Raw genomic sequence first — 70,370 nt, forward strand, 5'->3', positions numbered from 1 at the left:
GCACTGAGAAAGCTTCATTCCAGGCTTCATGGGAAAGATTCAGTGTTCTAAATAATATTTTATTGGTGTATTACACCTAAAAAAAGTGTACATAGCTACAACATTTAACACTTCCATAAAGAAAATTAAATAAAATACTAGCTACTAGCATTTACATTCAATGCATGTGTACAGAAACTGAAGTATTATTGTTTAACCTAAGTCTTATGGAGCATATTGAGTCAATGTACACCGTCTGTGCCTCATTCACGCACAAGCCGGGGATCTGTACACAGGAGGTGGCTACACTAAGTATTATTATGTTTGGTAATCTGTGTAAACATCCAGAATATTGACACATCCACACCAGGTGTCGAGAAGAAACAGTTCTCTGTTGGACCAAGACCCAGGCCCGTTTTCATCAGCTCGTGAGGCTTTCGAGCACTTCATCCTTAACCATTTACTTTGCAAGAACCCATTAATATTCAGCACTGTGCTGTTTATATCTTTGATAGGCTATAGAAATAGATGGCATAAATAGCATACAGAGAATATTAACATGCTATATGCAGAAATAAACCAGTAAGGAAAAGGTGCTGGGGAGCATCCTTAACTGATGAGAATATGAACCCAGGCACTGCTCACTACTATACCCAAAGGTGAACAGGAAGTGTTAACCACAAGAATCATTTAACATGTATATAATTGGTTTCCTGATGATTAAATCCATTTCAGAGAGCCTTCTTGTACTGATGGGGTTAATGAAAACTACATCTAACCCTTCCATTTTTAAGTCTCCCTTACATTGAATAAATTCATCTAGAGATAGCCTAGCAAGAAAATAAAAACTACACCCCTGGAGTAAGGAGTTAGTAGTGTGTGCTCATATCAAAATTCAACATCTCTGGCATTTGCCTTGGCAAAGTGTTTGGTGCGACCAACATTATATTCTGTACTGTACTGTACTTTGATATTCAATTCTCTTGGTGGCTAACAGTGAGCCTGTTCACCTTAAAAGCACAGCTGTGAACAGCTTGCCTAAATACAATTTTTGTTTTCAGGTCAAAATTGGTATACTTTGTCACTTTAAGGGCTACAAAATTGGTACAGTAATTCCTTTGGCTTGCTGTGTTTAAAAAAAAAAAAAAAAAAAAAAAAAAAAAAAGTCATTCGTATGGTAGTAAAAATAAATAAATGTCTACTTGAATACAGTATATAACACCTACTGAAAGCATCTTTGTGGAAGGTAACAGAAAGGCATTAAAATATTTCCTCCTATTAAGTTTAAAACAAACCAAAGGCTGCCCCTTTGCAGTTCGCCAAATACTGTACACAAATAATGACTTTGCCATGAGAGTTGTGACACGTGGAATTCCAACGTGGAGAAATTTGAAAAGTGCAGAGAGATGTCCCTCACTTGTTGCAGTATATACGTAGGCACAGAAATACGCCCGAACTAAGACTTCCATGTCCCCTTCCCCCTCCCTTCCAGATGGGTGGGTGGAGGAATGGGGAAGACTATCGTAATTATATATATCACTGTACAAATCTTAATTTAATTCTATGTGGAATCAAAAAATAAAGATGCTTTTGCTTGACCTAAAGTGGCATTGATTATTGGTACATAGTCTACATGTATAAACCAGATGATCTTGGTAAGGCAAAGGTCTCTAGGTCCACGGCACCTCTTCTTTTTGCACTTCTAGGGTTTGCTAGATTATCTCTTGTATTTCACACACTATAGTTTGTCATCAGGTGGCAAGTTGCAGCACACTTCCCAATAATCCTCCCAACAGCTCCCCCCCCCCCCTCCTTCCTCCCCATTTTCTGTTTGAGGCATTATATTTTGTCATTGTGATGGTTGTTCATGGGAGGAGTGATGGTTGAGGGTGGTGGTCATGGTTTGGTTGGCAGTTGACAGTGATAAAAATACTAAACGTGGACTCATTGACAGCTTGTTCTTTGGATGCAAAATAAATTACAGTAATAACCTACTGTACAGACACTTTAACTGCCTTTTGCTGTTGTGTCGTTTGGCCGCAATAAGTTCTGCAACTCATCTAAACAGTTTACCTCTTGACCAGTCAGTTCATGCGTTTAGAGCATTCGTAGAGCCGGCACCAAGAGAAGAGGAAGTGGATTTACATGACTTAGAAAACAAATCTACAGCTCAACAAGGCTCTAGCCACACATTCTACTGGACAAACTCCCGAAGGTTAAAGGTTCTACTGCTAGTGTTGAAACTTTTCATAGAAAAAGTGGATTAACTTATAATTGAGCATTTAAACAGGAGTTGCAAGTTGTGTGTAGAGGTGCACTTGACAAAAAAAAGGTGTCTCACTGCTGCCAGAGGTCTACTGCCAGTAACTTTCAACACAACAAACAGTACTTTAAGTCATACAGTTTCTCCACTGTGTATCTTTCGTGTCACTGCAAGCCAAAATTCCACACTCCCCTTTTCTGTTATCACCCATTATTTTGCTGAAACTCTTTAACTATCCATCCACCCTCCTCTCAAGCATGTTTTGGACACCAGTATGTCTCAACAGTGTGACTATTGCAAGTCAAAAATCAATTTACCCATTACAGGCACTGTCAGCATCCTTCCCCCCATGTTAGTGTTCAATATAGCTACTGATTCGGGTACTGAAAACTCTTGAGGACTTCGAAGTACTATGTATTGACAAATCACATAAAAAACATGACTATATAAATAAAATGTGGTCTAGAAATCTGAAATATGATGGTACGATTGACATGGAAAAGTTTATAATTATATACTGGTATGGATGAAATCAACAGTCTGAAGTAATTACAGTACTCTAGGTTGGATTGTGCAACATAAACAAAACATGTGATAAATAGACTGAATCCTAAACAAACTAGATGTAACTGAAAGTGCTCATAATGATGTGAATTTAGAGAAAGAAAAACTCCTTTACTTCATTAGAACTTACAGCGTCAGCCACACTTTGGTCACACACGAGGTAATGTAACGGCTGAACATCTTCACCTCACTCTCAACTCCTTCGCCTTCTGATGAGAAATGTAACTGAAATGACACTCAGGCAACAAAATAAATGGATGGTTATGATGTAACAAAATAAGTAACTGATGAATGAGAAAAGTTAACATACTGTATTCCCATTTCATTCCAGTGTCATTAAATAAGGACTTCCAATCCTCTTGGGAAACAAAAAGAAAATAACATTGTTGGAAAAAGTTGGTACCCACTGGAACATAAAATTGATGAATGTTCAACAATTAAACAGAATATCACATCTCACAGAAAAATTATATTATTCATGAACCTGAGTGTTTAACAATTCCTATGAGCATATTCTGGTCTTTTGTGGATATATACAAGATCCCTCACAGTCACTTGATCCACCTCACACTCCCACTTCTGAAACTGACTCACCTCCAGCTATATACCACCACCCATACAAGATGTAATCCTTTGACCCACCATGCAAAATGGACATTAATAGATCGTAACCCTTTGATCCACATTGCAAATGAACATTAATCCATCATAATCCTTTGATTTACTTTGCAAGTGGGCATCAATCTGTCATAACCCTTTGATCCACCTTGCAAATGGACATCAATCCATCATAATTCTTTGAACCACCTTGCAAATGGACATCAAGATTTACAGTATAGTGGAACACAAACTCCCACTCCTCTCATACTAACTCTCCTCCAGTGTTCACCTGTCTCACACCCACTCAGGGATCACACCAGCAAGAATAAGTTAATTTTCAGTTGATTTCGTGGGTGTTGCAGGGACTGGAGAAGCAGCAACATACACACCTTCCATTAGTCCACTGGCGGTTCTCAGTTGGTGCACAATAGTCACTCGGGTAAACACTTGATAGTTCTCCATTTAAACAAGTGCGCAATGAAAACAAAACTAGACTTCACTACTATATGTGAGATACGTGGACTTCAGGATCTCTGCTCTGTCCAGAGTTTATACTGTAAGTCTCAGTCAGGTGTTAAGATACATTACAATTCTTCATCTGCCTTGGCGTCTTCTAAATCTGGGTGTAAACTTTCATCTCTACACTCCTGACCCATTACCAGTGCACATGTAAACACTAAGATACAAAAAAGTTTTAAATACAATACAAAGATTTGTAGTGTTCATTGATAAGTAACACTGTAATACACCCCTCACCTTCAGTCACTGCAACATATCTTGTCCTTCTTGCTCAACTGCCACTTATGTTCTGTATTAAAAGTTAAACAAAACTCCACCTCTTTCACTGGTGGGTCATTACTTTTGAGGTACCGTTTCCTAATGTTCCTTTGAAGTGCTCCATGCCACAAAACTACAGACTGAGGGGTTCACTTCATGTCCTTCCTCGAACACTGAAAACAAACATCTTTTGAGCTATAAGCGTCAGTTGTCCTTGCCTGGTGATTTTGAGCCGTACACGCCATGCTCCGTCACTCCCGGATTACTGTTGATCTCGTTTGAGCCGATTAGCACGGAGCTGCGAGTCCCTAGGCTCGGCGACACACAGCCCGCCTGTTTTGGTTTTGCATTGTTGAGCCGCCACTTGGACCCCATACACACACAACACATTAGCTACTCGTTTTGGACTTTTTGGAACTGTTGCCTAGGTTGTCCTTGCTGCTGCGCTTCTTGTCCGACCCGGGACTACTGTTGCTACTAGACTTCTTTGGGGACTCATCTAGGCTGATGACCTCCACACTGCCTCCGCTGCGTCTCGTCGGCCGTGACCCCACTTTTGTGATGGTGATCTCTTTGCTCATGGTTGGCTGGTGGGACAACAAAGACTTAGTGATTCCCTTTCTGGTTGATTGGTGGGAGAACAAAGGCTCAATGACTTACAATCCTTATATTCCATTAATACTGTGGACATTTATATGTCATACTGGGTTCCAGTTTTTGCACTGATCACATATGCAATTAGAAATCCATACACTCAATCCCCTGCTATCGCTCCTAATTGGTCACAGGAAACGCGCGTGATAGCTGAATACGCAATAGCTGAACTGAACAATCAATGGGAAAATTTCTAATTGTTTTTTTGGTGGCCCATTTTTCTAACTTTTAACCACTTTATGCCTACAATTTCCTGCCAATCTTTCCTCTAACATGAAATAAAGCATTATTATATTAATAATAACAGTATAATGAATAAATAAACAACATAAAAGGCCATCAAACTTTTATAAGGATTACGGCTTGGGTGGTTTGATCGGTTCCGAGGCTTGGGAGTGGCTTAGTTGCCGCCAGATCTCTTTGGCTGTCTCCATTTCTTTAGTGTCCACAGCTAAAGGGGGTATCACATGGTACCTTATATCAGGAATGGCTGAGGAACAGTTAAGTGGAACAAAACTTGGACGCTATCACACACGTTCCTCACACTGTCGTCAGAGCCCCGTCTCTCAGTTGTAAACACGTGATTACTTTATCGACAACACAGTTTTTTCGGCACAAGAAATATTAACTCTTTATAAGGGTTTCAAAACGATTGATATTTATTCTAAAATACAATATTAATAAGTATTCAGTGTTAGGCTAAATTTTAATGCTGTAGAACGATATATTCTTTCGAGCCAAATGGGTTTTGGTCACTGTTTTGCCCGTCGTGTCCTCAGCAGGAATCCGTTCAGATGCATTCCAAATGCCCGTGCTATAATTGGGAATTTTACCATGTTACCGTTCCGATTAACCATCGTATCCTATGCAAACCTCGTATGAAGTGCTGTGTGAATAAGTTTCGCTTAGCCTGTCTTCAAACTCGACGCGTGATAGCGGTCTTGGGGTGCGTGATACCATGTATGGTTGTCCATTTGATGTGTGCATGAGAGCAGATAAACGTGATAGCTGAACGCGTGATAGCAGGGGGTTGAGTGTACACACACACTCAACTACACACACAAGCAATCCCTTAACCACACTCACACTTACCCACATCTACACACTGACTTCCCCTACTACCAATCCTATACTCACCGTGCCCTCAGATTTCTTTGAGATGGTCTTCTCTGAGGAGCTGGAGGAGGAGGAAGTAGTGGTGGTCTTGGTTTTACCAACAGCCGGTTGGGGAATGATGGTGATTTCGTCATTGATTTTGAGGGGAGAGTCTGACGAACCTACAAGGGGAAAGATGCTTGTTAAGTCTCTTGATTCTGCATGATTTCATCAGTTGTTACTATTTTTCTACATTCTATCCCCACAGATGGTAAAGAAGAATACTATTAGTGTGTTGCCTTTGTCATCAACCACTTGAACCTGTGACCTTTTTAGTTTATTTTACTGCTACTACTCGATTTCATTCAACCTGGGAAAGGCCACTCACAATGAAGGGGTTTAATTTATTTAAGCTAAATCTAACCCTACCTGTTCAGAAAGTCTATTCAAGCCTATCCTCTTCTTAATAAAACTACCAGGTAAAGGTATGGGTGGGGAGTTGATGCCATGAGGCGCTTAGCCATGATGCTTAACTCCATAATTTAAGCTTGTAATGGGTTATTCACTCACTGTCCTATTAGGTCACTGCAGCATCCAAGTTACTGCAGTTATCTTCCCTCAGTGTGACCCTAGGTACTCTTTTTATCTACCAACCCACAGAGGGAGGATGAACACCAGAGGCAAGTGGCAACAGCTTCCCACACCACGATTTAATCCCCGCCGCTATTGGGCTGGCAGCTTTGTAGCTAATGTTCTCTACTTGGCTACCACATTTAATCCATTTTCAATGGATTAAAGGTGACTGTAAGGAACAGGGATAAAATGTTTGACTTAAAATCATCTTCTTTGTATGGGGATTTGTTATTAGTAACTATAAGGAATGGGGTATGGGTTAAAATGCAAAATAAACAGCTAATAGAAATGTGTTAGGGAGTCTCCTATGCCAATGAGAGTTTGACTCAATGTCTGCCCAACTCACCTCCACTTTTCTTGCCACCCTCGCCCTTGTTCTTGTTGACAACAGAATGGGCGGAGTACACATGGTTCTCAAAAAGACGATACATGTTGAAGGTGGCAGTGCAAACGGTGCACTTGTACGACAGGTGGGCCGGCTTCAGGGTCATCTTATGGTCACGGCTCACGTGATTCAGTAGCTTCCACTGGAACACCTGCAACAATTCAACACACAAAATAGCTTGTGATTCCATCCACTGACCCAACAAGGAGTCTTTTATTATCTCCTTTCCAAAAGCACAAGAGTGTACGGCAATGCTAATCAGTCTCTATACTCAAGGCAAAAATAACCAGTGGCCTGCCTGTGCACAGTACAGTAAAAGTCCTATTATTTGGCAGCTGACTGTTCGGTAGATCCAACATTTCGGCAGTTTTGAGAAATAGTCCCATTTACGAAAATCATTGATTGTTCGGCAGATGTCCGGAATCATCTCGGCAGTCTAGGAAGTGTTATCTGTGGCTTGTAGGCCTAATGTTTCATTACACTTCTGTATGTTCACTAATTTCTATATTTTCATTCAGATTCAGGTATAGTACTGTATTGATTACAATATTGCACAGTATCATACACTACAGTAACCACCCCCACCAAATTAGCGAGGGTTACGTTCCAAGCCCCCACGCTAATTCTTAAAATTCTTTCATTCTTGATGCCTTCCTGAAAATGACACCGGTAATTGAGTAGCCCATGAACCACTGACACTGTAATGCATTACCCATAAATAAATGTTGCTTGTTAAATCAGTTTCCCCGTTGTTTTTAGCTGTACGGCTGTGACAGCTCTAGTATTTTTATTCCTCAGCATAATGGTGGAAGGGACTGTCCTGTTTAACTGAACCTAACCTAACCGAGTTTAACTGTACCTTATAATTTAACCAAACCTAACCTAACCTAAAGTCAGAAAAATACTTAAAAATAAACTGGAGGAATATGAATTGCTAAGGTCTGATGAAAGTTAAACGTACATTTAGTGCTCATTCTTTTGTTTTTGTGCTTAACGTGAAAGAGAGAGCATTGATGCAAACAGTAATATATCCCATTAATCCTTTAATAACCTCCGGCACTGAACAACCTTTTACAGTACCGATGTCAGTGATGTTAAGTTAGTGTGAGCTATAAAGAAAACTGAACAATTATGGGGAGGGAACGAAGGTCAGTGGTATGTTTACATGACTATGCTGTGATTCCAAGCAGTTAGGCGGTCGGTTAATCTCAGATGTTTTCGCCCATTTGGTAAATACACCGTAACTTTATCAATCTTTCTGTGACTCATAGCGAATCATAGCATGGGTTTAAGATGCTAAATAACACATTGCTAGGTGAGCCAGACGATTATCTTCCCATCTTCAAGAAAAATAAATTGATTTCAGAAGAATGGAAGAACTTTACGTACTCAGAAAGGGATTTAATTTCTTCCATTTTCTTATAAGATGTGAAGATAATCGTCTGGCGCACCTAGAAATGTGTTATTTAGCTCCCTAAACCCATGCTATGATTCGCTATGATTGACTGGAGAATTGATAAAGTTACGGTGCATTTACCAAATTGGCGAAAACATCTGAGATTAATTGACCCCCTGACTGCTTGGAATCGTAGCATAGAGTCGTGTAAACATACCAGTGACCTTCGTTCCATTCCCATAATTGTTCACAGTTTTTCCATAGCTCACTAACTCGACATCGGTACTTTAAAGGGTTGTTCAATGTCGGAGGTTATTAAGGGGTTCATGGAATACATTACTGTTTCCATCAGTACTCTCCTTTCACATGTAAAAAAAAAAAAACGAACAAAAGAGTGAGTGCTAAATGTAATTTATGACTTTCATCAGAAAGACCTTACCAGTTCAGACCCCTTTATTTTATGCAATTTTCCGACTATTTTATTTTGTTTGGAAAAAGTACTGTATACAGTACTCACTCCAATCATATTTGTAATAATAAAAGTAGTGATGAGTTCACCAATACAAGTGATGTACTGAGCTGGTAGGTAATATTCCGTATCATTTCGGCCATCCAGGAAGTGTTATCTGACTTGTAGGCCTACTGTGTCATTACCCTTGTATATGTTCACTAATATATATATATATTTCAGATTCAGGTATAGTACTGTATTCATTGCAGTATTGTACAGTATGCAGTACTCTCTCCAAACACAGTTGTAATACCGTACCATAAGTGGTGATAAGTGTTCACCAATATATTTAAGGTACTGAGTGGGTAGGTTTTTGATTATTCGGCAAATCTAATTTCTCGGCATCATTCTGGTCCCATAGATGCCGAATAATGGGACTTGTACTGTAATACTCTCAGACCATGTGGAATACCTGTAACTTTTTAAGCATCTGTTCGTTTCATAATAAAATGATCCTAAAATACTAGATTACCAATCTTGACATATAGTAGTTTAGGCATCAGATGGTATTAAAGCATCACAATCAATATCCAGCAGTCAGTGCTAACACTCACTGCTCACTGTCCAAAATTGTGTCCAACTTTAAGCACCAAAAGATGTCCTTAAAATTTTGACATAAACATTAATGTCTAACCCTATGAACATTACTTCTGGACATGGTAAATTGTTCCTGCACTGTATAATATGAACACTGTAAACTCCTTTAGAGGTGGACAACACTCACCTTGCCACAGATGGGACAACGACCGGCATCTTTGCCCTTGTTAGCCGCCTCCTGCATGGATGAGGTCACCAGACCATGGGTTCCCAGGAGATGTCGTTCTAGACCCTGTTGGAGGTAACGAGACGTCAGAAAACAAAGTCACCATTGACTATATCCTCATCATAACCATAAACCTATTTCCCATATATACATGGGATGAGTATGATTCAGAACTCAGAAAAGCAAAGCACAATAACAGCAGTCAAAGAATGCCCAATGAAATGAGCCACATATAAACTCGACATCATCATCATCACCATCCAATATTTTAGCATTTAAAATTATCAACTCCACTTAGTAGACATACTACAGTGCAATCCCAGTTAACTGAGAAGCTTTGGGAAAACTTTCCAGTTAACGATTTTCCCAGATATCTGACAAATACTCTTATGCATGTGCTATATATATATATAACTGCAATATATACAGTACTAACCACTCATCCTGGGCCACACTAACAGATTCCACTTGAAACATTACTTTTTCTTACACACAGCCCATAGACATAACACGAGATTGCAGTGTCTTGCAGTAGTGCAAAATGTACACGGTAAGTCCATTTTGTTAAATATTATTTGTTATTTTATTCATAAAAACATGGAAAATAAACTAAAGAAATACTCTTATGCAATTATTGGTAAACTGATGATTTGCAAAGAAACGCTGAACAGTAGAATTATTACGACTCGTGCTCACATCGGCTGTGTATATGGCTATGGACCACCCATTTCTTCCTCACCTGACTGCTGTCGCTCCACCCATCACTTGTTACTCAGCTGTTTTGCAGATAAAATATATACGTATGAACTGCAAGCACAGTAATTTTGTCTATAAAACAGACCTTCATTTTTATCAACTAGATTTTATCTTCTCTGCCAGTACAAATCCTCACAGTCATCTTAGAATGCATCTGTACTGGCTGAGAAGATAAAATCTGGTTGATAAAACTGAAGATTTGTTTTGTTTTACAAAATTACTGTGCTTGCAATTCCTACGTAATTACTGTATATTAATATCTGCAAAACAGCTGTGTAGTAAGTGTTGGGTGGAGTGACTGGGGACAGGTGAGTAAAAGACATGGGTGGGCTGTGGCCATAATATACACAGCTGATGTGTGAGCAAGGGAGCTGTGATAATTCTACTGTACAACATTTCTTTCCAAATCATCAGTTCACCAATAAAAGCTCTGGACTTATTTCTTTTGTTTTCATTTTCCATACTCCTATGAATTTAAAAAAAAAAAAAAAATGTTGCCCCAAGAGAAGTGCAGGAGCCCAGGGTTAGGCTAGTTGGTCCTGATATTTAAGATGAGAGTGACCATCCTCACTCATCCCTGAGTGGCATTACATCAGCAATAAACCCCAAACAAGCCTTGGATATAAACCAACACAGGCTCAATCCAATTGGAGTGCCTTAATTACCAAACCACCCGGCACCTTAATTTGGTTATATGGTTACCACCCAGCATAGTAAATGGTTTCCTGGTGTACAGAAAACCATTTGGCTTGTCACTTTGTGAAGTCACCCACAGGGAGAACGAAGATGAAAGAAAGAAAGACAGACAGGGGAGTGTAGTCACTCATTGGCAGAAAGAAGGGGAAAGAATGAAGGAAAGAAAGACAGAAGAGGATGGAAGGAAGAGAGGAAAGGGCAGACAGCTGAGAGCAGCACTACATTGAGTGGACGGTGAGTGCCCCCACCTGCCATCATCATCCAGACCTCCTTTCCCACCCTAGGGCAGGGTGTGGAATAGCAACATCCAGACACCCTAAGCTTGCCCAATCCAGTGGGTCACACTTTCATTCACTTGTCATTCAAGCCCCCAGAATCCTGACTCTTATCTGATATGCCAAAAACATTCACCACATTCTGTAACTTCACATAAATGCATCCGACAGAGTCAATCTTGACGCTGTCATGTTAAAAAAGGGGTGCTAAATCCCTGATCAAGCATTTCTTCTCACAACATTCATCCAGCCAGCTCGATGTCGTCAGTCCCCTAGCCTCACCAACTTCCATACCTCTCTTCCTCACACACTCATCCACCATATCCCTCCACTTTCTCCCTGGCCTACCTCACCGCCTCCCTCCTTCAAATTCGCTCAGATATACCTTTTTCACCACTCTGTTGTTATTCATTCTCTCCACATGACCATACCATCTCAGTACACTCTCTCTAGTTCTGGTGTCCACAGACTTCCTCACTCCACATCTTTCATTAATCATATTTCATGTCTTATTCACTCTGTACTTCACATACATTCCTCAGCAGTCCCATCTCCACTGCTCTCACTCCTGACTTTTCATTTTTGTGCCACACCATAGTCTCACATCCATATGTTAAAGATGGCACTTAACACACCTTCATGTAGGCTTCATGCAGCTGCAACACTCAAGCCTCTGTTTCTTATCAAGGCCTTCATAGCACCAGCTACTTTTCTTTCTTGTGTCACTCTACACTTCATTTGCAACATTTCCTCTCTTTTCTATCACTGTACCCTGGTACTTGAGCTTTCTCACCAATTCCAGTCTCTATCCATTCACTGTAACATCACAGAAGGAGTCACCTTCTCTCTCAACAACCTGCACTTTACTCTTTTCTACATTTTCTCAAGGCACGACACTCACAGACATCAGGAAAACTCTGCACTAGTCCTTGTCCGGTATTTGCAAGTAGTACTACATCATCGGCAAGCAACAAATCTGAGATATACCATCCATCACCATTCACTACCAGCACCATCTCGCTCTCCATTACTCATGTTTTTACTTCTCTCGTCACCCCATCCATATAAATATTGAACAACCATGAGGACATCACACAATCTTGTCGCACACCCACACCAATCATGAACCATTCACTTAGATGCCCATTTACCCTTACACATGCTTCATTACCATCATAAACACTCTTGACGGCAGCTAGCAGCTCACCATGTACACCGCACACGTGCAAAACTTTCCACAATCCTTCTTTGTCTACTTTGTCATATGCTTTTTCCAGATCCATGAATTCCATAAATGCCTTATAGTCCTTCTCACAAGCCTTCTCCACTATCTGTCTTACTGCAAATATTTGATCTACACATCCTCTTCCACTCCTGAAGCCACCCTGTTCATCACTCACTAGGACTTCCAATATCTCTCTTACTTTCTCTAAAATAATTCTTCCTTATACCTTCCCTACCACGCTCAATGAACTTATGCCACGATAATTCTTGCACTCACTTCCCCCACCTTTATTTTTGTACAGGGGTACAATCACAGCCTTTTTCCACTCTGCTGGCACAGATACACTCATCCATGCCTTCTTACACATCAACAAGCACTTCATTCCACTCTCTCCACTACACTTAATCATCTCTGCATACACCTCATCAACCCCAGTGGCTTTCCCAGTTTTCAGCCACTTCACACCAATCTTCACCTGTGCGAGTGTCAGGTTTCCTGGCACTGCATTCCTTCTCTGCACACCCCCAAAACCAATCATGCTTACAGTGGCTCTGCTTTCTCTTTTCCCATTCATCAGGCTTTCAAAATATTCTTTCCATCTGGTCTTTACTTCATCCCCATGGGTTAATAATCTACCACCTAAATCCTTCGCACTTTCACATTTCTTTCCACTGTCATGTCTACATTTCCACACCTCTTTCCAGAATAACTTCCCATTTTCAGAGTAATTTGCATTCATTTTTCTTCCTGTGCTCCCTACGTGTCAGCAAGTGGGTTGGTGGAGGGTTAGTGCCCCTCCCCATAAAACAAATAACTCAAAATCAAATGGCCACCCCTTATAGGATTATGGCATCTGGCAATAGACAGATAGATAGATCATCATTTACCTCCTCCTTTTTCCTTCTTCACTAGTCTCTTTACGTGCTTTTTGCTCTTTCAGTTTTTAATTGAACCCCTGTTCTGTAACCATTGTAGACACTTCTTCCTCTTTTCCTCCACTGCTCTCTTAACTTCGTCATCCCACCTTGCCATACTTTTCTTCCTTGTTGTTACTCTTGCCACACCACACACCGCTTTAGCATTCCTAACGAAGCAATCCTTATTGGCCTATGCAATCCACAGGCTGTCCATATCCACTTCATTCTAATTCACTTATTCTAACTCCTCCCCTACTTTGGTCCTGCATTCATCTGCCATTTCTTTGATCCTCAGCTTCTCAACTTTCAGTTTTTCTCCCTGACTGCTCCTCTCTCTCTTGGTCCACCTCACTCCTCTCAGCTTGATCTTGCATACCACAATCATATGATATGACAGACCTCCACATCGTCCTCTCACAGTCCTCGTATCAGCAACCATTCCCAGCATCGACCTCTCTACAAGCACATAATCAATCAGACTCCTTTCAACACGATCCCCGTTCCCTCTATACCATGTATATTTATGTGCATCTTTGTGTTTGAAATACGAGTTACAAATGCACAACCTCCTTTCCTGACACTTAACCTTCAGCTGTTTCCCATTATCATGTTCTCCTGGTACTCCATTACAACTCATTAAGTCATCTTCAGCGCCAGTGGCTACTCTTCCATTCATATTGCCCATCATGATCACTTTATAGCTCCTGGGCATTTCTCTCATTGTCTTATCAAGCTCATCCCAAAACCTGTCTTTCTCTCTCTCTCACTCCTGTCATCACACAGTGCATACGCTATGATCACAGCCACTTTCACCTTCTTAAACTTGAACTTGACATACATACATCTCGAGCTGACACATTTGTTATCTCTCATCCCATTCTGCCACACCTCATTCATCACCAAAGCAACTCTTTCTTTGCATCTTCCTTGCCCATTCATGCCTGAGTTTACACATTTCACACCCTCCCACTCCACTTCACACCCTTTCATCTTTGTTTCATACAATGCCATCTCGGCATATCTTGCACTCTTGAACACATCACCACTTCCATCCTCTTGCTCTCCTCATTCACACCTCTCACACTCCACATGGCCATGCGAATCTGCCCATTTGGTTGGGGCCCTGGGCAGGTATTAGGCCCTCCGAAACATTTGCTAGGATTAAGTGATTTTTGATAGGGGAATCTGGGGGACACTTTACCCGGCCAAAAACCATGGTTATATGGTTACCACCCAGCATAGTTAATGGTTTCCTGGGTACAGGAAACCATTTACCTACCACCAAATAAAGAAAAAAATAAAAAAGAATAATATTTAACCAAATGGACTTGCCAAGGTACCGTTAGATACCACATGATCATGGGTAGTTAGAGTAGGTCTGGTGGGCAGAAAACCGTACCTGTACCACATTTTCAGCCAATGAAGAATATGCCTTTTTTTTTTTTCACTGGATTTATGTCTTGCATTTCACAAAAATTCCTAGAGCCTGGGTTCCAGAGACTTGATATCATAAATCATGGAATTTCCATAAAATTCTGTCATCAGTGTCTTTGTTCACCTATTTCAAGTCAACTGCAAATGTCCAGTTTCTACTTAAAGGTGGGCACAAAACGCTTAAGATCAGTTTGCACTTAGGGATCACGAAGTGTAGAAATCACCATCTATCATAACACGACAACACAACTGCGAGAGTGCCTGTCTAGTGACTGGCTGGAGGTGGTAAGCAGACTGGTAATGTGTGGAGGTGTGGAGGGTGACCAAACTAGAGGAGGGGAAAGAAGGGGGAGGAGGGCCAAGGAAGGAATAAACTGGGAAACGACCTTGACTGGAAGTGCCTTCACCTCACGCTGGCCAGCCTCACATGACACGTGGCAGGGGCGGGCATTTAGAGTGGCGCACACTGCTATGTTTTAATTACACATTTGCCACTCTATGAATTTCCCTGGTTGTCTGATAATCCCAGTTATCTGGATACTAGTTATCTGGGACTGTACTATATTATGTTTCAATCACAAATGTTGACTCATAACCATCCACACCTAAATCCAAAGTTACTAAATCACAAATGAATGGGTAGGATTCACAGACAAGAAAAGGGAAATCCTGACGTAAAAGCTATCAGAAGTGTTAAGTGAAGTGATTATATACACCATCATTGTTAACTAACTTATAAAAGCCTTAATGAATGCATACTAAAATATTTCAATTACTGACAGTGAAGATATGAGGTGTTAGTCAAAACGGAACCTTTATAAAATCAATAGGTATGAAGCTTTTCCCAAAGAATAAAGAAGCTGTTTTCTGTGGGACTGTACCTGGTCTGTGAAGAAGCGATGTTGACACTTCTGGCAGTTGAGAGGTGGGCGGTTGTAGATCATCTTGGGGTGGATTTTCACCTTGTGAATCAGGTTCATGTGGTTCCGAAGCTGTTCTAGATCCTGCCATGGTGCCGAGAACAGGTTTAATGGACGAAGTCATTGACCAGAACATTCACACAGTTTAGCTCCTTCACTACAATTATATGTATTATATTTTCAACTGCTGCCAATACTATTAAGCTTCAGGAGGAACCCATGGTGAAGGGATTCAAAGAAGCTCCATTAACTCCTGCAGTATGATGATATATTACTACAGTTGGTTGTTTTCACTTGACAATGATCCATAACCCCATTTTACCTTATCAGATAGCCAAGTTTCATCTGACTGATGAATAAATATAATAAGTAACCAAGGTGACTCATTCCTGCCCCATAAGTGATGTTCACTGAATTTCACACAGCCACAACTTAGTATTCAAGATGAATGTATTGACTATACCAGCAAACAATTACTGTATTTTGCTTAGGAAAGACCTTTCTAGTGGAGGGAATGTATAAAAAGACAAGGAAAAGAACTGAGTGTAAGCAAATAAAACTGACAAAGAAAATACCAGTAGGCTGGTTAACACTAAGGTGCAATAATAATTTTTTTTGTCACATCTCACTGTTTTGAGGATGGCATAACTAGTCATCACAATAAAAGCTATAAAAACAGTGAAAAACATGAAATTTCCAATACCATCCCCTACCAAATCTGTCTTAAAGGAACTTAACACCAACTGACCCAAGCACCCATGTCTTGCTTTAAATACAGGAAGGAAGAAAAAAAAGTTTAGCAAAATCTTACATTGTGGGACATGTGAAAACAACTAGGTACATGCAAAGTGTGTTTGTAGTACAACACTAATACACATGACCACAAACCAAGTTATAAGATAAAACATATAATTATATAATCAAACAGGAAAAAAGGCAATTTCTATAAAGTCTGCACTACAAACACCTAGATCATACACTACCATCAGTTACCAGGGAGTTCCCCTCCCCTCATACACACATGCAAACATAGGAGTTCATGGATGTGTGTGTGTGTGTGTGCATGTGACACACACACACACACACACACACAATGAAAAGAGAGAAAATGAACAGTGAGTATTAAAAAAATAAATAAGTAAAATAAATTCAGTAACTGGCTTAACTCACCTTAATATAACCGTCACAGATCTCACAGATGACGAAGGACGGCTTACCCCCCGAGTCCCCCCCTCGCGTCTGTGAGGAGCCCCCCTTTCCACCACCTCCCTGGCTCGACTGCTGGCCTCCCCGCGGCAGGGGCGTGATGGAGATACTCGGCTGTTGCGGAGACTTCGTGTTACCGCCTTTAGTTTGTACACTCTGCGACGGAGATGATGCCAATTAGTAGATACTGACTGGACTGGCTTAGCTTGACTCAAATGAATACTCTTTCTCCAGTAGCATGACTGCAATTTTAATGACCGCATTTGACGTTTAAATCCTAGAATCCTGGTGATATCCTATTTCTTTACTCTTGCTGCTACCAAATATTATTATTCTACTTAAGAAAGGCCTCCTGTACTGAAGAGGTTTACTGAGACTGTCTAACCTCTCTCAGTTCAAAAAGTCTATCATAAGCTGAATAAATATATCTGGACCTGGCAAGACTGAAGTGAAAAAGACATCCCAGACTCAGAGGATGAAATTTACTCAGTTTTTGTACTTTTTTCTTGAGCTTTCCTGCCTTTAACAAGAACCAAATGAGAACCCTGAGAAAATGACTAAAATGAAAATCAGCAGTGGTGGAGAAATTTTTCTTCTCTCTCTCTCTATCCTAATAATTTTGGGGATGATGGATGGTTTGTACATAATCTACTCATTTCCGCACAATTTCCACTGCCATCAAGAGCAATATGACTGAGGCTGCTTGGGGATGGACTGGTGACACACAATCTGTTCTCAGTGAGAAAATATTATGGATAAAATATACTTAAGGCACTAAAATGGAAACCATTCACTAAGATTATCATTTGCATATGGTACTGCTAAAATATGGGTGGCAATGTGGTAGTAATACTGGGATAACATTAGCCTTTACATCAAAAAGGGTAACCGTTGAATGGCTGTTACTATTTATTAGGGTTACTTAGCAAAGCTTGCTTGTTAATGGTTTCCTTGCCTACCATGCGTGCTGAAGGAGTACCTGTATGGTAATCGAGGATGAGGTTCCCAGCCCTGGGATGAGACTGACAGGGTTGGTGGACGATGATGATGAGGTGTTGGAGGACGGAAGGATGCGCGGCACTCTCCCGCCCGACTGTGAAGATATGGAAACACTGCTCACGGAACCAGACCCGCTCGACATAGGGACCAGGTGGCCATTGACTAGCTGGAGTTGGTGGTGGATGTGTGTGGAGGAGTGGTGGGGCAGCCGCAGGGAGACGCACGGGCGGGCGGGCAGCACCACCGGACGAAACAGACAACCGTCAGCCCAGGACCGAGGGTGGGGAGGATGGGGATGTGGGCAGTGGTAAGGAAGGGGGAATTGTAGTGTCAAGGGAGGAGGGAGTTGGCAACGTCATGTTATGGGGGGGGGAATGCAATGCTGAATTAAGAGGGAGGGGATGGGCAATGCAGTTGTTAAGGGAGGGTGAGCACGGTGACAAAGTCAAGACAAAACTAGAGAGGGGATTTAGGAGGGGTCATGAGGGACAGACATCCAAGAAAAGTATTGGGGATGGGGTGGACAGGGAGGGAGCACTGAGGTGGAGGATGGTTGGGGAGGCAACAGGGAGGCCAAGGATGGTAGGGTAGGGAGCAAGGAGGAGGAGGATGGTAGGGTAGTGAGCAGGGAGGTGAAGGAAGGTAGGGATGGGAGTAGAATGGTGGAGAATGGTAGGGGAGGGAGCAGGGAGGTGGAGAAAGGTAGGGATGGGAGCGGGATGGGAGCAGGATGGTGGAGGATGGTAGGGAAAGGAGCAGGGAGGTGGAGGATGGTAGGGAAAGGAGCATGGAGGTGAAGGATGGTAGGGAAGGGAGCATGGAGGTGAAGGATGGTTGGGGTTGGATCAGGGAGGTGGAGGATGGTTGGGGTTGGATCAGGGAGGTGGAGGATGGTTGGGGTTGGATCAGGGAGGTGGAGGATGGTTGGGGTTGGATCAGGGAGGTGGAGGATGGTTGGGGTTGGATCAGGGAGGTGGAGGATGGTTGGGGTTGGATCAGGGAGGTGGAGGATGGTTGGGGTTGGATCAGGGAGGTGGAGGATGGTTGGGGTTGGATCAGGGAGGTGGAGGATGGTTGGGGTTGGATCAGGGAGGTGGAGGATGGTTGGGGTTGGATCAGGGAGGTGGAGGATGGTTGGGGTTGGATCAGGGACGTGGAGGATGGTTGGGGATGGATCAGGGAGGTGGAGGATGGTAGGAGAGGGATTAGGGAGGTGAAGGATAGTTGGGGATGAAGCAGGGTGGAAAATGGCTCAAGAGGGAGAAGGAAAGTGAATGATGATTAGCGATGGAGCAGGGAGGTGGAGGATGGTTGGGGATGGAGCAGGGAGGTGGAGGATGCATTAGGAGGGAGCAGGGAGGTGGAGGATGCATTAGGAGGGAGCAGGGAGGTGGAGGATGCATTAGGAGGGAGCAGGGAGGTGGAGGATGCATTAGGAGGGAGCAGGGAGGTGGAGGATGCATTAGGAGGGAGCAGGGAGGTGTAGGACAGTTGGGAATGGAGCAGGGATGTGGAGGATGGTTGGTGACAGAGCAGGGAGGTGGAGGAAGGTTCAGGAGGGAGCAGAGAGGTGGAGTACAGTTGGGGATGGAGCAAGGAGATGGAGAACAGTTGGGGATGGAGCAGGGAGGTGGAGGATGGTTAGGGACGGAGCAATGCTGGGAGGTAGTATGGCCTTTGCCTGTGGAGGGTGGGGAAGGGGGAAGGTGGCCAACAGGCTGGGGGATGGGGGAGTACTGACAAGAAACGAAGTTCTGCTGCATACTCTTATTTAACTTTACGATGTTTATGATACTGTGTAGTACGGGGTTGGGTGTTAGTTTCCTAGAGTTATATGAGTGAGAATGATGTTTCTGTTTGTGTGATACGGTGACAACTATGTGAAATGGAGACCACTGGACCACTGTGTAAAAGTAACCATCAGTGACATGCAGTCATGGCACTGCTACATCACGACAGTCTTTGAAAGAACACAACAACTAGTCACTCTTACTTCACCTTCGAAAAAAACACAAGACAATACTTCTACTTCTCTGATCAATACAAAAGCAACTAAAACTACTGGGAAGCACAGTATCCCTTAAAGAAATATCTCAACAGGATAGTTCCCTAACAGGCAAAAACATAAATAGATAAAAGCCAACTAGTCTAACAGTGACCATGTCAAACCTGACTAATGAGCAGATACAGTATAGATTACTACACATACCAACACGGCTAGACATTAACATGTCCTCATAAACCCATGAATAATGAATTCCATATACCAACAGACAAGGTACAGTATCTAAATACTACAAGAAACTTAGAGGAAGCACTGCTTGAAGCAAAAGCTGAATACCATAGCACTGGGGCAAGGGACGAGAAAGAGGAAAAGATCACAGAGGAAATACTTTGACACTGAGCAGAAGCTACAAGCAGTCACCTATATGAAAAGCCTATAATGATATAGGCACAGATGTTTTTTGAAAAAGAAAACAGAAATATCAGAGAAGAATGGCAGGAGAGCTTAAGCGTAAGTACCGGAAACTATATACTGTAAGGCTTAAATCACTTTATCATCAATAGCAAATGCAGTTATTTAGTCACCACAACTGACTGAATGGAGAATGATACATGAAAAATCTAAAGCAGTTATACATGAGCAATTTAAATGCAAACAATTGTTGCATACACAATGTATATAAAAATGTATACATTAAAAAAAAACTCTGTGCCTGGTACAAATTACTTCTGTGCCACATTACATAAAATTTAGAGAGGAAAACTAAAGCCACAGCAATACATGGGAACTAAACCACATTAGTAAGAAAATGCCACAAAGAAGTGAGATAACATACTGGCTATATGAAAAAAGAAAAATACAAATAACAGAAGACATTAAAAACAGAGGATAACTAAGATAATAAACCCTTTATGTACAATGATGGCTGTATCACTTCTCACTGTCATTCAGTTTTATTCAGCTTATGAGACATTTCAGACTGGCAGGTTCTTCCTTAAACCCATTCCCTACAATGGGACTCACCTAAGATGAATAAAACTGTCATGCAGTAGCCAGAACACAACAGAAAAGTTGTCATCATACTGAAGGGATTTAGATTACGTTGTATCAGTATGAATATACGTATATGTGTGTGTGTGTGTGTTTTATATACATACATACCTATACTGTATATATATATATATATATATATATATATATATATTTATATATATATGTATAAGTTTATACAGTATGTATTATAACAGCCAGCTACAAGAATACGGTATCTGTTACGTGGCTGACATAAGGGCAGAAGAAAAGACAAGGAAGACATTGAACTTATTGGAATGTAAGAAGTTACAGTGAATTAGGCAAACTAGGATGGGTAAATCAAAATGAGATATAACTTAGACAGGGGAGACACAGAATATGAGAGATTACAACAAGGTTAAAATAATAGTAGGAAGTTAAATGACACTGTAAGGAAAAGGAGGGGGAAATATGACAGAAATGGGCATACCAGGGAAGACTAATCAAAACTGTTGAAATGGTGATGTGTGTAAACCCTAACAAACCATACAAGAAAAGTGAAATAAAACTGAGGCATAATGAAAGAGTGAAACATATGAGGTCTGTCCCAAAAGAAACCAAACTTTTTATATAGAGCACCATCTAACCAGCCCAGCATAATCACGACAGAAGTGCTGTATAGCAGCGACTTTGAGCTTTTGTCTACCACTAGCCACATCTCGCCTCATTACTTAGTCATCGAGGTATACGCACTTGAGTGAACGTGTGTTTAGTGCACTTGGCGAATTTTCTTCTATCTCTTCTACCACACGGAATCAGCAACCTTTCAGGATGCATTTCAACTGGGGGGAGGGGGGAGGCACAAGTCTGCAGGGACCAAATCCAGAGAGTCGGGCAGCTACGGAATGACAGTTACCTTGTGCTTTGCCAAACTGTTACAGATAGGCAATGCGTGAACAGGTGCACTATCATGGCACATAACATCCAGCTTTTGTTTGTCCACACCTCAGGCCTCTTCTTTCACACTGCCTCACTCAAACATCCAAGTGAAACTCCCTAGTGACTGTATGACCACATGGAACAAACTCTTGATGAACGATGTCCCTCCAATAAAAACAGATGATTAACATCACCTCCATACATTTGAGACTCTCTAACATGCTTTTTTTCTGGGAGGCGGGGTGGAGGGGGTGTTAAGGTGACAATGTTCCAACCCACTGTGACGACGACTGCCTTTTTGTTTTGACATAGTAGCCATACACTTCTGTAAAAGTTTTTCCCAACATGGAAAAACAGAATTTCACACAAACACACTGCTCTTCACGATCCTTCATTGTTCAACTTGCAAAAAATCATCAAGTGCACTAAACACATGTTCACTCAAGCGCACATACCTTGTTGACTAGGTGTCATGACATGCAGCTAGTGTTAAACTAAAGCTCAAAATTGCAGATACACAGCATTCCCATCGTGATCATGCCATGCTGGCTCAGTGGCGAGCCAGATCTCGTAGGTAATCCCAAAACAAAAGATAAAGGAAGTGAAACAAAATGAGTAATAAGAAAAAATATATCAAAAAAGCAAAATTTAACTGGGGTGATGAGCGACACAGGTGAGAAATGTCTCCCCACACAAACCACACAAAAAAGTAATATTCAACTGACATCAAAATAATAGAGAATAAGACTGAGATATGAGGTGGAAAAGTGCAAGGCAAGGGTAGAAAAAAAAAAAAATGAGGTAAACAATGGACAGAAAGACCAAGATGATGGAGAGAGTGCAAGGTGGGGAAAAAGAAAGGGGTAAATAATGAAGAAAGACCAAGAGGAGAAGTAAGAAAGTGTAGGGAGGGGATAAAAGAAAAAATACCGGTAAGTTACATAATGGACAGCAGTTGTTGTTGTTGCTGATCAACCCAGTCTGTCTTGCTGAGCAGAACCATCAACCACCAGCATGGAGTCATTCCTGCAGGGCCAACCTGTGCAGTGAACTAATGTTCCATTGTGGCTGACACCACCTCGCTGTAGTGTGGAAGTTTGGTTCCTGGATAGATGCTGCATTTGCATCTTGCCACCCGGTTAACAGGGGCACCACGGCAGGCTCCACTTCATACCATTTATTTGGTTTTGTGGTTACCACCCAGTGTTGTAAAAGGTTTCCTGGGTTACAGGAGCCACTACACTTGTCACTCATTGTACAGTTACTTGAAGTGGAGAGAATAAAAATAAATGTGACAGGAAGGAAATGGAGAAGTAGGAAGAGAGGAGGGTAGACAAAGAGAAAGAATGAGAAAGGGCAGAGAAGATGCAGGCAGCACTATATCAAGTGCTGCGTGGATGATGGTCACCACCACCTACCACCACAGTGGAGTGTAAGACCAAAGTGAGCTGACAGTGCAAGGCAAAGATGGTAGAAGAGTGAGACAGATCAAGGAGCATAAAACCAAGAAAAAAAAAAAAAAGGTAACAATGAGACTGAGAAAACAGGTGAGAGAGTGGAAGGTGAGGATGAAGTAACTCACATGGAACATCTGGTTGCCGAGAGTGAACTGCTGCGAGCCAGTGCTTGATGAGGTGGTGGTGCCTCGATTGGTGTATACGAGGGACCCAGAGTTCACTGCAAGAGAGCAGACACAAACTGCATCAGGTACTTCAATCTAATTACTTGGTCTAAAATTGCCATTGCACCATTATGAATGCTAAGCTGTAACTATCACTTTCAATCACATTCAGTGACTCATCCCAATCCCATACTAATCCAAGACCCCATGTTTCTTTGAGAAACTCACCTGTATTAACCCCACGGCCCTGATTTTGCATGGGCACGACATTCTTGTACGACCCAATAGGCCGGCCACGCCCCCGGCCCGCTGACAAGGCTGCTGCACTCGAACCCTGGATCATGTTGGACCCCTGCAGATTTATGCTCATCCCAGTCAGGTTCTTGGGCAGCAGGTTCGGCATTTTGACCGGCTCGAAGGCCTTGCCCAGTGTGTTTGGTCGCCCTCGGTGGATCTGGGGTGACATCGGGAATTTTACACTAACTGGACACTGGAAAAACTCAGGGATTAGTGTCAAGCAACATATAATTTAGTTTATTTCAAGATAAGATTAAACTAAATGAACATTTATATAATCAATACCCTACAAACAAATCTAGATAACAGGGCTCAACTCTTTCCAACAGATATGGAAAGTAGGGTATTACTTCATGCTTAGGAAATGGAAAGAAGTTAAAGCACAGTGGGAGACTAACAAATACAGTAATCCCTCATTTATCTGGATGTGCAGTATCTGGACCTGTTCATTATCCGGATGTTGGTTCTTGGCTCTATTAAAACATTATCTGAATTTACAGTACTTGCTATTATCCAGACTTAAAAGTCCAAACATTCGGTATTGTGGCCGCTGGGCTTCAGCCATGAGCAGGAAATAGGCCGTAACCCACAACCAGAGCTAAAATGTCCATCCACCCCTGTACTGAATGGTCAAAGTCACGTGCTGGTCCAATCACTCCCAACGAACCTCCAGCACCCAAGTAAAATGACTAACCCACAAGCGGTGTCAAAATATCTGCAGGCATCCCAACCAATTGGCCAAAGTCGTGTGGCCACCGGGCTAAGTTTTTCCCAACTGCCACCAGGCATCGAACACAGACCACAAGCCACAAGTACATGTTCTGTGACAGCAGCTGTCTGCTTCTCTACCAAATGTCCAAAGTTGCCTGGTCACTGGGAGTTTTGTTTCTGAATGGCCACCAAGCATCTAACAGACCACAAGCCACGAGCAAATGTACAGTAAAAGCGCCCAACTACCTTGTCATGGAAGGGTGAAAATCCTGCCCACAGCCTCGCTTCTCCTCCCCTCACTCCCTCAGCCCCTCCCCTCCTTCGCGCTGATAACACTGATTCAGGAATTTTTAAATCTTTTTTAATTTATTTGAATACTATTGGTTGTATCAAATTTCCAAAGTGACCATGAGAAAGATCATGAAATTCTGCATCTAGACATGTGCTTAACTCTTGGAAGGTGCTGGCAAAATTTTGCAATAAGATGGTGGGAAGTTACATAAAGGTAAGTTGTACTCCTGAACACTATTCTCACTGCATTTTTGTACTTTTACTCATCAGTTTTCTGTGTTTTTATTAGCTTATAATATAAACACCAGCAAAGATGATAGTATACCAATTTAACCAACTTCTGTGGCATATTTGGCTGTGGAATATTTTTGTGGCCGGGGAGCAGTTATCACTGGTGTCAGATAACTGATTTTCCAACTGTCCTGAGTTTTTTTGTGGATATTTGTTGTTTATGCATTGTTTCCATGGTGTTTAGCATTAATATGGATAATCCTATGTGTGTGTTGATGTCTAAATATGGCAGACTGACCTGAAAACAGTGCCAAGATTGGGAGGGGTACTGTACAGTACATACAGCAGTGCATATACAGTTTTTTTTTTTTTTTTTTTCCACAGTTTTCTTGGTGTTTAGCATTATACTGAATATTCCTGCATGTGTTCTGATGTCTAAATATGGCAGATTGACCTGAAACAGTGCCAAAATTAGGAGGGGTACTGTACATACAGTAGTGTATAGGTAGGGTGTTTTTTGGTTTTCAATGGTTTTTTGCATGGTTTTCCTGGTGTTCAGCATTACTTTGGATACTTCTATGTGTGTTCTGATGTCTAAATTTGCCTGAATGACTGGAAAACACTGCCAAAGTAAGCAAAGGTACTGTACAAATAGGTTAGGTATAGGTTGTAGGTTGGGTATAGGTTGGGTCTGGGTATAGTAAGAGTGATACTGTTCATTATCTGGACACTGCCACTACCCGGACATGTCTTTGGCTCTATTACGTCAGATAACTGAGGGATTATTGTATTGCAAACATGACGGGGATGAACATAAAAGTGTACACCATCGACTAAACCTAGTTTCCCATTAGTTTCAAAAAATAAAAAAAATAACATTCAGCCTGGGCACTTACCTTCCCAATACTATACAAAAACACAAACACGAAATTCAGCATGGTTAAGACTAACTGCTTAAAGTGAATGCTGCAAAACTCTCCCATTTACCATACAACTTCTTTAAAATGAGGACAAAATATTTCACTTTATCTTGCTACCTCCCAATGATTTTATTCGTCAGGAAACACCTTTTACAACACAGAGGTTAATGAAGCCATCGTTTAACCCTCCCAATTAAAAAACTCTCCAAAGCTAAAGGAAAATATACAGGAATAGCAGAAACAATATAAAAAGGACATCACCACACTGAAAAGGTTACACCTTTCTCACCTTGGGAATCTTAGCAGGAGGTTCCCAGTCCAGCAGCTCACAGTTCCTCTCTGGCTTGTACTTCTTAGCACAGGAAAAGGAGTGCCGCGTCATCTTGCTCTTGTTATTGTCTTCATAGGGGCAGAGGGAACACTGGAAGAACGCCGGCGCTCGCTCCAGTCGCCCTCGGATGTTGTGTTCCGCCTCCATGTGGAACAGAATGATCTGTCCCAAACGAGAAAGGATGTTAGGTTACTCTGGGATTAACCTCTTACCAGGATGATGTGCCCAGTATAAGATGTTAGCTTACTCCAATATTAACCACTTAACAGGATGATCTTCCCAACTTAGGAGAGAATGTCAGGCTACTCAAATTAACCTCTAAACAGAATGATCTGCCCAACATACAACAGGCCATTAAGTTTGAGTACTCTGAGGAACAACCTTATTATGAGATGTCGCTCTTATCATCACTATCCTCACCCTTTTTCTCAATTCAAGACTTGGTTAGGTAGGATCCAAAAACCAGGAATGGGAAAGACTAAAAAACAATTAACTATCAACAATCACCACAGGTAAAGGGAAGTGGACACAAATATTTCTTCTCATTAACCTACCTGTGGGCCACGGGTCTCAAAGTCACAGAAGTTACATTTATATGTGTAGTTGACCATGTGTGGGGACTCTAGGTGCCGCTCCATCACCATCTCACTCTCCGTCTTGAAGGTACAGAATTTACAAATACGTAGTGGAACCTGAAGGTGGGCGTTCTTCTTTCTCGTCACCTCAAGCTGCTTTTCTAACAGCTTCACACTCATCTGTTAAGGAATATGATGTTGGGAGTCAGAAGAACCAATCCTCATTGTAAGACAGGGATATTGCCCAATCTAATGTTTTTCCATACAACTGACACTGGCACACGAGATTCCCGATGTTATGAGTGGTTATAATTGATGGAAATCTGCTCATTAAGTTAATGTTTATATAAAGGAATATATAATCAATGGGAAAAGGAGGAATTTGGGTTTGACCTCTGCTAGCTTACACCTATAACGCTTTGTACGGTAATTTTAAACAAGAATCAAGGTTAGTTATATCTCAATTCTAAAACACACACAAACTTAACATATGACCTATAATAATGCATATCTATTGTAACGAAAGCATAAAGATCCCCAAGAAATCCCAGTGGAATTGCAACCACATCCACAAACTCCAAACCCTGGCTAGTGAGTACAAACAACTTCTATGGTAAACATGACTTGATAACCTTGACTAATAAAGGTCTACCAAACAGTATAAATTTGTATAACATATTTTGCAAGAACTGAACTCACATAATTATCTTACCTAACTTCTTGTCAACAGACAAACTCATCACATACCATGAGAGAAATTTGTCAAACCTCATGCCCATCTGCTCATTAAAAAGCCACAAAACCCTGTTCACATTCACTGCACTAAACATAATAACTTGATCATTTTACTTCTCCCTCATCATGAACCCCTTTAAAGTTTTTATCACTTTCCAGCAATGAGCCTACCAAATCGTAACCCAGCCAACCAAATTTCTTACTGTATGAACGTGACACTCCTCTTGTTTGCATTAAGCTACCATCCCAGTGCAATGTTTTTATTTCTTCCTCAAGGGTAAATACTTTTATTGTGTTCTTAGCACTTTAACTGCATGAAGGAGCACTTTCTGAACACCTAGGAATCACAGTCAGAGTTCGGGGATGAAATGAAGAGTGAGAACATGCCTTTAGACACCTAACAGTCAACATAACAACAAGGCTGAGGCAGGCAGGTATAAGACACGTGTCACGTGAGTGGACTCGGGTCACGGAACCCTATCAGTGAGCAACAAAAGCACAATGCATAGGTTGTAAACAAACTTAACCATCTGGAAACTGTATACTTAAAAGCACCCACTTTGCTTCTCCCGTGCAACTGAGTGACATTAAATAATAGGCTACATGGAGGTATTAAATACTCATGTTACTGCAAGACTGCTACTTTCCTCTGTCTTAAATTACAACTCTAGAGTACAGCACAGTGTACGACATGAACACTGTCCCAGCTCACTAGAGTTGAAGTGCCTTGTCACTTCACCAATGCCAGAGTCTCACAAAGGCTTGAGAGAATGCAATGGTGAAAGCTACAGAGGTGTTTTTTAACTTTTCTTCACATGCACTTACGCAATTATAACATAACATCGAATTTTTGGTACTCACAAGACCAAAAAGTGTCCCATTCCTGTCAGCCTTGTAACACTGAATTTTTGTATAATGGACGCTCATTTACTATGACCTTATTGTAGTTTGGGAAACCTGGCAAATCAGCTTTACATGTACCACTGGAACTTTACCAGGCATATTTCTGCCGTAGCAAAAACACCATGAACAAACAATTTGTAAGAACTTACTGTATGAAGGGTGAATGATAAGTCTGTGGCCTAAGGTAAAAGAACTACAGTAATCTCCCAATTACCTGACCCTGCATTACCTGACATACATCATTATCCCAAAGCAAAAAGTCTGGCTGAATTGAAGTAATATCCATTTTTGACTACATTAACCATCGGTGCGCTGGAAACTAAATTTTTCAAACTGCCTGCCACTCCCCTCAACACCCCCACCACCCACAATGCCTGCCAAAACATAGGCCACTGCCTGCTTTACCCATCACAGCAAGCCATCCACAGTTGGTGCTCAATAAGTTTATGGTTTGTGAACTTCACTGCCATACCAGAACTTTTGTAAGACTGCCAGTGTGCTGGCATGTGAACATGGCTCCCCCTCCCATCATGCCCAAGTAATGTCCTGGCCCTCTAGAAGAAGCAGGAGATACTCAGGAGATATGACAATGGGTGGTCAATGAGTCATATAAAAGCATTTAGTGCTTGTAGCTCCTCTGTGGAAAATAATAAAATGTTTACATAAATATACATAGGCAAAGCCAGCCTGTCTCCCCTGTGTTACATAACTGCCTGTTTTCAGTTCTACTCATTCATCTATGCACCTCACCCACATTTTTAATGTATAACTAAATATTCTGTGCCTGTAGCTCCTTCTGTGAAAAATAATAAAATGTTTACATCAATTAGTCTCTTATTGTTTTATGATGGTGCCCGAATCTCTCTTGCATGTCTTCATAACTAGACTCCATTGGGAGGTGCCGTACATTGATGGCATCATGTTGATTAGTAAGAGGGTGACAGAAGAAAGATTTAGGAAGTGGAGAGATGGAGTCAGGTACAGGGTTTGAGAGTAAACACAGACAAAAGTGATGACATCTAGGGCTGGTTGCAGTACTGTCAACACAGAAGGAGTGTGGCCATATGTAGTTTACCACAAGGGTGTGGGAAGTAACTCCAACTTGTGCACTGATTATGATAAGTGGGTACATAAGCATTGTAGTGGTATCTGAGGTAGGATGCAAAACAATGCTACTTTTGTTTGTGTTCTGGACAGGGGACACCATGCAGTGATAGAGCGGCAGGAGAGTCTCTGAGTGTATGGAGTTTTATTGTTTGGGAGTACATGATATGTGCTGGAGGTGGGGCTGGAGCCTTGCGTGATGGCTTGGGTAAGGAATGACTGGAAGAAGATCAAGGAGCTGTTGCTTCTGACACTTTGCAGGCTCTCCCTCTGTGCTAAGTGTATGCAGCATGTGTTAGGAGTGTAATGATATATGGTAGTGAGACCTGGCCAGTAAAGGAAGATGATATTCACAGGCTCTAACATACAAAGACAATAATGATTAGCCGATGTGCAATACGTCCTTGAATGACAGGCCTGAAGGGTTTGGATTGCAAATGAATAGCTGAGATGAAGGATGGTTTGGATCGCAAAAGAATAGCTGAGAGGAAGGTAGTTTGGATCACAAACGAATAGGTGAAAGGAAGGATGGTTTGGATCGCAAATGAATAGCTGAGAGGAAGGATGGTACGTGAATGTGTTAGTGTAGTGATGTGAAGGAGTAGATTTACATGGTCTGGATGTTTGGAGAGGATGAAGGACGACAACTGAGTGAAGAGAGCAACAGGTGTGACTGTTGACGACAGGGATACAATAGGCAGACTGAAAAAGATCTGGGACGAGGTCACTGAGTGTGACCTCGGGGATAAGGGACTGAATCGGGAGGCTGCTAGAGAAGTAGAGATCAAGCCACATGAAGAGCCATCAAAAGGTGACCATGGCCTGTAAATACACTGGAGCCATTACAAATGATGCAGTACAAAACTTTTTGTGTAAACATTCAACACACTGGACTGCATGCACATTCACTGAAAACTGTATACCTCATCTCCTTCTACCTTAAGCCATGAACTTATCAATCACCCCTTGTCCATCATAAAGAATACACAGGAAATGAACATAACCTCAAGAAATGAAGGACAAAACTACCCTCCATCAAAAACTGTATAATCTGAGTCCATTATACAAATTTCACCTTTTTTTTTCCACAACTCTGAACCATTAAAATTATCATCCTGACCTTTCCCACCTTAGGATGGGGTGAAATAGGATCCAGAAACAAAGGGAAAGGACAACTGTGGGAGAACTATCAATCAACAGCATGCCCTTTTATCTCCTCATCCTCATGACACTTTTTCCCACCTACGGATAGGGTGATGCAGAGTCCAGAAAGCAAGGAAAGTGAAAGCATAATACAGAGAGAACTTTCAAGGACATGGATCTAACTGATGGGCCAAACCTAACCATCTACATGTACTGATATAACAGCACAACTCCAGATGCAGACTCACAATTCCCTCCCTGGACGGCTGAGTCTTCATCTTGTCGAGTTTGCGCTTCTGCATGCGAAGGAGATCTGACTGTAGGAACTCCTGGGCCTGGTTCAATCCCAACTCCAGCATGAACTTGCCCAGTGCACTCTTGTAGTACGGCTCCCACCTGCAGTGAACAGAAAATGGGTCAGGTGTGGGAGGAGGAGAAGCAAGGTTATACTCTTTTAACTTTAACCTGGCCTAAAATTGTCACCTCTCCATCTTGAATGCTGAGTTGTAAGAACAGATTATTATCAGACTATGAGGCTGTTCATTAAGAAGAGCTATGGATATGAAGTAGAGCCATAGTACTGTCTCTTTCTGCCACTAAGCAATGCGTAAAAAGCTGGAAAAGGACAAAAATCTGGGCCAAGTTAAGGTGAAATGAGTATAGGATGTAACTGCTCTGGAAGGGAGAGGCTCAACTGATCTAAATTCCATGTAAACAATTAATCCCTTCACTACAGTGGAGCCCTTCTTTATCAGGCATCGTCACAATGGTGGAGACCTACTGTATTTCCTCAGTTTTTTCTTTTCTTTCTTTCTTCTACACACTTTTCATTCCTTCATTTCTTCACCATATTGCTTCAAACTGGGTACAATGGTTGCTTGGTGAAACAGCTGCCCACAGACACCCTTTTCATTTTTTGGATTTCGGCTTTTTAAGAAGTTTTTCGGGGTCAAAGATCAACCATACAAACACCAATCTGAGAATCCTCTGTTCTTATATTTGTTAATCATCATGGCAATCTGCAGAGAAGTGTCAGTGTACTATAGCTGTGCTGAGACAATCATTGATTCCCTTGGGAATGTCAGCACACATTTTAGTTTCAAATACTGCCAGAGTTTTATTTAGCTTATGGGAGAGACCCCTTATAGTGAAGAGGTTAATGCTTAATACTCATCTGATCAAATGTTGCAAGCACTAATAGGGTCATTGTACTGTATCACCACCATCAACCTAAACCATAAAATAAAATAAAATAAAAATTTCAAGCTTTATCGCAGTAACTAAATGAGCAGGGGTAAAGCAAGGTGAATTAATGCTTATCGATAAGCTGTGAAAATGTATCCTTACTGGGAAATCTTGTAGTGCAGTTGTGACTGGATACTGCAGGTGAGAAAATATATATATAAGATCAGGGAACTAGCTTGATATACATGTCTATTGTCCATCTTGATATTAGACATTGGAGTCACTAGAAACAGAAATTAACAGATAATATAAAGATAGATACAGACAGATATACAAAGAGAGACAGAAAATATAAACAGATGGGTAGAGACAGACATAAATAGATAGAGATATATACAGATACAGCCATACAGATAAACCTAGTAAACCATCACCAAACTTACTTCCCGAGGTAGCTTAGGTCTTCTCCCTTCTGTCCATCCTTCTCTAAATCCACCACGCTATCTGAGTCACTTTTGTCTTTGTTCTCCTTGTCATCGTCATCTCCAGTCTCCGCATCCTTCTTCCCATCCTTATCCTTATCTTCATCCTTCTTCTTTTCCTCCACATCTTCCTTCTTTGTCTCACCCTCATCCTTCTCTTTGTCTTCCTTGTCACTCTTTGCAATGTCTGTTTCTTTGCTCTCCTTTTCAGTCTCTTCTTTTTCATCCTCTTTCTTGTCTTTCACTTCCGCCCCCTTCTCGTTCTCCTTCTCACTATCCTCTTTCCCCTCTTCATCTTTGGTTTCTGTATCACTGTCACCCTTCTCCTTCTTCTTCTCCCCCTCTTCTTTATCATTATCTGTTTCCATTTCCTCATCCTCATCCTTCTTTTCATCATCTTTCTTTGACTTCTCATCTTTGTCCTTCTCTTTCCTCTCTTCCTTTGCTTTCTCCTCTTTTTCTTTTTCTTTCTTCTCCTCTTCATCCTCTGACTCCTCTTCCTCTGCTACCTCCTCCCCTGCAGCCAGTTTCTTCTGCTTTTCCTCCTCTCTTCTCCTCCTCCTCTCTAATCTTGCTGCCTCTCGCTTCTTTCTCTCCTCCTCTTTCCTCTTGTTCTCGTCCTCCTCCAACTCCTTCTTCTCAAACTCTTCAAGCTCCTTGTTTATTCTCTTGAGGAAGTCCTTGATTGGTTCCTGTACAAATGCAGATAGTAATCATAAACTAAAAAACAGAAGCTTGTAATTAAATCATTCTTCTAAATACTCAAAGAAAAACTTACTGATGACACACATCATAGCTACAATCACTAATAATATAAGAGGTACTGCTATTTGCCACAAAGAAATGGGCTGAGTAAGAAGCAGAAACATGTCAAGCATGTCAATTCTTGTCTCCATGTTCATATAATTCCTCAGACAATGCAAGTTCCTTAATTCATCTTACAGTACTGATACCTTTGCAAATATTCTTTCTTCATTTTATTTTGCCTACCATCCTCTACAAAACAATTCATCTACCAGTACCAATGAAATGATGGTAACAGCCTATCCATCTTGCATTCTAACCTAACTAATGTTGCCATCCTCTTTCAGAAACAATGCCTCACCCTTAACTCGATCAGTCTCATTGATCGTAAGTTGAATGAATGAATTAATGAACAGTGAGAAAAACTAGCACCAAGCCTAGAGAGGCTATGTGACACTAAGGCAGCAAAGAATGAAGAACAATTAAATTAGATGCAAAACACACAGGGCAGAATGAAAAGCAATAATGTTAGAAACAGAAAAAGTAGGAGAATCACCGAGGAAATCAGTAAGCAACAAGAGGTGGGGTAAAAATGAGAGGCAGGGAAAAGCAGAGTGACGGTCGCGAAGTATGAACGGGCAGTCGCGAAAAAGGTGTTAGATAGTCAAGGTCCAGTTACAGCATGAAGACAGTGGCGGGGCGTCACCATTCATTAACTGACCATGAATGGGGCAAGTGTGACCCAAGTGAAGATAAGTAAGGACAGTCTCCCATCGACAATTGGGATGAGTGGAAACAGACCAAGGAAGAACAAAAGCTTTAACAAGATGAAGCTTGTTGGTGACCTCAGAGTCCCAGAAAGTTTACCTGAGCTCACAGAAGAGGCGGGTAAGAACAGGAAAACAATCAAGAGCAGGAATACATCAAGAAGATGTGAGAGACAGAGCAGCAGAAAGAGCCAGTGAGTCTGCACATTCGTTGCCGGCAATCCCAACATGACCAGGGACCCAGCAAAACTTAATCGACTTCTTACACACAGAAAAAAGGAAGAGCCACTCTTGAATCTGGATGACAGGGATGAGAAGAGGTCCATAGAGCAGAAAGCGCACTGTGAGAACAGGACAAACGAGGAGGATGAGGAACAAAACTAGGACTTCAGAGCGAAAAGAATAGCATACAGTTCGGCTGTGAGAACACCCGCAACAGAAGGAAGGGAACTGGAAAAAGAAGACTCAGGGGAGATGACGGCAAAATCAACACTGCAAAAGAGGTTTGGAACCATCAGTAAAGATGGGAGTAGCAGAAGAGTGAGGAGACATGTGTTATAAGGGAGTGGAAAGCAACAGGAGGAAGAAAAGAACGAGAACAAGGGCAAAAAGAACAAACCACAGGAGGAGGTAGAAGCCAAGAGGGGGAAAGAAACAGGATAAAGGGGAAGAAAGGGTGGAAAGGTGAAACCAACTGACTGAAGAAGAGCAAGGACACAGAGGGAGAAAGGAAGGAGATGAGAGGCAGACTAAAAGGAACAGTGGAGAGAGGGAGGAATTTATTACAAGGAATCAGATATTCATTCTTAGATCTTTAGTGGAAAAGTTTCTAGAGAATGGAAAGAAGTTGTATGCGGCTTTCATGGATTTGGAGAAAGCATATGACAGGGTGGATAGACAAGGATTGTGGAAAGTATTAAGAATATATGGAGTAGATGGGAAGTTGTTGAATGCTGTGAAGAGTATGTATGATGGTGCTAAGGCTGCAGTGCATGTGGATGGTGAACTAAGTGAATTTTTCTCTTTGAAGGTTGGGTTGAAACAGGGATGTGTCATGTCGCCATGGTTGTTCAATCTGTACATGGATGGGGTAATAAAAGAGGTACAAGGTAGGGTAGTGGATGTTGGAGTGGCCCTGGTGAGAGAGGATAGTGTTTGGAAACTCCCTGTACTGTTGTTTGCAGATGATACTGTGTTGTTGAGTGAAGACGAAGGGGAGCTGCAAGGCTTGGTGGACGAGTTTGGGAGACTGTGTAAGAAACGGAATCTAAAGGTGAATGTAGGGAAGAGTAAAGTGATGGTCTTTGAGAGAGGTGAAGTCAGTGAATGTACAAAGAGGTTGGATGGTGAGGAATTGGAAAATGTGAGTACTGGTACGTTTAAGTACCGTACTTGGGTAGTGTGATGAGTAAGGATGGAGGTTTGGAGGGTGAAGTGCTTGAAAGGGTACAACAAGGAAGAAAGGTTGCTGGTTCCTTGAAAGCTGTGATAAGAAACAGGGAAGTGAGCATGGAAGTGAAAAAGTTACTACATGACAGTATTGTGATACCAACTCTAACGTATGGAAGTGAAGTTTGGACGTTGTTGGAAGGACACAAGCCAAGAGTGAGAGCAGTGGAAATGAGTTATTTAAGAGGAGCCTATGGAGTCACATGGAGAGACAGACTGACGAATGAGGATATAAAGGACCGTTGTGGTGTGGATGTGGATGTGATAGGAAGCGTTATGAGGAACACACTGAGGTGGTTTGGCCATGTGGAGAGGATGGAGGGTGAAAGACTGACGAAGAGAGTGTATGTGAGTGAGGTGGAGGGGGGAAGAGGGAGGGGGAGGCCGAGGATGAGATGGAGGGATGGGGTGGATAGGTATATGAAAGAGGGGGGTGTGAGTTGGGAGCAGGGCAGTGAAATGGCGGGGGACAGGGTGATGTGGAGGCGATTTGTTTGTGGCCACCCCAAACGGATTTGAGGCGTCTGGCAATAGATAGATAGATAGAAATTGAAGCAGACGTGTAAAAGACTTAACACTAGGGAAAGAATGATGAGGGAGGGGGGGATGCCCGATTCTTCGCAAAGATTTGTTGCCAGAGCTGACTGAAAGACACCAATGGCTAAATGAAGACCAGTATGACGAAGGGAACCAAGATTCGAAAGAGTACGGGCAGAGGCATTAGAATAGACTTTACACCCATAATCAAGTTTAGAAAGAATAAGGACAGAGTGGAGATGAAGAAACATGGTGCAATCAGCACCCCACAAAAGATCAGACAGAGCTTGTGGCAAGCAAAGATGATGAAGAGTGGAAGAACGAAAGAAAGAAACATGCACATTCCAGTCTAACCGAGTCAAAGACAAGGCCAAGAAAGGTTGCAGACGATCGATAAGGAAGAGGGTTGTCATACAGGTAAAGAGGTGGTTGAGGTAGAATACGGGAATGGGTAAACAACATTGCATTAGACTTAGAGGAAGAGAAATGAAAACCATGAGTGATGGCCCAAGTGGAGGCTGCTGTAATGACAGACTGAATGAGATTGGGGACGGGAGAGATCCGAATCTGCAGCATAAATAGCAAAATCATCCTTTCCTCTCCTCCATCCTTCTTTCCTTCCATCCTCTTCTGTCTTTCTTTCCTTCAGTCTTTCCTCGTCTTTCTGCCTACAGGTGACTTTACACTCCCTCTTGTCTTTCCTTCATTCTTTCCTCTTCCTTCTCCCTGTGGATGACTTTACAATGCTTGACAAGCCAGATAGTTTCCTGTACACCAGGGGGCGGATTCTGAAAGCTCAAAAATCCTTGCAAATCCACCATCTTTGGGCGTAAGAGCAACTTTTCACTTAAGTGCATATTCTGGAGCCCTAGAAAATGAGTGCAAACCCTATGCGGCGTTGTCAATTCTCCTCTTAGAGTTGCGCCATGTGCGGGGCAGCCATAAGTACATCGTAGGCCTTATAACTCTCCTATTTTTACAAATGCTGTAGCTCAAACATCCCCCAAATCCTTAGAATTAACTCATGCATCAATTAATCCTTAAGTGCATACAACTGTTGCGATTCTACAAAAAATAATAAATACAATTGGCAATGGATCGTCGTAGACAATGCCAAAATACTATATATCGGAGCAAGTTCTACTTCGACATAAGCGGTAAAACTAGCATTGTCGGCCAATATAGCCTTTACTGCAAACAAATTACAGCCTAATGATATAATGTTCACAAAAATTCAATTAAACAAGCCAGTGTAAAGAAACTCATCTAAAATATGGTGATAACCTACATGAAACGGTTGAAAAAATTATGAATCAGTGCACTTATTTCTTCCTCTGAGAAGTTCACTGCCCTTCTATACATAATATTTTGGTGGTCCTCCACTGCTTCAGTACCGTCGTGGAAATTATAACTGGCAGTGTGGAAACATCGTCTGCTACCACTATGATGTCATACTCTGATGTACTGTGATTGGTTACTCAGGTTTAAATAAACCTTCCGCTCCTTGATTGGCGAACACTTGCGTTGGCGCAACCTGGTGTTAGTCATAAGATTGTCATACAACACTCTCCAGAATATCACTTATCAAAATCTCGTATGCACATCGCAAAAGTTCTTGCAGATTTTCTCGTAACCCTGACACCTTTCAGAATCCACTAACAGGAAACCATTTACTACAGTATGTTGGATGGTAACCTTATAACCAAATTTTGGCACCTGGTGGTTTAGTGGGTAATTATTGTGCTCCAATCGGATTGAGCCAGTGAGGGTTTATATCCAAAAGGTGGTTGGGGTTTTTTGCTCACATAATGCCACTCAGGGATGAGTGTGGCTGGTCACTCTCATCTTAAATGTCAGGACCAACTGCCTAGCCCCAGGCTCCTGCACTCCTCATGCGGCAACGTAGGATATGGATGGATGGATGGATAAACATACAGAGAGGCAGAAACAGTGGAAGGCAAGGAAGAGACAATACCTCTAATAGCAATGTGGAAAACGGTAGCACTGAGGCCACAGCCCTGGGGGACACCTTCATGCTGGGGGAAGGCACAGGAGAGAAAGACACTGAGGTTGACATGGAAGGTGCTGAGGGAATGGAAATTTTGAAGACAAACATCAATGTTACCATGAAGACCAAGGGAATGAAGACAATGCAGAATATGATATACATGCATAACCCTCTCCCTCTTACCTTTCTAACCTCCCCAGTCCTTTCCATTGTTCTCTGCTAACAATAATCCTTGCCACACAAACTACCTACCCAGAGCTAGTCCTACACATTGAGTACCACAAATCATACACAATGATAAAATAAGCACGAGCATTTTCTCCTGTACACATTCTAGCAATTAAGTTCCATTTCTCGTACTCTTCACACTCCCTGCCAGCCAAGACACACACCTTAGGCTTTCCCTCCATGACATAAGGGACGATAAATGAAGGTGCCTCAATAACATATGCATCGTCCTGGAGGTGTCCAAGGCTGTTGTAGTACTGCTGCAGTTGGGCCAGGTGTTGTGGGTTCATTGGCACCTGCCCTCCCTGTGACACCAGCACCTGCAGTTGGGAAGGTTATATTAACTGTGTATTAATATTTCAAGCTCTGCCATTTATTTACAGGTATGGTATATTTGCAAATGTTCAGGTACCATACACTATACTTATAACTACTATACCAACAATATTTTGACATATCTTCAATATACTGATGTAAGAGTACTTAGGTAAAGTTTATAATCACTCAGTATTCAAATAATAACTAAACATCCTATTATCTACCTCATACAATTAATATCTGTTATATATGTTAGACCCCAAACCTCAACCTTGCTTCCCAACTTCAAATTTTTCCAACATACACTTTATTGTTAGTTATGTTCACTGGTTATCATACATAAACTGAAAATAATAGCTGCAACAATATACTAAAACCCAATTGCTCCAGTTCGTTATCTTCCACTACACTTAACCTACTGCAGGATACTGAAATTTCATCAGCAGCCTACCTTAAAAATGGAGTTTTTGGTAATAACCAACAGCATATCTAAATTCCAACCTAAGTAATCAAAACCCAATTCCATCTCTACTCTGCAAACATTCTGCTAAATCTCCAATTACTACAGCAGTAAACATACAGCAGTAATACCATCACCATCATTATCCTCCTACTGTTTTCCCACCCACAGGATGGGTGAGGCAGTATAATATCTCCTAACCAACAGGATCCATGAAATACTCAGATGCAGGCATATCCAAAACCAGTTCATATTCTCTTCACAAATCCATTCTTCATCGGAGGGAAATACAACACCCCAACTATATATTGTACCAACTGCCTGATACCAAACACTGTATTCTATTCTGGGGTGGTCTCAAATGAGATCACTCTCTCTGAATCAGTAGTCAATCCACGCTATTCACGTGTTCACATATTCTCGGATTTTTCCTGGGGAATTATTTCAAAATTTCACAGGAGTATATTTCCTGCTTTTCCCACAACATCAGCTGTTTCTAGTGGTTCACAAATGACTTTTTTTGCATGTTTTCCATAAGAAATACTGTCTTATACAGTTAAAATGTGCAGGTACCCCGTATAGGTATGTGCTGTTCAGCACAGGACATCAGCACTCGGTATTTCACAACATAAATCTTCCACTCTTTTCTCACAGTGAGGGCCTGCTTGTGATTGGCTCCTAGTAGAGTGTCCCTTATTATCTGCCTATGTGTCTTCTCTCTCCCTATCCCACTGGCCATTCAAGGAGGGGACCCAATCATATGCCACAGCACTCATTCTCATCATCATCGCATTGGTGAGTACAGTATGAGGTACCACCCAGAGAGGCTTGTGCATTATCCTGAACTGTCTTTTTAGGAAATATTAATGTGCCCTAAAATGCATTTACAGGTTTCATAGTGGGTCTGTAGGTAATGTGAATAGTTAAAACAGTGAAACTAGTGATTTTTACAGAAGGTACTGATTATTCCAGATTCCGCTCATTCACCGGGGGGGGGGGGGGGTCCAGTATGTAACTGCTGCAAATAGCAGGGGTTGACTGTATCACTTCATGGATACTAAACGTGACCACTTTAAATAACCATATAGTTCTTGATCCTAACGGACAAGATTAACAAGTTCTCTGCAACTAAACTACATTATATCTCACTATCATCATCCATACCTCCTTTCCCACCCCAAAGTGGGACGAGGTAGGGTCCAGAGAGCCAGAAAAAAATTGACATAATGGGATAACCAAAGTTTTCCTAACTAGATGAGCCACACTCCCATTCACCATTCAATCCCCTAGAAACCTGGCTCCACGTGACAAGTCAAAAACATTCCACACATAGCTTCACATTCACCTATCTGACAGAGTTAATTTGGGAAAAGTTAAAGGGGTGCCAAACCCTGGTCATACACTCCTCCATATAAAACTTATCTAGCAAGCTTAATTGCTTGTCAGTTCCCCAGCCTCGTTCAATCCTATACCTCTCTCTCACACACTCATTTACCATATCTAGCCACCTTCTAAATCTCCCATGCCTCCTCCCCCCTTCAGATTCACTTATTTGCCTTAATTTGACCTAAAATTACTACTACTCCATCTTAAAGACCAAGCTGTCACTAGACATTAACACTGGAATATGGCACTAGCTATGAAAATATTGTATGGTAAGCAGAGGTGTAGTACTGACATATAATGCAACTGAGCCACAGGAAATACACAAATAATGGAATAAATATCTCTGCCAAGTTGAGGTGAACAAACTCTTAACCATGTGGCAGATGTTAATGTGCCACAGACCTGCTGCAGAGCAGTGATGTAGGCAGATTGAAGGCCCTGCGCTGGTGCCCCTCCCGTAATAGCTTGGATGGCACTCTGGATGCTCATGTTAGTGACTGTAGTGGAGGACGAGGATGATGTGGAGCGTGGGTGGATGGTTTGCACACTTGAACCCGTGTTGGACTGAGCCACTGCCGCCGCCAGGTTTCCTTGGTTCTTAAGCAGTGTGTTAGTGTCAATGATGATCACATTGGGGTCCTTTGACTTGATCTGCAGGGTAATGCAAAATTTTTGAACATTATCTTGTGAAAATATACTCCTTTAAAAAGTTGGTCCATAAAAATAAAACCTTATCACTTGAACACATTACGAGAATTATTACAATGAATCCATGGTCATCACAAAAACCTGAGAGCTAAAACAAAACAGTGTGGTACTTTATCATCACCACAGCAGGCCTAGCCTAAGCCTGTTTCAACCCCCTCCCCCTTTTTCTTTAATGCTTCTTGAGTGACATCTGTCTGCATTTGCAAAAAACATAATGGTAAATCCTGGTTGATGAAATTTTATGCCATGCAAGACCTTCACTTGTTCTAATCAGTGGCATAATCATCCACATCAGGCAATACAGAACCAGAAGAGGTTCTTTCATCTTAAGAACCAAAGGATTAGTTTCCTCTGGTACAATCTCCCTCACCTTTTCAAGTTAGGCCTATACCTAGTGCCAGGGGCAAGGCTGTTTGTAACATCAATGTGGCCACCATTTTCCTATGCCAATACAAGGGTTCTTAATCATAAGGTGTCATGGCTCAGTGGGTTACAGCGCTCCGCTCTGACCGAAGGGTCGGAGGATCGAATCCACCCAAGGGTCATTGGTAGACATCAGGAAGGGCATCCGGTCATAAAGTGCTACACGCTCCAAACCAAAGTCCTCTACCCAGGAGCAACGCCTTAGCCCTTATCCAAAAAAGGGGTACCTGGCGTAAAAGTCACTACCCAAGCTTATAGACAACATTGTTGGCCAACACACATTATTACACTATCTTCCAAGCCCTGTTTCCCACACTACCTCACAGTACAGTAATGACTCCACCCTGCTGCAAACTTATACCAAGCCAAAGTAAAACAACTACGGTACCATCAGGATCAATGAGCTAGATCAATAAGTACGACAGTTAATGGAATATTAACTCCAAGGCTGCAGTGTTCCTTTCAAAAGGCATTTCCTTTAGTCTGCAACATCCTTCCAAAATCTTGGATACTTGTCCAGCATTTCCTTATGACATAAAGCACATGTTTGCACTGACCAACAGTAGCAGCCGTGGCTTAGTGCGTTAAAGTGCTCTGCTCTGACTGAAGGGTCGGAGGTTTGAGTCCACCCAAGCGTCATTGGCAGACATCAGGAGGGGCAGCCAGTCATAAAATGCTAGCTACACACTCCAAACCAAAGTTCTCTACCCAGGGGCAATGCCTTAGCCCTTAACAAAGAGAGGAGTCATGGCTTTTTTTTTTTCTTTTTTCTTTTTCTTTTTTTTTCTTTTAAAGGAACTAAAAATTGAGTGACACAACCTTAATTTTTCACAGTGGTTGGCAGTGGCTACTTCCAGCCTGTCTGTGTGCTATACTCTTTCACTTTAAGTAAGCATGAAATTTCCATCTCTCCATCTCGAATGTTGAGCTGTAACAACTAATAACAGAATATGGTGCTAGTCACAAAGGACTGCTATGGAGAAGGATTTAGTGCCATAGTATTGTCATATTCCGCCACTGAGCTACAGGAAATGAGATGCAAAATGATAAATATCACTGCCAAATTGAGGTGAATAAACTAAAGTCTTGTTGGCCAAAAATCATGCTCTGACAATCCAAAACATGGTGTCTTCAACTTACCACTACACGTGAAGCTGGGCACCTACAGTAGTCTTCTAGCTTGTTTAAATTGCAAGTAGAATGAATTATTTAACTGTGTACGGTATGCATTTGTAACCAATCTATGAAAACGCTTGGAGAAAAATGCCAGTTTTTCCAAAACTTCACACTGTCAATATTCCACCTGACTAAATCTGACATTAATGATAAGCACAGAGCCAATACCAGTAATATAAATTCACACTTTCAAGTAAAACTGAATTTGATGTACCATAGTGTTGCACAATCTGTTACGAGTCTGATACAGAGACAGATAATAAATTCATCAGCAATGAATATCAGACAGTAGATATTAATTCTGTATTAGTCACCTCATAATTATCATGGTGGGAAAGAGGATTAGGATGATATGTCTATATGTAAGAAAAATCTCAATATTACAATATAAACAATGTAACTGCTTTGCCAAAGGATGGTTATGAATATGGAATCACCAAAGTACACACAACAGATAAAAGAAATTTAAGGGAGTAATGTAAATCACAAAAACCTTTATCCAATTACCAGCATATCTAGCAATAATTTGTTGGCCTAGAATGTTTGTTTCTTATAAAAAAAAAAAAAAAAAAAAAAAAATCAGAGGTAGTCAATTAAAAAAAATAAAATATTCTGAGGTTGTCAGCAGCCTAAACGATGAGAAGTGATAACCAGAAGTCTACTCCAATAGTGTTTCTAAGCTTCCAAGAGTGACAGCATTGTACAGTACATCTGTAACGCAAAGTAATAAGTACAGTGACTAAAAAATTATAGCCATCACAAATATGAAAAATATTGGTATGGTACATAAAAACATATGTATGGTCCATTTCACGGACATTCTATTAATAGCTCTCATTTCCATGCCCTCTTTCCATTTTTTTTCCAATTCCTGCCTCACACCACCTATTTGCAGTGAAAGTAAGGGATTATTAATATGGTATGGTACAGGTAAGTTTGAGTGTCACATACTGTATGAAAGTTGGTACCTGAACTGATACAGCTACGCCAGTACAGTACTACGTGATGGATATAAAACTAGTGCAACTGGTCTGCAAAGGCCTACACACAACAACAATCCTTTCCCCAGATCTGATGTGTCACCAATGTACACCACATTCCACATATACCAGTAACTTATTCTAGTCTCACTATTAACAATGACAGTACTGCACCATACTTCATTAGGTTTTCATGAAATTTGCGATCTATGATCTAGTCAAAATCTGTTAGCAATAAGCAGACCTAGGCATACATGTCCATGCTTACAAAATAAGTTAGAATACCGGTATTTGTGATTAGTACAGTGCTGTCAACTATGAGTACAAATTAATGGGTACATTACTGTTGTTCACCAATAAAACCTCATGAACATGCCCTGAAGAGCCGAGGGAAGATAATGGCAATTTTAACTTAATCTGCAGTAGCTGAGAGATAGCTACAGACTGCTAACAATAACATGACAAAACCCAAATTACATTAGGATTTACTATGGGACCTCATAAAGTAGTAAATAAACTGGCTTTGATGAAATAAGGGGGAAACAGTAAGGGGACATGGCCAGGAGGGGATAAAAGATGAGGCTGAATAATTAATGCCTGACACAACACTGCCTCATTGGCTTTACTAACTCGTTTTCCCTATGTTTACACTCCAGGAATTAAGGTTCTACAATGATATTTACACACCAAATTAGCAAAGAGAAAGACCCTTTTTTTTTAATTATTAACCCAGTTAACTCATACACAAGGTATTGTAGCTTACTACAATTATCCAGTATGGTAGTTAACCCCAGCTAATTTGATAAAAATTCCTATTTTCTGAGGTCCACCCCAAGTACAATCAACACTAAATATGGATTAGGCCTAGCTAGCAGTTAATCAAATTCTTTAAATAGCTAATTTGGTACAAAAGTCCTTTTTTGTCGCAAGCACAGTGGACCACCCTAATTACAATCATACAATCAATGCTAAATAGGGTATTATGGTCATCCTAGGATTTCTCACTTCAAAAACTAGGTTGCTAAAATCCAGATAGCTGCAGGATTACATGAAGGAGCAAGTACAAACATAAAACCATCAACACAGTGCAAAATAAGCCATACAACTGATCACTCATCTTTCAGCCCCTCTGAAATCTTGCTTCACCTCAAATGCAATAACCTATTGTACCTTCTTCTTTTTCTCCTTAACCTCTTTAATACAGTATTATCGTCTTGAGATTATTCCTTCTACACCCATACAATTTTCTTCAACTTCGGAAATGCCTCATACAATTACAGAATTTTCTCCTCAGTAAAGTACAGTACGGTAGTAGTAGTAGTTGTTCCCTAGGCAGTCTGGCCGAACAGCCCCGAATCCCTAAGGAAGGCCATACAGAGCTCTCAAGGAGTGTATGTTGTTTTGCTGGCATAGGTGATTGTGTGCAATGCAGTCTTCCATAATGTGTTGTGTTACATTTTGGACAGGCATCAGTGATGCAGTCATCCAGCCTCTTGTGGTAACTTACGAGGGCTGGATGATGCCCACATCACAGTAAAGTACAGTACAGCAGTCTGATTGTGGCTGCAGTAAAATTATGACATCCTCATGGTGAGGTAGTAAACTGCACTCCTTTAATCGGTTCTGCACTGGGGGGAGGGGGGAATATACCCCTTTATGCCGGCTGATTTCGGATTTTATTTTTTTCTGGCTAAATGGGCTTAATAAATCAATATAAGATCCCCGGCACAAATAAAAGTAATCACCAGTGCCAGAAAGTTGGTTAGTTGAGTCAGTTTGGTGCCACTCAACCTCTGAAATCTTCAAGGTTACTGAAAGAGCAGAGCGGCTGAGAGCCTGTGAAGACTGTCGGACACCTCCAGCAATCCTGAATCAGTGTTGTGTGCGTAGCGGAGAAATGTCTGACGTTAGCGTGACATGTTATTACAGTACCTTCCATTTTACTTTGATTGCTTACAATTACTTCTCATTGCTGCCGGACGTAGATCTACATCACTGACAGTTTACAGGGGGATGCATACGGCACCATATCTACATCCCTTGCACGGTATATACAAGTTAATGCTGTAGCAACACAAATTCTTATGATCTACCCGGTACCCGGTATATTAAATCACTAAACTAGGAGCGGTGCTGGAGAAAGACACCTTCACATGGCGGCACCAACATCACCACAAAGCAGCTCATATCTGTGGCTATACAAACGTCCTTCATCTCTCACACTATCCCCCAAAAGATGGTGGACTGCAGGAATGAGGCAACATCAACCTGCAGTCCAGTGGGTTCATGTCTTAGTGAGTTTGGGGCTGTCAGAATAACAACAAACTAAAAGTATTATTCAAGTTGTTCATATCATAATTTCTTTATCATGTCAGTATCTTTGTCAGGTATTATCAATGACCACACCATGCTCATTAACAAACGTTTAGTACTTCAATTTCTCTTCCCTAAAGACAAAAAGAGCCTGCACATATTCCTACAGGTACCGGTACTGTATTCATTCAAATACCTGTTGCAATACAGAGCATAATAATCTTGCTTGTCAAAAACTGCACAATCACTACTCAGCATTCATGATTTTGGTGATCCTCCACCTCTGGGATGGTACAGATTACTGTAGTCAGTCTACTGTTGCCTACTATGTAATGCTACTATTTTTCTGGCAAACAGAAATCTCAGTATTGCCTACTGTTCCACTGGCAGAATGCTAAATACAGCTACAATCCAAGATTATTTAAGAAACACAGTTTGCAACTGACATCATAAGTTATCATTACCAAAGATTAGTTCTTGTGTAGCCTAGCTTACCTATCAAATACACTATTATCAGCTACTGTAATCTCAATACCAACCATCATCACTAGCTAGGTAAATGGTTGGTCCTCTTCTAGTTCAAGGCAAGCAGACATGACCAAGCAAAAACTGCCAGATATCAGTATTGAGGTCAATATCCTTCATTGCCATCAGCAGTAGATAAGTTAACATAAAATGCTAAGATACAATATTATCCTGTCATATGTAGCTATTAGCTGGATATTCCTTAGTTACAGTACAGTGGTAACAAGAAAGTACTGGTATAAACCTGCTGTATACTAAATTTTATTCATCTGTCATCTTTTATCCCTTAAAAAAAAAGGGGTAGCTAAGTCCTTTATTTGGTACTGTGTTGAACTATGGTATGGTAGCTATTATTCCGATGTCACATTCCGTAATACTGTTCACTGTAGTACTATTGTGTCAAACTAATCACACTTAACACTTATCACTACCAATCTCACTCAATCTCATATAACAGAGAATACTGTAGCTGGCTACCGGTAATTTTGTTAATAAAATGACAGTAGCATATGTACCACAGTTTCTTCATTTACTGACCGTGCACAAGATGGTATTTATAAACTAGTACTCTGCTGGTGCAGTTACTGACATAAAATAATAGCTAATTATACTGAGATAATACACTGTATTAGGGCTAATGATCAAGATCAATGCCAATATTCAACTAGCTACCGTACTTTAAACAGCTAGAAGCTATCTGAACAATGTCTCTGGTATAATTCTCTCAGGACAAATATAATTTCAAAAAATGATCTTAAAATATAAAGTTTGCAACTGAGTTCTAATATACAGTAACCAAAACAGGAATCATGATACCCAGTTCTCAAAGTACAGTACACTGAGTACAGTACTGTACCTTCAAACAGACAGTGCCAGTATGGATAATTCTGTTTGATCTCATTTCCAATGATCATGGGATGGGATACCTGGTAAATCAAGATTTAAATGAAAGATGAATAATACAGAAACGAAATGTATTCACTTACCGTAATTTCCTTCTTCTCCTTCTGAATTTTCTTGACATCAGCATCGGATATGGCAAGGGGGTCACTCTCCTCAATCATTTCAATGTCACTTGAGTCATCCTTAATCACTTCATTTGTGATTTTAATATCATCATCATCCTCTGTGTACTTCTTTGGCGTCTTTCTCGCACGTAACTGGCGGGTGACAGGGATTTCCTGTATTTCATCAGTGCTATTACCTTTCGATCTCTTGCCTTCTTTCGTTTTTGTTGTGCTGTTGTTGTTATTGTTGCTCTCATTCTTGTCCTTCTTGGTTGGAGTTTTCTCATTTTCTCCCTTTTTGTCGTCTGAGGTCGTTTTTTCTTCACTCGCATCATCTTTCTTTTCTTTTTCCTCAGTCTTGGATTCACCATCTTTGCTCTCAGGCTTTTTCTCACTATCACTACTTTTATCCTCATCATCTTTCACCTCCTTCCCATCACTTTTCTCATCAGTTTCACTATTCTTTTCTTCTGATTTGTCATCCTTGCCCTTCTCCACTTCACTGTTTTCACCTTCACCATCCACTGCACTATCACTCGCACTTCCCTTTTCCTCTTTCCCGTCACCACCATCTTTCTGTTCCCCATCCACTTCCATTTTCTCTCCGTTTTTCTCCCCCTTCTCCTTCTCTGAGTCCCGAGTTCTTTCTACCGCCACACTGAGTTTCTGTTTAGGAATGTCTTCAAAACCCCCATCTTCCCGTCCATTCTGTTCCCCCGAGTCCAGTTCTTCTCCCTTCTCCATGTCACCATTTATCTGCGGCTTTTCTGACTCCCCGTTCTGCAGCTTTACTTCATCTACCTCCTTCATTCCATTGATGGCCTTCACTTTCTCACTCTCTGCTGGAAAAATTAAAAACAATTAGTTTCTTACTGAGGATGAATTCTGGCACTTGTATGAATCATCATCATCATCATCATCATCAAATCCTGTGTTGTCCCATGAGAAGCATAGGAGCCCCGGGCTAGGCGAGTTGGTCCTAACATATAAGATGAGAGTAACCAGCCTTGCTCATCCCGCAGTGGCATTACATGTGCATTAAGTTCCAACCACCCCTTGGATATAGTTGGAGCACCTTAATTACCCACTGAACCACCAGGTGCCATAGTTTGGTTATATGGTTACCACCCAGTGTAGTAAATGGTTTCCTGGTGTACAAGAAACCATTTGGCTTGTCACTCAGTGTAGAGGCATTCATAGACAGAAGGAAAGGAAAGAAAGAAGGAAAGATGGACATAAGTGAAAGGAAGGAAAGAAGGAAGTGAGGAAAGGGCAACCACCCAAGAGCAGGCTACATCAAATGAGTCGACGGTGAGTGTCCCCACCTACCACTATGATGAAAATAATAATAAATGAGTGAATGGTGAGCATCCCCACCTACCACTATGATGAAAATAAAAATATAATAATAAGTGGTAACAAAGGAGCCTGTAGGCATTTCTGTCATGAACAATCTTAATCAACTCCAGGATTAAGTGTCTGGCAACAGAGACAAGGCTAAAAGAGCAACTACCTCTTATTCTGAACACTGATTGCAACATCTAATGCAATTAGCAACGAACTCCATTTATTCACGCTTGCAAAGACCATTACTAAACCTCGGCATTATTAACTACAGTAGGCATCTTAAAATGAAGTCAGCACCTGGGATATGAGCTTTTAAACAATTACCCTACTCCAACAATACTATGAAACTTGGTAACTTGAAGACTCATTACACGCCCATTATTAAGTAAACCAAAAAGCAATTTCCAGGCACCAAGCTAAAAGTTAACAATAATCATATCAAAAGTTGCAATAATAGCCTGAACTCAATATTCCACCCAAACATCAGCCTTTGTGAATAATATATGACTCCACTCTCATATTACTTCCATATTAGACCTGTCCTACCCTCACTTAAAATGGTGATTTAATATTCATGTATACAATAACCAGTAGCTAGCATTCTCCCAATGGTCAGGACTGGTTAGCTGTGTGATTAAAAAGAACATGAACATAAAAGTGAGAGTCTGTCTACTCAAAGCCTGAAACACATACCATGCATTTGGAAAATAAATAAAAATAATAATAAAATGAAAAATACTGTTCACATAGCCTGGGCTCACAAAAACACTCATTCAGGAATACATCTAGCACAGCTGGAAACAGACAAACTGAATATGATGTGTGTGGGTGAGGGGAGGGGGGTTAATATGGTTTTGTTTCCAAGATGTGGATTGGTGGAGCTATCTGTGGGTGGAACATTGTCTGAGAGTTTATGTTCACAGCATACATAACACAAAAAGTGACCAAAGCAAGAAGTGAGAACAGCATACATAACACAAAAAGTGACCAAAGCAAGAAGTGAGAGATGGTGAATGATTTTACATATGCCACAAGTTACAGCACACACACACACACACACACACACACACACACACACACACACACACAATCATTGAAGGAGAGGGTGAAAGATGGTGACAAACTGCATGTGAAAAGGAAAGAAAAGGGACTGAAGAGTGAACAAGGGAGAATGAAACTAAAGCAAAATTACATGAGGGGAGGAAAAAAAAAATGTTAAGATAGTGACTACAACAAGGTGATGAATTGCAATGACAGGACACAGTCGAGAACTAATACAGCCTCAAAAGAGAGAGAGAGAGAGAGAGAGAATGTGTGTGTGTGATTATATATATATATATATATATATATATATATATATATATATATATATATATATATACTGTATATGAACAAAGAGTTATGCCATAAACAAGATCTACCAAAAGCTTACAGCTTATAAAATTTTTATACAGATGGTGACTTTACACTAGATCTATCTATCTATACAACAGATAAGGGATACAAAAATACAACACTAGACTGATATGGTACATGTAATAACGTCATGTAAAAGAGATAAGCAGAGCAGGTAGTTACGTGCGACAGTAACATGCTATGAACATATCATTAAGCCTAAAATCACAAAAGCAGTTTACTTATAACAAGGCTGAAGAAAGTCACAAAATGGATAATTCATAGGACCTCTTAACTCACACAATAACCATACTAAACAATAATATGCAGTAAATGATAATGGCTAGACAGTGTTTGCAATATAATTCTGGGCAGATCATTAGCAATTCAAAACAAGGAGCAAATATCTATACCGGTATCTACCGGTACATATCCATCCATCCATACCGGTACATACATACCAGCATATATTTTTTTGACATGACCAAATATCTTGCTTAAAATCTGACTCGGGCAAAAGGTCTCGACCAACAATATGATGACGTTCTTTTTACAGAATTGTGATTACGTTAACATCAACACACGAACCAAATTTATTCTGCATAGGAGTGATACTGAATTGGAGGTGTTGTTGCTGTGGTCACAAGCTCATCTAGACATGAGCCTGGCGTATTGAAAGCTGAAACTGCCCTTCTGCAAATCCATCCTCTTTTCAGGGGACAGAGAGGGATTTGTGGGACATCTATATAACCAAGAAGCAGAGACACCTGGTTATACTGGTGCCACTGCAAGAAGGTGCCGCTCTCCAGCCCCTACCTGCAGGGGTTACATACAACATTCATTATCTCTCTTCACTACAAGAGGTCTCCCCTATGCTGAATAAAATTATCCACCAATGGAAAAATAAAACAGCTACCGTATAATTACTATATCACCCTACTGAAAGGGTTTACAAACTCAAATTCTCAACTATCCCCAAATCTTTTATCATGAGGAATACTGTACTGGGTTCAACATACCAACTGTGGGCTCCTCCAAGGTGGCTGTGGCCTCACCCTCGGACATCTTGGAGGTCAAGTCTGAAAGAAGGGGGGACATTAGGCCTCTGCGCTAGCCTGATTAATATAATGAACTTCTGCCTCTTACAAGACTTTTACTTCTACATGACAAACTCCTGCTTGTCTATGGTTTATTATACAGTACCGGTACACACTGGTATTGACAGAGTACCTACTTTAATCATTACAAGTAGCGTGTGCAGAACTACTGGTATTAGTAACATCCAGTATCATATATTTTCTCAGTTTATCTAGTTTCTATGTAAGGCACAGTGGTGTAATTTTAAAGGGATACCAATATTTAACATATCCCTCCATCCAGGTACTGTACAGTACTGGTACTGCACAAATTATTTTATCTACCACCGCCACCTCCAGACGCCATAATCCCGTAAGGGGTGGCCATTTGACTTTGAGTTAGTTGTTTTACGAGGAGGGACACTAACCCTCCACCAACCCACTTGTTGACACGTATTATTTTATGCTGAACAGTAAAATCATCTCTTATATGAAAGGTCTCAATTAAAATAACACGTAAAACACCCACACAAACACAATGTAAATAAGACTGATAAGTCTGAAATAACTATTAATAACCAGATAAAGCTTAAATTCCTTTCTTAATCTTACACTGTAGCCTAATGATCTGTTTAACATGATTAACTATTCTTACTGTAAATCTAAAGACAATGCAGATTACGGTACTTAATGTACTATATGCATTACCAGTACATAGTTCTGCTATGATACATTGCATGAACTCTAATGTTACTGGTAACTGTAGCTACCGTACTAGCTAAGCAGAAATATGTCTTTCCACTTCTGTGATGTTCTTGTTAGTTGTATGGTTTCTTAAAACATTGCACCACTAAACCTTCATTCATTATTTTCATATATACCCAGTAACAAAAGAAGCATGCCTAACATTAATGTATGGTGTTTAGTCTATGGTACAATTTCACCTATGTTAATAACAGACTACTGAGATAATGTGATCCATCCATTTGCAGGTGACACAGATACCATTCACAAAAAGTTGAAAAGAAGAAGGAAAAAAAAGTCTTTCTACTGAGAATGACCTACAAGGAAATACTGTATCAACAGAAAGTCTCTCTAGTAAGCTGGATAAAATTATCTGGCATTGCCCATAAATTCATAATATAACTCTTCACATGGTAGAAGTTGGAGGACACTTCCTGAAGCTCTCATCCTGAGGGGTCGTCTTGAGGTGAGAAAAATCAACTAAAAATTAACAGAATAACGTAGCTACAGTACCAATAGCTATGTCCTCGGGCTAAGGTTAACCCTTTCAATAAGACAACTATTTTTTTTCCACTCCTAGATGACACAGTTCAATTTATAGTCTTCTCAGAGTAATGGCTTTAAAAATTTATTCCAATGATTTTTTCAGTACAGTGGCAACTCAAAACTTTTATCTATTTTGCTACTATGCTACCTGATGAGTTACTGATACCTTAGCTTAAGAGAGACTTCTCAGAGTGAACAGCAGTACAGTATGTGTACTACCACTGTAGCGTTATAAACAGCAGATATATAGGTACAGTATTGGTATATTCACTCCAACTATTCCTACAGTAATAAAATACAGGTGGAGGGGGGAAAAGGGAGGGGGAGGCCGAGGATGAGATGGAGGGATGGGGTGGAGAGGTATATGAGAGAGGGGGGGGGTGAGTTGGGAGCAGGGCAGTGAAATGGCGGGGGACAGGGCAACTTGGAGGCGATTTGTTTGTGGCCACCCCAAACAGGACTGAGGCGTCTGGCAATAGATAGATAGATAGATGTTTACTATAGAGGACTATTCTGCCACTTTACTCAACCTCTTACCATATCTAATCTCAATTTTCACTAGACTTGTCTAAAATGCCATGTTAGAAATTGTACTGTAATTCTCGATTGCTAGAGCATAATGATCATTCATTCTGAGGTGTCTCTCTAAGCTGTATAAAATCACCAGGGAGAGGACGAGAGGAATGCATGCATAAAATGCTGCAACAGGCATAACTGTATTGAAAGGGTTAATGGAAATAGGGTAGCTAGTTCCTAACCCTTAAGTCACTAAAACTGTGTCCTCAGCTGAGTAAAACCATCAACCAATAGCAAGACTAAAATTAGGTCATCATACAGAATGGGGTTAATCAGGCTGCAATGGATATGGTACGGTACTACTACCAACCTAACCAAGTCTAATATCATCTCCATCACTATCCCCACCCCAATCCCACCTAAATCTTAATTTCTGTCAACCAGTTTTTGGGACCTCACATCCTACTGAAACACACAGGTCACACTTTCATTCACTACCTAATCATCATCATAATTATCACCACCCACTCCACTTCAAACCTCCTGCTCTCAAACACCACAGTGTACTCTTTTTACTTTAACTCAGTCTAAAATTGCCACTTAGCTACCTAGATCTTGACTGCCGTTGTAACAATAGAACATGGTGCTAGGCACATTGAAGTGCTATGGAATGACTGCAGAGCCATGGAATTCTTTTGTCATTGTGATACATGAAATAACCTGCAAAAGGTAAAAAATCTGGGTCAAGCTATGGTGAATCAATTATATAGGAGCAAACTATTCACAATGACCAGTCCAACCTTCAGTTGTTAGGGAATAATGAGGACACAAGTCAAGAGTGAAAGCAGTGGAAATGAGTTATTTAAGAGGAGCCTGTGGAGTACATGGAGAGACAGACTGACGAATGAGGATATAAAGGAGCGCTGTGGTGTTGATGTGGATGTGATAGGAAGCATTATGAGGAACACACTGAGGTGGTTTGGCCATGTGGTGAGGATGAAGGGTGAAAGACTGACGAAGAGAGTGTATGTGAGTGAGGTGGAGGGGGGAAGAGGGAGGGGGAGGCCGAGGATGAGATGGAGGGATGGGGTGGAGAGGTATATGAGAGAGGGGGGTGTGAGCATGGGGTGGAGAGGTATATGAGAGAGGGGGGTGTGAGTTGGGAGCAGGGCAGTGAAATGGCGGGGGACAGGGTGACGTGGAGGCGATTTGTTTGTGGCCACCCCAAACGGGATTGAGGCGTCTGGCAATAGATAGAATAGATAGACAACAAGAGGGCCACATTACTGCTGCTGCTTTGTCCCTATTGCCCATCAGGAGCACAGTCCCAGACCTTGATTAATCAGTCCTGATATTTAAGGCAAGTGATCAGCCTTGCCCCTCCATGGCATTATGTGAGTAATTAACCCCCAACCGATCCTCAGTTTTACACCCTCATTATGACTAGATCACTAAGTATCCATTCACTAGGTACTGTATATAGCTGGTTAGCATCCATAGTATGAAATGGTTTTCAGGGTTAGGCTACCAGTTTAACCTTTTGGCTTGTCATTCTATGCTGAGTCACATGAACATAACACTACATTAAGTGAGTACAGTAGATGATAATCACTGTTACAGAATAAGTTTACTATAAGGTGTCCAATACCAAAATTGAGTCTGAATACATTATTCTTATTACTGTACAGTCCCAGTGAAGTTGTCTTGCCAGCTTCAGTAAACCTGAACTCAGCTTTGCTTGGAATTTTACCATACACAGGTCATTTGAGCAAGCCTAGTAAAGCGCCATGAAGGAGACACAAACAATCCTGGATTTAACAGTTCCCTTTAACAACCAACAATATATGGTATATAACCAGTACAGTATGTGTGTGTACAGTACTGACAAGTACTGTAAGCCCTGTTACAATACCCTATGCTTTGGAATGCAGACCATAACAATGCTATAAACTAGCTAAATGAAGGCTCTACAGTAAATGAGTAAAGACATTAGGAGATCTGTCTAATCAAACCAACACTACCCTACCACAATAGTAATAATAAAAAAATAAAAAAAAAAATCTGGTCTCAGTCTAACCACATGACAATTCATCCCTGAAATAAATACCTGTACTTTTTTTTTTTTTCCAGCCAGGCAAGAATTATATACAGTAATATTGACTAAAAGCAAATAAAACCCTGACAAAGCAGCACCTGAAGCACACAAATATCTGCCCTATAACTGCCTCCAGCCCAGGTCTCTATCTATCTATCTATTGCCAGACGCCTCAATCCCGTTTGGGGTGGCCACAAACAAATCGCCTCCAAGTCGCCCTGTCCCCCGCCATTTCACTGCCCTGCTCCCAACTCGCACCCCCCTCTCTCATATACCTCTCCACCCCATCCCTCCATCTCATCCTCGGCCTCCCCCTCCCTCTTCCCCCCTCCACCTCACTCACATACACTCTCTTCATCAGTCTTTCACCCTCCATCCTCTCCACATGGCCAAACCACCTCAGTGTGTTCCTCATAACGCTTCCTATCACATCCACATCCACACCACAACGCTCCTTTATATCCTCATTCGTCAGCCTGTCTCTCCATGTGACTCCACAGGCTCCTCTTAAATAACTCATTTCCACTGCTCTCACTCTTGACTTGTGTCCTTCCAACAACGTCCAAGCTTCACTTCCATACGTTAGAGATGGTATCACAATACTGTCATGTAGTAACTTTTTCACTTCCATGCTCACTTCCCTGTTTCTTATCACTGCTTTCAAAGAACCAGCAACCTTTCTTCCCTGCTGTACCCTTTCAAGCACTTCACCCTCCAAACCTCCATCCTTCCTCATCACACTACCCAAGTACTTAAACGTACCGGTACTCACATTTTCCAATTCCTCACCATCCAACCTCGCTGTACATTCACTGACTTCACCTCTCTCAAAGACCATCACTTTACTCTTCCCTACATTCACCTTTAGATTCCGTTTCTTACACACTCTCCCAAACTCATCCACCAAGCCTTGCAGCTCCCCTTCGTCTTCACTCAACAACACAGTATCATCTGCAAACAACAGTACAGGGAGTTTCCAAACACTATCCTCTCTCACCAGGGCCACTCCAACATCCACTACCCTACCTTGTACCTCTTTTATTACCCCATCCATGTACAGATTGAACAACCATGGCAACATGACACATCCCTGTTTCAACCCAACTTTCAAAGAGAAAAATTCACTTAGTTCACCATCCACACGCACTGCAGCCTTTGCACCATCGTACATACTCTTCACAGCATTCAACAACTTCCCATCTACTCCATATATTCTTAATACTTTCCACAATCCTTGTCTATCCACCCTGTCACATGCTCTCTCCAAATCCATGAAAGCCGCATACAACTTCTTTCACTTCTCTAGAAACTTTTCCACTAAAGTTCTAAGAATGAATATCTGATCTACACAACCTTTTCCCTTCCTAAAGCCTCCCTGTTCTTCTCCAACTAATTTCTCTGTTCTTTCTCTAACTCTGTCAATAAGTATCCTACCATACACTTTTCCTATTATACTAAGAAGACAAATGCCCCTATGATTACCACACACTTCTTTTTCCCCTATTCCTTTGTACAAGGGAATAATTATACCTGACTTCCAATCCCAAGGTAAATGTCTAATTACTGCATGAATTACATTTCAGCACTGAATATGACCATTCATCCCCATACATCAGCTTGAAGTTCATATAACAGTGATGACCTGGAGGCCAATACACTGTAAGCTATATACCATACTTAAGCATTTCAGTACCATGACATCTTGTTTGCTTTAATCTTGCTATCACCAGATTTTATTCAGCTTTGGCAAGCCCCTTAAGCAGTGAGGAGGTTAAAAACAGCTATATCTAACCCCTACAGTTCAAAAGGCTTTTGTAAATTCCTTAAAATCATCTGGAGCCTGCAAGAATACAAGATATCACTATGCTGAAAAAAGTTAACTGGTTTCAATTAGCCAACACAACTTGGATAAACCGAACTTTAATTTAATATGGATATTATTGAATTAATGTGACAGTAATATAGGGTTGTTATGACATGCTTAACAGGGAGGAAGGATATGAGGGAGGATGGGTCATTACCGAGAAAGGCCACAAAAATGCCTAAAAAGTCATCCCTCAAAGGATGTAGCAGGAAGTAGACAAACAGAAAAACACAGTGGGTAAGACAATTACAGATATGATGATAATAGAAAGTCACAGATAACTGGCTGCAAAAAAAAATTTTTGGATGACACTACAGTAAGTTACATAGGCTATGTAGATAATGTAACAGATAGAAACATAAGACAGATCAAGGTACGGTAGGCTGCAGATTGTTAAGGCATACTACCATATGTACTAAGCAGGAATGTAAGAGAAGCAAAATAACAAAAAAAAAAAAAAAAAAAAAAAGTCCTCTCTCTCCCTTGCTTCAGGTATCAGAGGGTATTATGAACAAGGCACAATACAGTATCTGTTTTCTGGATGACTCCACACACACAGGCTAATTACCGGTATCATCAATAACCATTACACTTTCATTAACTGGAATATAATTCACATCACCCTAATACTCTACAAGACCACCTTTTTTTCCTTAAAGGATTTCCCATACACAATAACTGTCATCCAAGTCCAATATCAAACCTTTCACCAGAACAAGCAAACAGTACTAAACAAAATAAACAACATAATGAATTATAACAAACCAGTAAGCATGAATGCATATGGTACAAATCAAAGTAACCAAACTGACACCCTCTTACTTTACCCTCAAGCACCTTATCTTATATATATTTATATATATATATATATATATATATATATATATATATATATATATATATATAAACCACTGTAAACAAAAATATGCAAACTACATAAACTGCAAATATGAGGGTCAAAGATCAAACACTGCCTGGACACCAAACCCTATCCCAACCCACCTGGCATCTAACCTCACAAGTCATGACCTACTTTCGAATGTCAACAAAAACAGGCAAGCAAACACACGTACAAACAAAAACCACCAAACCCACATGCTAAAACAGCTGTGGGAAGTAATATATGCAGGTAAACTGGACACAGGTACTCTCTAAACACGTGGACAATTGAATACGTAAACATACTCACCCACGTGTGCAAAGGTTGTTGACATTTTGAACACTATACACTCAAGATCAGGTGTGGACAAGACTGGGGATAATGTGTGTCTGTTTCAAACTTTGGCAGTGTTTTAGTGCCCAGATTACAATCGTGTCTAACTTAAGACGATATCAGAGAGAAAGAAGAATGAACACTATTTTCTCAGGACATTACAACTGACGAAATTTCATGAAAATGAAAAAAGATCCTGCATCATGATAACCAAGAAACTTCTGTGGAAACAAATTATGACAGACGAATCGGTAATAGACCGGTATTTCACAAAATATTTTTGAGTCATAATTCGTGAAGACAAATTCCATGAAAAATTCATCATAAGTTCTGGAAGTGCCGATTTACGAAGTTAGCTACATTAACATGACTGACGGAGTGCAATATTTACGTTGACATTTTTTGTTTCAACGCCTGAAGAAAATCGTGATACTACACACATGTAACAAACGCAAAATTATGGCAGTATACGATAGTAGTTTGCTTGTATGGCAATATGCTAATCCTAATAATTTTTACCAATTAAACAGTTCAGAAATCAAAGGTCAAACATTCAAAACAAGCAACTGTTCATCTACCCTTGATAAAAATTTATACCTGTACAAACATGAGTAAGCAATATCAAAGCAACCTACTGAATGTCAAAGTATGAACCAAAGTACATAACCAAAAAATTCAAGGACAAACAAAACTTCAGTTATCACCCAAATGATAACCCATATGAATTAATTTAGTCAAAGAAAACAATGCTGAGATTGTCAAAGCAAAACACACACACACACACACACACACACACACACACACACTGAACCCAGAAGAGACCTAGCAAAGCAACCTAAATAATGTCAAAGCACGTACATACATACATACATACACGCACACAAACATATACAAGCACCTGAGAGAGAGAGAGAGAGAGAGAGAGAGAGTGGATGTTGGGGAGAGTGCGAGGGGAGAAAGAAATGGTGGGGGTGTGGGAGAAAAGGGGGGAAGGGGGGAGTGGGGTTACTGTACTAGGGTGGTTGTGTACGTATCCTAGATATGCGTGTACGTGTGTGCGTCAAATGATGTGTACACTTCCCACAGAGTGCCTGGCATGTGCACCACCACTCTCCCCACACCCATGTACACCTCCCCCTCTCGCTCCTCCCCGTGTGCGTATGTACGTTTATGTGCGTGTGTGCGTGAAAAACTTGCGTGGGTCTCCCCCCCTCCCACCCCCAACCCAGAGAGTGTGTGCGTATGTAAGTGTGTGTGCGTGGCGCTGTGTGCGTGTGTGTACAACTTGTGCGCCCCCCTGTAAACCCCCCCATCGCCCCAACCCCCCTCCTTCCCCCCGCACTGCTGCCGCTCCGCTTTGTTCCACACCACACCAGGGGCGCAACCCTCACCCCACTCCGCACCCCCACTCACCGCCCCCACTCCGCCCACACACCCCACACGCCCACACCCTTCACCTCACACACCCACCATACCTCAACCCACACCCCTAAACCTGCAAACTCCCACTGAAACCCCAACAAACCCACTCAGGACCCCACACTCCCAGCCCACTCAGTGCCAGTGGGTTACGTCCCTAGTCCCGCCCGGCTCTACTCACTCCACCGGCGGCTAGACTCTACCCGGCAGGTCACATATCTAACTGGCATATTACACCTTTACTCCACCTCTCTTGCACTCTCCTCCACCTAGCCAGGCTCCAGCTCCACCAGTCAGGCCTCACACACGTTGCTGTAGCGAACACGACATTCAAAGTTGCGCGGTAAAACGTGTGTCTGGGGTTTCGCGCCTTCACTAGTTGACCGTTTCATCTGTCACACACAACTTTATACGCAATTTCCACTCTTGGAGAGCCACTGAGGACACTTTGAAGCACATCACTACACGCGGCACCATTACTTACATATCTGAGCACCACTTTGGATTTCGGTTAACGTCAATGTCACTGGGAAATATCGAAAATACTAGTCAACCATCAGCTCCGAGGTGCACCCACTGGCCCAATATGGCGGCGACTGGTCACGTGACGGAAAACAGTGACGTCACCCCCAGCGCCACCACAGCCAATCAGAGCCCTGGGTTTACGTCACGTGACCCGCGGACCAGCTTCAGCCAATCAGAGGCCAGGGATGCCGACTTATATGCCCCTATTCCCTTGAACCCCCCAACAACCCCCCCCACACCTCCGCTCTTCCACTGGCCTCCCCCACCCCCCTATTAAATCCCTCACCCCCATGAATCCCTCTGTGAACCCCCTATTTTTGACCCACAACCCCCCCACTCAACCCCCACCTCCCCCACCCCTTGGCACCCCCTCCTCCACAACCCCACTATCATAACTCCCCCAAACCCTAACTTCACAACCCCCAGTGCCACCTCCAAAACCCCACTACAACCCCACTAACTTCAGTGGCACTAACCCCAACCCCCAGAAACCCCCTAGCATCCCCAACAAACCTCTTTAACTCAGTGGCACCCCTACAAACCCCCACAGTCCCCTCCTTCATCGCCCACGTCAGGAAAAGCCAGCCTCCACGTGGTCAAGACGGCCCCTCCTCCACCACGCTGACCTTCATGCTGCCAAGTTCATTTCCCATCTGTGCCTCCGTCAGGTGTCAGGTGAGGCCGGCCGCAGGAGAGAGAGAGTGAGAGAGGAGGCACGGAGGGACAAGAGAGAGAGAGTGTGTGTGTGTGAGAGAGAGAGAGAGAGAGAGAGAGACGGAGGGGCGGCGGCGAGAGGGAAGGGGAGGGAGGGGGGAAGGGAGGAAGAGAGTGAGGGAGAGAGGGAGGGGCCCCGAGTCAGCCACGGGACGGTCCGGTTCAGGTATTATTATTACGTGTCTTGGGGAATTATAAGATAAACACTGCATTTCTCATTGATTAATGTCGTATTGGCGTCTCTAGGCATTTTCCTGCTTTCCATTGTTGCTAGGTAATTCGTATGCAGGTGTTACATGACCAGCACTGATAGCGAACATACCTGTACCTCATTTTAACCTTGCTTTCTCTGTAATAATCTTCACTAAAAGGCCTAATAATGTGATGTACTTTAAATAATTTACTCTTGACCAGCCGATGTATCACATCTACACCACCTCCTCGGCATTGCGAAAATATTTTCCATGCTACAAGCGACTGAATTAACCGAGATGCACTGAACCGCAAATTCCCAAAATTTAACACAATTCCGTGGCGTCCCAAACTTAACTTTTGGCGGGAAAATAGGCTCATGAAAACAGGAAACCGCTATTTCTCGGGCGGAAAGTCCATTGAAAACATTACGTAACAGTCGTGGCGGCAGGCTAGAATGTTCGTAGTAGCCGGGGAATGTCTTTTATGGTGTGAAAATGTCTGAGAATAAGAAAGTTTTAGTCACCATATCGATTTCTGAGTTCTTGCGGCCATATTGATTTCAAAACGTTGATGAAATTTAGATTTTTTTTTTTTTTTCAAAAGCCAGGGAGAGAAATGTGAGAGCAACTTGCTGGTCTAGGAAACACATCTAAGTCCTGTAGGTCTTTAACAGTTAGTCTGCTTTGGCTGCCTCTGATAATGAAGTTACAAGTTAGTTAAGTAAGCTTGAAGTTAGAAATAATTTTAATTGAATTGCCCTGACGGGAATAGAAATGGCTAGTCTAAGTATCAGGCATTGATAAGTAGTCTCCTTCATGAGATTTATGACAGGATCGGTTACAAAGGGTGAAACTAGATAATGAAGTTATAACTGAAGTTATAACTAGGTCTCAGAAAATTTAGTTTACAAAATCAGTAAATGATTAATTGAGCAATTGAGGAAAATGAAAACTTATTAGTCCATCGTTACTGACGAGAAAAATATATATATTTTTTTTGTACGAATCGCAGTGGAGAGTCATGCAGTGTGAGGATGGGGTTACGTAGGCAAGTGAAGGTCAGGTCATGCAGTGTGAGTGTGGGATTTTGGAATCTGTAAGGTCATGTAGTAGGATTGTGGGGTCATGCGGTGTGAGAGTGGGTCAAGCAGTGATGAGAGTGGGGTAATGCAGTGTGAGTGAGGTCATGCAGGTACGGACCCCTTAACCTGTATTGCGGTTTGGTCAGTAGGTAGGTAATATCTGTCTGTCGATGATTTGTTTGGAGAGAGAGTGAGAGTGAGTGAGGGAGGGAGAGTAGATAGACAGATGGAGAGCAGACAGTAAACAGATAGACAGAGTAGATACATATAAATAAATAGACGTATAGACAGATATTTATTTATTTATAGTGTACGTAAATATTTAGGTCAGACAAACGTACGATCACCCAACATTCTTCACTCTGTAGTCTGTTGTCCGAACTCATCGCCTTTGATTGAGGAGTTGGAGTCATTCTCTGTTTTATACGCATCCCATTTTCCAATACAGCAGTCAGAAAATTATTGCCATAGGATTTCGTTCTATCGCGTGAATATGTAAACAAACAGACAGCGACGAATAGTTTTGCGCCGAAGCCGTCAGTGGGAGTGGATAGCAATTTTCGTGATGTGAGCAAGCTTCAAAGGACATTATATATTATCCGTTAACTACATGAAAGCTATTTTCCTGAATAATTCGCTTCATTTCAATATATGGACTGTCAGCTGCACAAAAAAGACCCTCCTTTGAGTCCAGTAATTTATTCCACGCTAGTGATTTTACTGTACACAGATTATTGCTTCGATTAATCAGTAATGAAATAATGCATACATGATTTCTGAATCCTACTCGTTGAGGAAACATGCTTGTTCTATTTTACTACATGGCATTTTAGAAAGGCTATATTAAGGAATGAAAAAGCAAGCTATTCTGAGCATGCAAGTTCATGTGCTGGTTAATCAGCACTGGAATATTCATTTATGCGATAAAACCGAATTATCTGGAAGTCAATAAGGAACTTCTTAATTATAGTATGGTACAATATTTAAGGCAGATCTCGACATAAAGTACGTTATATAAATGGAAATATAAGTTTAACGCACTATTAGTATTTAAAGACTGGTGTGGGTGATCAAATTATAACACAGTCATCTGATTTCAGGCGGGAAAATCTCGTCTCCAGGCGCACCTCCACAGCTACCCCTGTTTTGCAGACACTGGGGACTAAGGTAAGTGTTTTCCTCTGCATTTTCTTGTGTGTGTGTGTGTGTGTGTGTGTGTGTGTGTGTGTGTGTGTGTGTTTAGCAGTTATACGGTAATGAGGTCAAAAATACCAGAAGGATAAAATGTAAACTTCGTCACGAATCCGTTGAGGTTGTGAAATGTGGCGAGTGGAAATCGTAGACTTCATTTTATTCCGATATTTTTTTTTTTTTTTTTTTTTTAAATCTTCAGCACGATGTGTAATTTTGGCTTGCTCTTGCAGCCTCCAAACGATTTTACTCACCTTGGGAGCTACATCAAATAAAACTGTGTGTGTGTGTGTGTGTGTGTGTGTGTGTGTGTGTGTGTGTGTGTGTGTGTGTGTGTGTGTGTGTGTGTGTGCGCGAAAACATGAACGAAAATATTGCTCAGATCTTACACTTCGTCTTTATCGTAATTTTTCGTCATGGGGGAAAGTTCCTTATATATTTATTATTATTTGTGAGACAATTTATTTATTCTCCCATTGGATCTCTCTCTCTCTCTCTCTCTCTCTCTCTCTCTCTCTGGCAACACGCGAGCTGTAGTGCATGCCAGTGAATGACAAAACAGCACCTTTGATGAATAATATAGTGTCTTGTTTTCATTCATACTCGCCTCCACACTAGACTGTTTTGAAATGCAGAATGCTATGAAATGAGGTATTATTATTATTATTATTATTATTATTATTATTATATATCCACTCCCTCCATCTTTCCTTTGGTCTTCCTATTCGTCTTCTCCCATGCGGTAGTCACGCCACTGCTTGCTTTGGTAACCTTCATCACCCAGCCTCTACTGTACACGCGTCCATACCACCTCAGTCTATTCCTCTCAACCTTCTCAATAATACTGAATACTCCTAGTTCTCTTACGTCCACATTTCTTCGCCTATCTCGTCTGGTAACTCCCTTGATGAGCTGTAATACTTTCTTTTCAGCTGCTTGTATTTTAGATTTGTTTTGTGTGTGTGTGTGTGTGTGTGTGTGTGTGTGTGTGTGTGTGTGTGTGTTTGTGAATGACCAAGCTTCTGTGCCTTATAGTAATACTGGACGGAGAATAGTGGTACAAATTGTAACCTTATAGCTCCCGCGTACATGGCTGTCTTTTAACATTGGGTATAGTGCTTGTGTATGATGATGATGATGATGATGATGATGATGATGATGATTATTTTAGATATTCTGCTGTGTATCTCCTGTAGCCCACCATCGTCCTTTCGAGGAATAGGGAAGCAGTTGAGGAACTAGAATAACACACAGTAGATCCGCCCTATCAGTGCCACCACACGCAGGCGCATCCCTCCATCAATTATAGAGGAGTAAAGGGATTGATGTCACTTTATTATTGATGTAAATGTATATCGTTTTTTTTCATGATGCTAGTAGTGATGTCATTATTTGTGAAGCCTATATTGATGTCAGTGGGTGGTTCATGTGGCCAATTGTGTCATTACTGCGGGGATATGGGTCGTTAGAGTGCTTTAAATGACACGAATGGGGTGGTTGGGTAGTTAGGGGTGAATGAGCATGTTGATGAGGGAATGAGTGGATGGATGGATGGATGAGTGAATATATATTAGTGAGTGGATGGACGGATGGATGGATGAGTTGAGTGGATGGACGGATGGATGGGTGGATGAGTGAATAGGCCTACATATTGCTGAGGGGCTGAACGGATGGATGGATGGATGGATAAGAGTTGAGTGGATGGACGGATGGATGGATAGATGGCTGAATGACTGAACATATATTTGTTGGTGGATGGATGAATATTGATGAATGAATGGATGGATGGATGGATGAATGAGTGGTTGATGAAGGAAGGAATTGCTCAGAAGCTGAATAAGTGAATATGTTGCTGAGTGATGGATGGATGACTGGATGGAAGGAAGGTTGTTTGAATAAGTGGATGGATGGATAGATGGATGGTTGGATGGGTGAATATAATGGATGAAGAGCTGGATGGATGGATAGATTGAAAGCTGATTGAATTAATATATAAATAGATATGCGGGCAGATTGATAAAACATGGAGAAATATATGGATGGATAGATGAATGGATAGATAGATGGATGGGTGGATAGATGAATGGACAGGTAGATGGATGGATGAATAGATGGATGGATGAATGGACGTATAGATAAATAGAGCAATGAATGGATAGATGGATGGATAAGTGGATGGATAGACAGATGCACGGATGGATAGATGGACGAATAGATGTATAAATGAATGAATGAAGGAGAGTTGAAACCTTGCATGGATAATTTAGTAGATAGAAAACTGAACCGATAGACACCCTGATAGATAAAAAGATGAATAATAGACTGCATAAAAAAATAAAAACATTCCATCTCATTCCAGACGATTTTATTCAGCTTATGGAGGTGTTTAATTGATAGCCTGATAGATAGAACGATAGATAGGATGATAGATAGAGAGGAGATACTGAGTGGTCGTTTATCTATCGCCAGGGGTCAGAGGTAACCCAGCACTATGACCTCTCTCTCTCTCTCTCTCTCTCTCTCTCTCTCTCTCTCTCTCTCTCTCTCTCTCTCTCTCTCTTTCCCTCCCGCCCTTCCACATTCCTTCCTCCCTCACTCCTCACTCCACTTCCTCCTCCCTTCACTTCCCTTTCCCTCCCTCTCCATCCCTCCAGTCTCTTCCATTCTCTCTCTCTCTCTCTCTCTCTCTCTCTCTCTCTCTCTCTGTTTGCTGGTATCTTGTTTCAAAAGTAGATCTGGCTTTTTTTCATGTTCTGCTATCTTTCGTTCAGACCTCTCTCTCTCTCTCTCTCTCATATCCATGCATTTATTAATCCGCTCCCACTCTTATATTCTGATTTGATTAATCCTCTCTCACCCACTCACTTTCTTTCACCTCTCTCTCTCTCTCTCTCTCTCTCTCTCTCTCTCTCTCTCTCTCTCTCTCTCTCTCTCTCTCTGTGCGGCCTAGATTAGCCTAATTAAGTCCACTAATTCGGCATTTTTCTTTAGTTTTCATTAGCAACTTTAATAACTTTCACTCCTGTCTTTAATCTCACTTTCTTTACTAACGCTGCTATCTTTAATCGCTGTCCTACTATCTCTGACAACTATCTTTACTTTCTTTAACCCCTTCAGCGCGATGACGTCTTTTTAAATTTAAATCTTGGTACCGTTACGATTTTTTAGTCTTTATTTATTTATCATTTATCTATCTATCTGTCTATCTGTCTGTCTATCTATCTATCTCTATCTTTTTCTCCTACTACACTGTTCACTTAACTATCGTTAAATTGTCATCTCTATCTCGAATGCCGTTATGACGAGATTAGCAACTGAAATGTAATGCTAGTCACGAAGAAGTGCTATGGGAAGGGTCGCATCATCGTCTTGTCACTGAGCTACGTGAAAATCTTTGACTATACTCCTTTTACTCTAACTTGGCCTAAAATTTGCCTCGGACCATCTTGAATGCCGAGTGATAACGGCGAATTAGAGAATGTGATGCTAGTCACGGAGAAGTGCTACGGAGGGGATGTGGAGCCGTAGCAATAGTCGCCGTTGGGAAGAGGTTAAGGGAGAGGTTCTTGGTGTAAAATATCAAGAATTAAATAAGATAAATCGCCTCTTGGAAGGGGTAAAGGGAGAGGTTCTTATTGGTGTAAAATAGTAAGGATAAAATAAGAAAACTAAGTCCCCGGATGGAAGGGGTTAAGGGAGAGGTTCTTATTGATGTAAAATAGTAAGGATAAAATAAGTAAAATAAGTCGCCGGATGGAAGGGGTTAAGGGGGAGGTTCTTATTGGTGTAAGACAATAAGAATAAAATAAGAAAACTAAGTCGCTAGATGGAAGGGGTTAAGGGTATAAAATCACGTTATTGCCGGAATGTGATGAAAGCTGCACTGAAGGCCTGAAAAAAAATCTTATAATCCTACTGTTGCTTTTACGATCTTACTATCTTTATTTGCTCTCTTCTCTCTTTAATGACTGGCTCTACTACTCTCTCTCTCTGGTTCTATCTTTAATGAATATCTATCTGTAAAAACTGTATCTACTTTCTGTTAATGGTCCTATCTTTAATATCTATCTATAGTTAATGACTCCTATCTTTAATCACCTATCTTACTATCTTTATTGGCTATGTTAGTATCCTCAGTGACTATCTTACTATCTTTACTATCTCACATCTTAAATTACCTACTGTGTGTATTTAAATCTTTCCTTGTTGCTCACTTTTTTTTTATTATCTTTACTATCTTTAAAGCCACTGATATAAATTAGTCTCTTATCAGTATCTTTATCATTTATCTTGTGTATCTTTATCTGTTCACTCTAGGCGTAATGTGATGCTAGTCACGAAGAAGTGCTATGGAAAGGACGCTGAGTTTTGTCTAATTCTGCCACTGAAATATAATAAAGCTTTAATATATTTCTGTCTCATTTCTGTCTTTCGTATTTCTATCTTTTTTTCTATCTTTAATCTCTAATACCACTGTCTTTAATATCCTCTCTCTCTCTCTCTCTCTCTCTCTCTCTCTCTCTCTCTCTCTCTCTCTCTCTCTCTCTCTCTCTCTCTCTCTCTCACTATCTTTACATCTTTTGTTTGGCTGTGTATTCTTTCGTTATCTTTCTTACTATCTCACAGTTATCTTTTCACTCTCTTTCTCTGTCTTCCTGCTGTCTTCATTATTTCTCTTATCTTTCTATCTCAAGTTCCATTCTCTCTCTCTCTCTCTCTCTCTCTCTCTCTCTCTCTCTCTCTCGTTTGTATGCATGTATTGTCGTACCGTAGGCTATGTACCCGTTTTTCTCTACGTATGTTTGTATGTATGTATGTCAGCTTTTGTCTATCTATCCATCAGTCTATATTGAGCCTATGCACATCAGTCTCTATCTATCCATGTGTATCTATCTATTTATATGTCTATCTGTATTTATCTATCTATCCATTTATCAGTAATTTACCACCTCCCAAGCGCGTTATTTTTCACATACGTTCGTCCAATCTGACATATGCAACCGACATTTCAAAATTACAATCGCATTTCGAAATTGAGCCAATCTTTCAATGCTTCAAAAAAAAAAAAAAACTATGTAATGTAACCTTTAATATTTAGAAATACTGTGTACGAATTTTAAAATGTATACATGTATGGATGGATGCGTGTGCGCTTTGAAATTTTTGAATACGGGGACGGCTGACGAACTGGCGCCAGATTTTTTCTTTTTACGAAATTCAAATATATTAACGTATTTCTTTTAATTCCCTCAGTACGGTGGATCTCAGTTAACTTGCATAAAATCGTATGGCGGTAGAAAGAATGTTTTATTAAATCGTTATCGTGTTGAAGAGGTTAGGGAAATAACAGAGCCTCGTGTTAGCAAGGAAAAATATTAACCCATCTATCTATCTATTTATCCATCTGTCCATTTTATCTATCTCTTATCTGTTTGTCTGTACGTCACCCTCTATCTATCTATCTATCTATCTGTATTTTATTTATTTATTTATGTATAGCCAAAGTCGCCATCGTGCAAAAATTATAAACTGAGATGGCCTTCACCTCCACAAGAACCACCTTATGTCTCAATTTCAAATCACCCAACGGCAGCAAGAACAAACCATAGCGTCATTGTACTGAATGGATTACAAATATACGATAATCACTTTAATCTGTCTTCAGTATAGATTTAATCAGACTTAATTAGGGGGATTAGGCGATTGTACCTGAGTTATTATTCAAGATGGCCTAGTGAGATATGATGAGGTGTTATTATTATTATTATTATTATTATTATTACTACCACTACTACTACTACTACTACTACTACTACTATTATTATTATTATTATTATTATTATTATTTAGTAGTAGTAGCAGTGGATCCTACCAGCTATATCGGTGCCACCACGTGAAGGCGTTCCTTAGTATTGAATGGGTTAATAATGGAGGGTGATCAAATTAATATATCTTCATTATAAATTTGCAGAGGCTTAATTAGTGTGATTAATCGCTTGCATTTGAGTAATTATTAAAAATGAGGCTTTGAGATAATGATATGAACGGGCTGCGTGTAATTAGCTGGGATATACTTAGGTTATTAGTAAAGAGGCTGGGGTTAGACTGGGTTATAGACTTAATTGATCAGTGCGGGATAAGCTTAATCTAACACACCTTAAATCCGTATTCTAACTAACTTATAACTCATCCCTATCTAACCCAACCCAACCCGTCCTAACCTATCCTATCCCAGCCCAACCTGTCCTAAGCTATCCTAACCCAACCCAACCCAATCTAACCAACTCCACCTTAACCTAAACTAACCCAACCTAACAATCCCTAACTTTACCTATTCAAATCTGGCCTAATTAACCTAACCTAGCCTCATCTACCTTACCGTAACTTATCCAACCCCTCCCTACCCATCCACCCTACCTCACCCTACCCCAACCCAACCTAACCTGCCTACTAACCAGCACCATCTCTTATATAACGATTGACCTTTTTAATAACCTCTGTATTTGCCTTGTTTTCATCTGACAGAATTGGGTCACTCCTGTAACTTTAATGCTAAGTTGTCGATGGATGAAATTTGATCAGCTCTAGTTATACGGGAGGCACGAGTCTCCTTGGTTACTAGTCAGATCGCCCCTCCAGTCTGACTACACTTGACCATCAACTGAACCGAAAGATGTTATTATTATTATTATTATTATTATTATTATTATTATTATTAGTGTGTGTGTGTGTGTGTGTGTGTGTGTGTGTGTGTGTGTGTGTTGAGTAAACGCGCAAATCGAGGTCCATTTAAAGAGCCGCCCGATTTAAAGAGCATCCTGGTGATTTAAAGAGCCGCCTGGTGATTTAAAGAGCATCCTGGTGATTTAAAGAGCCGCCTGGTGATTT

The 70,370-nt window shown here is 41.1% G+C and overlaps 1 protein-coding gene across 7 annotated transcripts; it reads right to left on the reverse strand.

Moving 5' to 3' along the window:
- Nucleotides 1-1,824: 1,824 nt before the first annotated feature.
- On the reverse strand, nucleotides 1,825-60,366 carry MEP-1 (zinc finger protein MEP-1). 7 transcript variants are annotated; one of them, XM_080276316.1, is made up of 19 exons: nucleotides 60,261-60,366; nucleotides 51,323-51,382; nucleotides 47,541-48,400; nucleotides 40,832-41,080; nucleotides 38,430-38,585; nucleotides 32,494-33,224; nucleotides 32,213-32,245; nucleotides 31,114-31,261; nucleotides 26,960-27,160; nucleotides 26,364-26,567; nucleotides 23,853-24,078; nucleotides 23,586-23,680; nucleotides 18,029-18,214; nucleotides 17,014-17,205; nucleotides 15,805-15,927; nucleotides 9,582-9,686; nucleotides 6,912-7,101; nucleotides 5,975-6,114; nucleotides 1,825-4,770 (listed from the first exon to the last, which is right to left on the reverse strand). In XM_080276316.1, the coding sequence occupies exons 2-19, from the start codon at nucleotides 51,366-51,368 to the stop codon at nucleotides 4,573-4,575; spliced, it is 4,083 nt and encodes a 1,360-aa protein (XP_080132442.1). In that variant the 5' UTR covers nucleotides 51,369-51,382; nucleotides 60,261-60,366; the 3' UTR covers nucleotides 1,825-4,572. The 7 variants fall into 7 exon arrangements, with proteins under 7 accessions (XP_080132442.1, XP_080132444.1, XP_080132440.1 ...); XM_080276318.1 differs by having other exon boundaries at nucleotides 18,029-18,142; nucleotides 47,541-48,403; XM_080276314.1 differs by having other exon boundaries at nucleotides 47,541-48,403.
- Nucleotides 60,367-70,370: the final 10,004 nt, after the last annotated feature.

The sequence above is a fragment of the Coenobita brevimanus genome, chromosome 65, assembly GCF_032717465.1.
Source record: "Coenobita brevimanus isolate Jiangsu-jjx chromosome 65, ASM3271746v2, whole genome shotgun sequence".
NCBI classification, from domain to species: Eukaryota; Metazoa; Arthropoda; class Malacostraca; order Decapoda; family Coenobitidae; genus Coenobita; species Coenobita brevimanus.

What these genes read in the sequence shown, in the direction of transcription:
- MEP-1 (XM_080276314.1), bottom strand. Translation starts at nt 51,368, where the DNA reads ATGTCCGAGGGTGAGGCCACAGCCACCTTGGAGGAGCCCACAGTTG. An exon ending in CATCCTCGATTACCATACAG is followed by an intron (nt 17,206 to 18,028) that starts GTACTCCTTCAG and finishes TCTCCGTCGCAG; the next exon opens with AGTGTACAAACTAAAGGCGG. An exon ending in GGGTGGCAAGAAAAGTGGAG is followed by an intron (nt 6,115 to 6,911) that starts GTGAGTTGGGCA and finishes TTCCCCTTGTAG; the next exon opens with GTTCGTCAGACTCTCCCCTC.